The sequence below is a fragment of the Ambystoma mexicanum genome, chromosome 6q (genome assembly GCF_040938575.1).
Source record: "Ambystoma mexicanum isolate Mex_15411 chromosome 6q, UKY_AmexF1_1, whole genome shotgun sequence".
In the NCBI taxonomy this organism is placed as follows: Eukaryota; Metazoa; Chordata; class Amphibia; order Caudata; family Ambystomatidae; genus Ambystoma; species Ambystoma mexicanum.
Window position 1 is genome coordinate 417,609,543 of NC_090937.1, and position 72,089 is coordinate 417,681,631.

Below are 72,089 nucleotides of genomic sequence, written 5' to 3' on the forward strand. Positions count from 1 at the left end.
TTTTGTTATGTGTGTGTAGTTAGTGCCTATGTAGGTTTTGGTGAGTGCAACACTGTAGAGCCTGAACCTGCACATGGTCAAGGCAGGTGTTTCATTTGGAATGGCAGCGTCTCGTTGATTGTGTAATGATGTGCATGTGCATTCACAGGTATATCATGTGAGTAGTGTGGTGACAGAGGCAGTGTGTCCTCTCCATCGATGAGTATGTCAGGTAATGCAGCTGCAATGAGTTGATTCTTCAGGTGTAGAGGTGGTTTGTCCATGAATGGGTCTATGCATCGGATGAACATCATCTTGCGTCGTATCCATGGATGGGCATATTAGTGCGTGATGCAATGGCAGGTTCCCACATAGATGGCTAATATGCATGGTATTCCAATGAAGTAGGCGAGGGGTGCTTGGGCGGGAGGTTATTATGTGCCATGCATTCCTGTATTCATCTGCCATGGTCTGCCTTTATCCTGGGAGCACACACTGATCTTGGTTTTTCCTGCTATGTTGATAATGTGAATGAGCCCTTATTTCCTGCAACCTTGTGGGTTGTGGGTTGAAAGGCTCCTCTGCAACCTAGAAGAAGGATACACTGTTTATTGCAGCCTTACCTCAACTGATTAGCGGAATGGGAGTCATGCATTACGATGGCTCGTTTGTATTTGTGTGGGGGTCATAGGTCCTTCATCTGATAACTATGAATATGGATGCCCTGTCGTGTCCTGCTAGTATTTTGCGCAGAGTGGGTCTGGAAGGGGTGTTCCGTGGATATCAGGCTGTTCCACTTCAGGATACAATCAGAGTGCAGGTGGGTGTGTTGTGAGTATGTGTGTGCCCGTGTGTCCCACGTTGTGTGACTGTGTGCACTGTGAGCCCTTACAGGAACCTATGTCTGTATGTGTTGCAGGGATAGCATGGGAGCTGTCACAAGTCTATCCTTCGCTACCCATACATCTGAGATAAGCACACTCATTACTTGCATGGCTCTGTGCATGTGTCTTGCTCCTAGCTGTGAGAAGGGATGGGGTCTCACGTCTCATATTGACTTCTGATTTCCTAGATACATTGTTGTAGTCTGGTGCTGTTGCAGAATATTTTTCCCTGAAAATGGACTTTTACAAGAAGTTTCAGCCATTCACCGGCCGTTTTGCAGCTCATTGTTGATTATACACAGTGACATGTACGGGCTGATTTGCCCACATGCAGTGCTATACATGGTGACCAACACACTTGTGCTATCTCTGTGATGCAATATGCATGATTTGCATGTGTATGTTTCCCCTGGTGCCATGAACATGTGCGTGTGTCATACGTGGTGGTTGTTTCTCATGCTGGTACTCTTCTGCAAATGTGGCTACTTGCTGCTTCTCTCATGTGCAATGACTATCCATGGGTGGTAGGTGCAAGTGGGTTTGTGGGGAGATGTGCCAATAGTTGTGGTTCATGCAAGGGTCCTGTTTCAATCTACTGGTATATGTGTTGTGGTGCTTCATGAAATGTCATATTGGTGGGGTCCTACATTAGGCAATCTAAGTTCAGTGATATTCACACTTGTGCTGTGTTGGCCATGTGCTGCCATGTTGGGTGGAGGGATATTGGAGGCTCACATATGGGGAGAGGTGTTGTCCGTAGTATGCAGGTGTGGTGCTGTACATTGTTGTGTGGGTGAAGTGGAGTAGTAGCCATGGTGTGGGTGAACCATGCTGGTGTGTCAGCATTGTTCGAAGTAGTGCCCTCTCCCCCTGATCGCTCATACCAGACATTGAAGGTATTCAGTGTTTATCGGGATTTGTACTTCACCATCAGCCATCACACTGTGCCCTAGATGCCAGTAGTGTCTTCATGAGTTGTGTGTTCTCTTTACATGTGTTGATACTTACAGACATTCTGCTTGATTTAGACGGCAGCTACAGGACCTTCTGTCATCAGTGCATCCCCTTGCTGTCCCTTGGCGATGTTGCTTTTGGAATTCACACACAGCTCATCAGCGTCCGCCAACCCCATTGCTTTGAAGATGTTGTGTCTGCCTTCTGACTTTGCACTTGGTGGAACCAGTGCATCTCCTTGGGTGCTTGTTGTCACATCACCGGTACATGGCCAATCATATGTGTATCCTAAGATGCAGTCACACAGCGTTACAGTTGTTGTTTGTTCAATATTGGGTGGTGGAATGTTTGATTTAATCACTCCATTGGGGCACTGCTCCGAATGGGTGTTGCGTCCTGTTTTCTCATAGATATGTAGTGTGCAGCAATGGTTGCCCATGCCTGCATACGATGTCATTGTGGGTGAGGTGGTGGCCATGCGTAATGACACCACATCCATGCAATATGGTAATGCCTTTTTCTACATTTGCGCTCTCTGATGTGTCCCAAAGTACCTCTGCCCCTTCTGCACACTTGTCTTGTGAGTGTGTGTTGTGTAGTGATTCCTTTCCATAGCCTGCTTTTGGGCAGCAGGGGGGTGGCAGATGTTCCACAAAGGGATGGTGTATTCTTTGCTTTGTGCATGGCATATAATGTCAGCCAATGTGTTCATGTTGGTCCTTCAGTGTGATTCATCAGTGACAAAGCAGGAGACTGTTTTGGCTCTGTTCCACTGGACTGTTGTTGTGTCGCATGTGTTGGGAGCAATTGGTAGTAGTTTTGGTACGGCAGGCAGATGTTTGGTAATGTTTGACATGTCATATAGGCTACATGTGTGGTGGTGTAGGGGTATGTATGGACACTGATGCTGGATCTGGTTGTTCTGAGGGCTACATGGTGGTTTGAGTGTTGCTGTGTACAATGGAGTTACTATTGAACCCCGCCTACTCTATGGTCATCTCTTAAGAGAGTTTGTTTACTGTGCAGTACTGGCATGGCAGAATGGTTGTTTGTATCTGTCCATTAATTTATCGTGCAGTGCATGGCTGCGTGTGGAGGTGTGATTGTTTGCTATGTGTTTGCATGGCCAGGTGTCTGTTTACATGGGTGTCTCAGGCATGTGATTATGTGCAGGCCATGCCTGCCACTTGTCATCCTTTCAGAGAGTGAGAGAACGCGCTCGCGCTTAGCATTAGGGTGTCTTTTTCTTTTTCAGGATCATTGTGTTGATTCGACATAAGATGTTGCAGTATGTGTTCTGTGATATGTTACGGGACATGTGTGCATTCTCCTCTCGGGTGGCTACATGTTGATTGCGGCTGTTGTGTATTTTTCTTTAATATTTAGCAGCAATATTGTTTTTTATGCCTCTTGGGGATATTTATGTGTTGTTGTATTTGTGTACTTCTGCCTTTCATGAAAGTTCTGCTTTGACATATACTATTTTTCTTGACTTCTACCTTACTGTGTTTTTGTCGTACGTTCTTTTAGTAAATTTGTGTAAGTTACCTGGATGTAAATTGCGACTTAATTTGGGCATAAATTGGACTCACAACACGACACGTATCTTCCTTATTAAAACGGCCCTATATGTGTGTTCATGTATATATATTTTAAAACATTGCTTGTTTTCATGGAATTAATCATATCTACATGATATAGCTCCCATTGCAAAGCCATTTTTTTTTGCACAATTGTATTTATATCTTAAAGAGGACCTAAAGTTATTCTTCGGTTTAAAAGGCACATCCATTGTTGTGAAAATCTTGAAGTCTCCTCATGCTTTGTGCTCAATTTGGTAATTCCATTGAAATCCCGAAACAAAGTCCAGTGTTTAATCCTAACCCCACAGAAAGCTGTTCAATTGACAGGAAACCTGGCAGGTGTAACCTTGTATAGTGCTTACCACTGTAACCTGACCTTGGAAAAAAATAGTCTGAATAGAGAAAGTGTAATAGTAGTTATGATAATGACCACGGAAATAGTGCATAGATCCTTTAATCTGCAGAGTTTTTGTCAATGTGCCTTCCTATTGGGCATGCATTTCCTCTCAGAGGCAACATCTTGCTTCAGTGTACAGTTTTAGTAACCGAGCTCGAGTTTCATTGTTTATTGCATCATTGGAAATATACACTCATTTAATCGTATTGATTCATCACCAGTTTTTAAATGGTTCCAAACAAAGCACCAACCAGTCCATAGTGAAGGCACTGTCGATAATGTCATTTTTTACAGTACTCGGCCTGATGGGGAATCAGTACCTTCATCGAGTTTAAAGCAAGGGGCCACATCACAACCAGTTTTGCTTCATGTGTCCAGAACTTAAGCAATTGAGCTTGCATTGTGGTTGTGACATGTGCTAAATATGTACGCCTTTGGTGGATAGCGTAGAGCTGCCGGGATCTATTTAGAAACACGTTTTCAATGGGAAAGCCCTATTGAAAACTGCTTTGTGAATCAGGCCCTCCTCTTCATGTGAAAGCTTTGCATGATTATGAATGCAAGAGATGAGAAGGCATTGCGCGTCCTGCTAACGCATGTAGATCATGCCATGGTTGAGATGTGACCAGCGATTTTTTGCAAATCAAATCCAATTCTTAACCCACATTGAATCTTAAAAATATTGAACATAGAAATAAAACCTGAATAAGTGTGTTAATTTCAAAGTGTCATAATAAACGACAGCTAATCTAAGAGCAGACATTGGCCCTCATTCCGAGTTGGGCGCAAAGGGATACCGGGCACCGTTAACGAAATCGGTGCCGGTAATCCCTTTGTGTCCTATTCCGAGGTCCCTTAGCGGGTCCTTTCCTTAACGACTGGTTTTACCAGGCGTTATGGACGGGGTCTTTTAAGGGACTTCAGAGCTAATAACGGTACCGCAATTTGAGTTACCGTTATTAGCGCCTTCCCATTGAGCCCTATTGGGGCTGAAATGGGAATGTGGAATGGCTTTTTCAATGGGGACTTACCGGTCCCGCAAAGGTCGAAATACACCGGTAAGTCCCCATTGAACCAGGGCGGACTCGGTACCGGTATTGGAGGTAGTCATGGCGCAAATAGCGCCATGATTACCTCCAAACTCGGAATGAGGGCCATAGTTGCCTTTACATAACATCATAGATGACAGTAAAAAAGGGGCCGGGAATATGGTGAGTGCCACAACAACTGCATGTTATAAATCATAAAGATTTTGGAATTGTGCCATAAACATTGCCCGTGAAAGCAGTGTTGAACCTCATTTTTTTCAATCAGGAGATTGAAAACCTGTGAAGATTGTTTTAAGAAAGCGCAATACGTGTCCGATCAAATCTTTGTCTAGAGCTAGTGGCTAATATACACGTTTTTAGCATGGAATGATGTAATAGCTGGATGAGTAAAACATATAGCACACGCATTGCAGGGGAATATCTGTTGCTGATTTCTATTTCCTAGTGACTCTTTCTCCAAACTCGAGCACGTCTTTCTCCACAAACATGTTGGGAATGCATTGAGCGTATAAGATGTACTTTCCTTCCTTGCCTTTGTCAAAGAACATTGTATCGTACAAATGATGTCAAAAATATAAATGGCGAAACCAGGCAATTTCAATAGGTTTCCAACCAAGGCTAAATCCTTCATAAAGGGTCTTCTCACGCTAGGGCCATAACTAACCTTCATCAAAAACAGGCCGAAAGCTTTAAAATGGCAGTAAAGATGTGATGGCAGAAAGCCTGAAACGTAAATCCAGAAAACAAGAAAACGTAAAACTGATCTCTGATTTTTTTTATTTTTTTATTTCCCCTATCAATGTGCTCGAGGCATAAAGCAACGATTTACCAGCAGATGTTGCGAACAAATGGAAGTGCAATGCTGCAGCGAGTAGGATGCTGGCTTGCATTCCATAACCCGCAGTGAATTTTACAGCTTAAAAATGGGAACATAGTGTTATGGACAACAATGCAAATCCCTCTTCTTCCTAGGTCCAATTAGTAAGAACGAATGAGACACAATCATAGAGTTGTTAATGTGGGCAGTGCATATACATGCGGGGCATCATATATTGGTTCGGATTTTTCCATTACAGATTGTATTTTTTGCATGGATCAATTTAACACAGGGAAAGCATGTGGGAGAAATTATTAAAATTACCAATTGTATTCCTATACTTAAAAAGGAAACACCTGCTTCTTCACACATGTACTCAATTTAATGTTTTCTTTTAACAGGTACACCTCCATCACTTTACTACCCAAGGTTTTTAAATTAAACCATAAAGAAGTTCTTATATGTCCCCACAGGTGCCTTGTAATAAAATAATGTGTGCAATGCAAACAATGGGCCTCATTACGAGGTGGGCGGTAAGGGATTACCGGCACCGGTAAGCGAATGGGGAAGGACCCTGGGGAATGGGGAATTACCGACCCCACCAACCTTGGAATGGGGCGGTAATAGCTCCATTCACCAGGGCGGGGACGGTAAAGATTTGGAGGCAGCCATGGCGCTAATAGCGCCATGGTTACCTCCAACCTCGTAATGAGGCCCAATGATCCTAAATTGACCATAGTTCTCTTCCAAACTCTGCTTTTTTGAAGGTTTTTATGAAAGTTTTTTTAGGGAAAAGGGGGCACTCAAGTCGCATATATATATATATATATATATATATATATATATATATATATATATATATATATATATATTATATTCAGTGAAAGTTGCGCTACTAAAAACCTATGAAATTCAGTAAAAAAACTTTGTTAAAGGGACGTTATGGTTAAGTTGCGCTACTAAAAACCTATGAAATTCAGTGAAAAAACTTTGTTAAAGGGACGTTATGGTTCCAAGTAAAACCGAAAAACCCTTGAAATTCGCCAGTTATGGTAAGCTAGGCAACCATAACTCATGCCACCACCGTGCACTGCTAAGCCTAACACCAGGACATCAAAGATGACATCACAAATGTCATTGATGACATCACTGATGACATCACATGTGCATTTACCTTTCATGAAAAGTCTGTACAAGGGATTCTTAGTGTAATGTTAATAAAAAAAAGTGTCAAAGATTATTGGAATAAATATCAAGTGCTAATCAGTGCATTAAGCAATGCATTGATATAAATAGCATTCTATTATTAACTTCAATCCAGTATACTAAGGTACTCATGTAGAAACATAGGCATAGTGTGCAGCATACATGATGGATTTGCAATATTCATAAGCTTGCCATGTTGAATAGTGAAATGATAACTGTTTTCATATTAGAGTTTTGCGTACAGTGAAACTTGTGATAAGTAGGTAACAAAACCCACTTACTACATAATTGCATTATTATAGACAAACACCACATACAAATATGAATATATACAAGGGAATTGAAGTAAGAAAAAAAAACAGGAATAGTAGCAGAAAGAGTTCATAACCTAACTTATTACCTTTATGCCGAGAAATGATTGCTCTGTTTCAAAGCTGTTACTTACCCTATCTATATATATCACATGATGTGTCTGGACCCTAAGGAAAATAGGGTGAGTACAACATATAAAAATATGAGCATATACAGGGAAAGTACAGTAATAAAAAAACATCAAAAGTATCAGAAAGTGCTGATAAATCTACTGATAATTTTAATGCACAAAAAGGATTGCTGCCTTTCAAGGTTCTGTCTTCCGCTATGTATATGTTTCATATGATATGACTGGACCCTAAGGGAATTATTGTAAGAACATACTTGAAGGATAAGTCTACGAATATAATACATTTACAATTTTTAGTTCCTGACTGTTACTAAAGAAAATCGTGTGGCCTTGATATGTCAGGAAAGGAAAAAAGGGGGAGTCAGACATGTGATGTCATCAGTGATGTCATCAATGACATTTGAGATGTCATCTTTGATGTCCTGGGTGTTAGGCTTAGCAGTGCACGGTGGTGGCAGGAGTTATGGTTGCTTAGCTTACCATAACTGGCGAATTTCAAGGGTTCTTCGGTTTTACTTGGAACCATAACGTCCCTTTAACAAAGTTTTTTCACTGAATTTCATAGGTTTTTAGTAGCGCAACTTAACCATAACGTCCCTTTAACAAAGTTTTTTTACTGAATTTCATAGGTGTTTAGTAGCGCAACTTAACCACAACGTCCCTTTAACAAAGTTTTTTTTTACTGGATTTCATAGGTTTTTAGTACCGCAACTTAACCATAACGTCCCTTTAACAAAGTTTAGTTTTTTCATGAGCCTGTGGGGGGGGAAAGAAGGGAGACACGGGGCATGAGCGAGGGGTGGGGGGGAAGAAGGGAGAAACCGGTCATGAGCGGGGGATGGGGGGGAGAAGGGAGACACGTGGCATGAGCGGGGGGGGAAGAAGGGAGACACAGGGCATGAGCGTGGGGTGGGAAGAAGGGAGACACGGGGCATGAGAGGGGAATTGGGTGGGAAGAAGGGAGACACGGGGCATGAGCAGGGGGTGGGGGGAAAGAAGGGAGACACGGGGCATGAGCGGGGGTGGGGGGAAGAAGGGAGACACGGGGCATGAGAAGGGGGCCAGGGGGGGTAAGAAGGGAGACACGGGGCATGAGCGGAGGGTAGGGGGGAACGAAGTGAGACATGGGCCATGAGCGGAGGGGAAAGAAGGGAGACACAGGGCATGAGCGGAGGGTGGGGGGAAGAAGGGAGACACGGGCATGAGCGGGGGTGGGGGGACTGAAGGAAGACACGGGGCATGAGCGGTGGGTGGGGGGAAGAAGGGAGACAGGGGCATGAGTGAGGGGTGGGGGGAAGAAGGGAGACACGGGGCATGAGCAGAGGGTGGGGGGAAGAAGGGAGACATGGGGCATGAGCGGGGGGTGGGGGGAAGAAGGAAGACACGGGGCATGAGCAGGGGGTGGGGGTGGAAAGAAGGGAGACACGGGGCATGAGCAGGGGGAGGGGGGTAAGAAGGGAGACACGGGTCATGAGCGGGGGGGTGGGGGAAGAAGGGAGACACGGGGCATGAGCAGGGGGTCGGCAGGGGAAAGAAGGAAGACACGGGGCATGAGCGGGGGCTGGGGGGGAAGAAGGGAGACACGGGGAATGAGCAGGGGGTGGGGGGGAAGAACGGAGACATGGGACATGAGCGGGGGTGGGGGGTACAGGAGGGAGACACGGGGCATGAGCGGGGGGTGGGGGAGGAAGAAGGGAGACACGGGGCATGAGCAGGGGGTGGGGGAGAAGAAGGGAGACACGGGGCATGAGCGGGGGGAAAGAAGGAAGACACAGGGCATGAGCGGGAGTGGGGGTGGAAAGAAGGGAGACACGGGGCATGAGCAGGGGTGGGGGGAGAAGGGAGACACGGGGCATGAGCAGGGGGTGGGGGAGAAGAAGGGAGACACGGGGACTGAGCGGGGGGTGGGGGGAAGAAGGGAGACACGGGGCATTAGCGGGGGGAAAGAAGGAAGACACAGGGTATGAGCAGGGGTGGGGGTGGAAAGAAGGGAGACACGGGGCATGAGCGGGGGTGGGGGAAGAAGGGAGACACGGGGCATGAGCGGGGGGTGGGGAGAAGAAGGGAGACATGGGGCATGAGAGGGGGGAAAGAAGGAAGACACAGGGCATGAGCGGGGTGGGGGTGGAAGGAAGGGAGACATGGGGCATGAACGGGGAGGTGGGGGGGAAGAAGGGAGACACGAGGCATGAGCAGGGGGTGGGGGGCGAAGGGAGACACGGGGCATGAGCAGGGGGTGGGGGGAAGAAGGGAGACATGGGGCATGAGCAGGGGGTGGGGGGAAAGAAGGGAGACACGGGGCATGAGCGGGGGCTGGGGGGAAGAAGGGAGACACAGGGCATGAACGGGGGTGGGGGTGGGAGAAGGGAGACACGGGGCATGAGCGGGGGTGGGGCCCCCACCCGCCCCCACCCCCGCTCATGCCCCGTGTCTGCCCTGTTCCAACAGGACAGACACGGGGCATGAGCGGGGGATGGGGGAAGAAGGGAGACACGGGGCATGAACGGGGGTGTGGGGGAAGAAGGGAGACACGGGGCATGAGCAGGGGGTGGGGGGGAGAAGGAAGAAACGGGGCATGAGCGGGGGGTGGGGGAGGAAGAAAGGAGACACGGGGCATGAGCGGGGGGTGGGGGGGAAGAAGGGAGACACTGTGAATGAGCGGGGGTTGGGGGAGAAAGAAGGAAGACATGGGGCATGAGCGGGGGGTGGGGGGCAAGAAGGGAGACACAGGGCATGAGCGGTGGGTGGGGGGTACAGGAGGGAGACACGGGGCAAGAGCCTGGGGTGGGGGGTACAGGAGGGAGACATGGGGCATGAGCGGGGGTTGGGGGAGGCAGAAGGGAGACACGGGGCATGAGCGGGGGGTGGGGGAGAAGAAGGGAGACACAGGGCTTGAGCAGGGGGTGCGGGGGAAGAAGGGAGACACAGGGCATGAGCGGGGGTGGGGGGGAAGAAGGGAGACACGGGGCATGAGCGGGGGGTGGGGGAGAAGAAGGGAGACACGGGGCTTGAGCAGGGGGTGCGGGGGAAGAATGGAGACACAGGGCATGAGCGGGGGTGGGGGGGAAGAAGGGAGACATGGGGCATGAGCAGGGGGGAAAGAAGGGAGACACGAGGCATGAGCGGGCGGTGGGGGTGTAAAGAAGGGAGACACGGGGCATGAGCGGGGGGTGGGGGGGAAGAAGGGAGACACGGGGCATGAACGGGGGGTGGGGGGAAGAAGGGAGACATGGGGCATGAGCGGGGGGTGGGGGGAGAAGGAAGAAACGGGGCATGAGCGGGGGGTGGGGGAGGAAGATAGGAGACACGGGGCATGAGCGGGGGGTGGGGGGGAAGAAGGGAGACACAGGGCATGAGCGGGGGGTGGTGGCGGAAGGGGAAGACACGGGGCATGAGCGGGGGGTGGGGGGAAGAAGGGAGACACGGGGCATGAGCGGGGGTGGGGGGAAGAAGGAAGACACGGGGCATGAGCGGGTGGTGGGTTGGGAAGAAGGGAGACACAGGGCATGAGCGGGGGGTGGGGGGGAAGAAGGGAGACACGGGGCATGAGCGACACAGGGCATGAGCGGGGGGTGGGGGGAGGAGGGAGACACGGGGCATGAGCGGGGGGTGGAGGGAACACAAGGGAGACACGGGGCATGAGCTGGAAACAGGGCACACACGGGGCATGAGCAGGAGGTGGGGAACAGGGCACACACAGGGCATGAGCGGGGGTGGGGGGTAACAGGGCACACACGGGGCATGAGCGGGGGGTCGGGGGAATGGGAGAAACACATGGAGCATCAGCGGGGGGTGGGGGAGAACAGGGGAGACACAGGGCATGAGCGGGGGAGGTGGGGGGGAAACAGGACACACAGGGGGCATGAGGGGGGTGGGGGGAACAGGGCACACACGGGGCTTGAGCGGGGGGGAGTGGGAAAGGAGGGAGACATGGGACATGAGCGGGGGTGGGGGGAAAGAAGGGAGACACAGGACATGAGCGGGTGTGGGGGGGAACAGAGCAGACACAGGGCATGAGCGGGGGTGGGGGGAAGAGGAGAGACACACGGGGCATGAGCGGGGGGTGGGGGGAAGGGGAGAGACACACGGGGAATGAGCGGGGGGTGGGGGGAGGGGAGAGACACACGGGCATGAGTGGGGGGTGGGGGGAGGGGAGAGATATAGGGGGCATGAGTGGGGGGTGTTAGGGAGAATTCTCTGTTTAGGCTGAATTTCCTAACCTAGTGAGTCCCCCAGCAGCTTTGCTGGATTTCTGGAGTTTGTTTTTTTCCATCCTGCTAAGAGTGAGACACTTTTTTCTCCCACTCTTGGACATGAAGGTGGTTAATTCCTTTGAATGTCAAAGTGTTCTATGGGGTCTTTTACTCCATAGGGTTTCATGTGTTTTACTGTGTGTGTTACACCGCACCCTCCGTGCCATAACACTGGGGTGTCCTAGAGGATCCCCACCATGGACTCCATACCCTGGGACTGACTACTGTCTCCCAGGGCATGTAAAGTCACCATTGGCTTTACTAGACCTAAATTTACTAACAGAACTAGTACAAACCATCCTATTGTGGACGTACTGGTAGGGGTAATTCGATTGCCCCTGGGTCTGTTGTTCGAGGGGGCACTGTCCCGTCCCCCCTTGTCGAGTTTTGGCTGGTGGCAGTGGAAGCTACTTTTTATATTCGACCCCGAATATATTCCTATGGGATTCTTCCCATTGTTGGAGGCTAATACTTTTTCATGTTAGTCTCTAACATACCGCCGGTTTATTTGTCTTAAATAAATCTACCGGTTGGTATTTTCTGCCAGAACTCGGTTTTTAAAATGGCGTATGTGTTCGCCTCTGTAACTCCGAACCAAAGGTTGAGCCCTTTGTTCCACTTTTGGCAGGATTCTGCACAGAAGCCCTCCAAAGTGGTGCCATTCTGTTTGGGTACCACAGAGGGTGTGGGAGGGGGTTTAGGCACCCTGGACTGAGTTGCCTTGCCAACTCAAGTCGCACTCTGGTGTGATTGGCCGAAGTGGTGAGCCGTCCCGCTCACCACTTAGCGTGTTTTGATTGACAGCTAAGATGAATGAATGGGGGTTTTCTGCATAAAAGCAGGGCTTTTGGGACTGGATCTAGAGAAGTCGCCACAGGACCTAAGAATCCGACGAGGGTAAAGCTGAGCCGACCTGCAACGACGACACCTCCGGTGGAGCCCTGTTGAACCGACTCACCACTTCCCAATGACAGAGGAGATCTCCCTGCTAGAGAGTCTTCTTCCCCTGACTGGTGGGAACAACCAGTCCCTTTGCTTTTTCTTCGCTTCCAAGGCGTAGTGGTCGAATTGCCCGTGCTGAGCACTCCGGCAACCGGATAGCCATTAGCCTGTACCGTGACCAAAAGATGGTGACTTGTGATGGAGCACTCCGTGGCTGGTCTCTTCCCTGGTGGTGCAACGATCTTCAACTTTTCTTCGACGACAAGACCATCTCATCTCTTGGCAAAGCCCCGACTTGCATCCACCACCAGGAACCACCGCCCCCGCCGGAGCCGTCTCTCCACTTAGAAGGTACTGTGTCCACCTGGCTTCCCTTGTGACGGTTAGCGTGAGGTGTCTTAAATCTTTACCTTTCCATTGGGTCGCCTCCAGACCTTCTTAACTTTTTGTTCTAAACTGGTCCAACCTTTCTGTGACAATTTGCTACAAAGACTCGAAGTGCATTTCCACTGTGATACTTTTTGGGACATACCGCCTTGCCTCTCTCCGAGTGGGCCTGGCCTCTGAACTTTGTGATCTACAGTAGACCCTGCCTTACTTGCCTTGCATTTGCTTCGTAAAAGTGTTGGTACCGAGTTGGTTTCATACCCTGCCTTTTCTCTCCGATTCTAACGAATATCAGAGTGCCATCTAGGTCAAAGCATTCACCTCTGTCTGCAAATAATTGGTGCCGTTGAACCTAGACTTGTCGAAATATTGTTAGGGGATTGATATACTTATAGTAACTGTAATTGAAGTTGTTTGCCGTAGTAGTGCCAGTGTGTTTTTCATAGATGTGTTTTTAAAATAAATAATTATATATCTTTACACCAAAGCTCCGTTCCGTGTCTGCTTGTTCTACTGTGTAAATTGCCCTATCTTGTATACTCCACATACTGCCTAACTTTTCTTGAGGGAAGTCTGACTGCTCAGCCACAGCTACCAAGTGAATCTGTGTGGTACAGACTGCTACCAAGTGGGTTTACTGCCAAACACCTGTAGCCCTATATCTTTTGCAGTGGTCCCAGAGGGAACTGCACAGGTTTCTGCCTAACAGGGGGTGAGGGGGAAGGGGAGAGACACGTGGCATGAGCGGGGGGTGGGGGGTAGGGGAGAGACACACGGGGCATGAGCGGGGGGTGGGGGGTAACAGGGGAGACAGGTCATGAGCGGGGGGTGTGGGGGAGGGGAGAGACACATGGGGCATGAGCGGGGTAGGGGGGAAGAAGGGAGACACGGGGCATGAACAGGGGGTGGGGGAAGAAGGGAGACACGGGGCATGAGCAGGGGAGGGGGGAAGAAAGGAGACATGGGGCATGAGCAGGGGGGAAAGAAGGAAGACACGGGGCATGAGCGGGGGGAGGGGGTGTAAAGAAGGGAGACACGGGGCATGAGCGGGGGGTGGGGGGGAAGAAGGGAGACACGGGGCATGAACGGGGGGTGGGGGGGAAGAAGGGAGACACGGGGCATGAGCGGGGGGTGGAGGGGAGAAGGAAGAAACGGGGCATGAGCGGGGGGTGGGGGAGGAAGAAGGGAGACACGGGGCATGAGCGGGGGGTGGGGGGGAAAGAAGGGAGACACAGGGCATGAGCGGGGGGTGGTGGGGGAAGGGGAAGACACGGGGCATGAGCGGGGGTGGGGGGAAGACGGGAGACACCGGGCATGAGTGGGGGTGGGGGGAAGAATTAAGACACAGGGCATGAGCGGGTGGTGGGGGAAGAAGGGAGACACAGGGCATGAGCGGGGGGGTGGGGGGGAAGAAGGGAGACACGGGGCATGAGCGACACGGGGCATGAGTGGGGGGTGGGGGGGAGGAAGGAGACACGGGGCATGAGCGGGGGGTGGGGGGGAACAGGGCACACACAGGGCATGAGCGGGGGGTGGGGGAACGGGAGAAACACACGGAGCATCAGCGGGGGGTGGGGGAGAACAGGGGAGACACAGGGCATGAGCGGGGGAGGTGGGGGGAAACAGGGCACACACGGGGCATGAGGGGGGTGGGGGGAACAGGGCACACATGGGGCTTGAGCGGGGGGTGGGGGTGGGAAAGGAGGGAGACATGGGACATGAGCGGGGGGTGGGGGGGAAAGGAGGGAGACACACGGCATGAGCGGGGGTGGGGGGGAACAGAGTAGACACAGGGCATGAGCGCGGGTGGGGGGGAAGGGGAGAGACACACGGGGCATGAGCGGGGGGTGGGGGTGAGGGGGAGAGACACATGGGGCATGAGTGGGGGGTGGGAGGGAGGGGAGAGACACACGGGGCATGAGCAGGGGGTGGGGAGAGGGGAGAGACACACTGGGCATGAGCGGGGTGAGGGAGAAGGGGAGAGAGACATGGGGCATGAGAGGGGGTGGGGGGGAAGGGGAGAGACACGGGGCATGAGCGGGGGGTGGGGGGAAGGGGAGACACACACGGGGCATGAGCGGGGGGTGGGGGGTAACAGGGGAGACAGGTCATGAGCGGGGGGGGTGGGGGAGGGGAGATACACACGGGGCATGAGCGGGGGGTGGGGGGAGAAGGGAGACATAGGGCATGAGCGGGGGATTGGGGGGAGAAGGAAGAAACGGGGCATGAGCGGGGGGTGGAGGAGGAAGAAAGGAGACATGGGCCATGAGCAGGGGGTGGGGGGAGAAGGAAGAAACGGGGCATGAGCGGGGGTGGGGGAGGAAGAAATGAGACACGGGGCATGAGCGGGGTGTGGGGGGGAAAGAAGGGAGACACGGGGCATGAGCAGGGGGTGGTGGGGGAAGGGGAAGACATGGGGCATGATCGGGGGGGAGAAGGGAAAAACGGGGCATGAGCGGGAGGTGGGGGGGAGAAGGAAGACACGGGGCATGAGCGGGGGTGGGGGGAAGAAGTGAGACACGGGGCATGAGCAAGGGGTGGGGGGGAAGAAGGGAGACACGGGGCATGAGCGGGGGGTGGGAGGAATAGAGAAGGGAGACACGGGGCATGAGCGGGGGTGGGGGGAGAAGGGAGACACGGTGCATGAGCGGGGTGGGGGGAAGAAGGAAGACACGGGGCATGAGCGGGGGAGTGGGGGGAAAGAAGGGAGACACGGGGCATGAGCGGTGGGTGGGAGGTAGAGGAGGGAGACATGGGGCAAGAGCGAGGGTGGCGGGGTACAGGAGGGAGACATGGGGCATGAGCGGGGGTGGGGGAGGAAGAAGGGAGACACGGGGCATGAGCGGGGGTGGGGGAGAAGAAGGGAGACACAGGGCTTGAGCGGGGGGTGGGGGGGAAGAAGGGAGACACGGGGCATGAGCAGGGGTGGGGGAAGAAGGGAGACATGTGGCATGAGCAGGGGGGAAAGAAGGAAGACACAGGGCATGAGCGGGGGTGAGGGTGCAAAGAAGGGAGACACGGGGCATGAGCGGGGGGTGGGGGGGAAGAAGGGAGACACGGAGCATGAGCGGGGTGGGTGGGGAGAAGGAAGAAACGGGGCATGAGCGGGGAGTGGGGGAGGAAGAAGGGAGACATGGGGCATGAGCTGGGGGTGGGGGGGAAGAAGGAAGACACGGGGCATGAGCGGGTGGTGGGGGGGAAGAAGGGAGACACAGGGCATGAGCGGGGGGTGGGGGAGAAGAAGGGAGACACGGGGCATGAGCGACACAAGGCATGAGCGGGGGGTGGGGGGGAAGGAGGGATACACGGGGCATGAGCGGGGGGTGGGGGTAACAGGGCACACACGGGGCATGAGCAGGGGGTGGGGGAAGGGGAGAAACACACGGAGCATCAGCGGGGGGTGGGGGAGAACAGGGGAGACACAGGGCATGAGCGGGGAGGTGGGGGGAAACAGGGCACACACGGGGCATGAGGGGGGTGGGGGGAGCAGGGCACACACGGTCCTTGAGCGGGGGGTGGGGGTGGGAAAGGAGGGAGACATGGGACATAAGCGGGGGGTGGGGGGGAAAGGAGGGAGACATGGGGCATGAGCGAGGTGTGGGGGGAAGGGGAGAGACACACGGGGCATGAGCGGGGGGTGGGGGGTAACAGGGGAGACAGGTCATGAGCGGGGGGTGGGGGGGAGGGGAGGGACACACGGGGCATGAGTGGGGGGTGGGGGGAGGGGAGAGGGGAGAGACACACGGGGCATGAGCGGGGGGTGGGGTGGAGGGGAGAGACACATGGGACATGAGCGGTGGGTGGAGGGGAGAGACTCATGGGGCATGAGCGGGGGTGGGGGGAGGGGAGAGACACACGGGCATGAGCGGGGGTGGGGGGGGAGGGGAGAGACACACGGGGCATGAGCGGGGGTGGGGGGAAGGGGAGAGACACACGGGGAATGAGCGGGTTGTTGGGTGGAGAGGAGAGACACACGGGGCATGAGCAGGGGGTGGGGGGGAAGGGGAGAGACACACGGGGGAATGAGCGGGGGGTGGGGGGTAAGGGGAGAGACACAGGGCATGAGCGGGGGGTGGGTGGGAGAGGAGAGACACACGGGGCATGAGCGGGGGGAGGGGGGGTAAGGGGAGAGACACACTGGGCATGAACGGGGGGTGGGGGGGAAGAGACACTCGGGCCATGAGCGGGGGGTGGGGAGTAAGGGGAGACACACAGGGCATGAGCGGGGGGTGGGGGGAGGGGAGAGACACACGGGGCGTGAGCGGGGGTGGGGTGAGGGGAGAGACACATGGGGCATGAGCGGGGGTGAGGGGGAACGGGAGAGAGACATGGGGCATGAGGGGGTTTGGGGGGAAGGGGAGAGACACACGGGGCATGAGCGGGGCGTGAGGGGGAAGGGGATAGAGACATGGGGCATGAGGGGGGATTGGGGGGGAAGGTGAGAGACACGGGGCATGAGGGGGGGTGGGGGGAAGGGGAGAGACAGACGGGGCATGAGCGGGGTGTGGGGGGTAACAGGGGAGACAGGTCATGAGTGGGGGGTGTGGGGGAGGGGAGAGACACACGGGGCATGAGTGGGGGGTGGGGGGAACAGTAGGGAGACACGGGGCATGAGCGGGGGTGGGGGAACAGGGCAGACACGGAGCATGAGCAGAGGGTGGGGGAACAGGGCAGACACGGGGCATGAGCAGGGGGTGGGGGGAACAGGGGAGAGACACACGAGCATGAGCGGGGGGGAGAGACACACGGGGCATGAGCGGGGGGTGGGGGGGAGGGGGAGAGACACACGGTTCATGAGCGGGGGGTGGGGGGAGATGGGAGAGACACACGGGACATGAGCAGGGGTGGGGGGAGGGGAGAGACACACGGGGCTTGAGCGGGGCTGTGGGGGAGGTGAGAGAACATTGGGGCATGGGCGGGGGTGGGGGGGAAGGGGAGAGACACACGGGGCATGAGCGGTGGGTGGGGTGGAGGGGAGAGACACACGGGGCATGAGCGGGGGTGGGGGGTAGTGGAGACACACAGGGCATAAGCGGGGGGTGGGGGAACAGGGCAGACACGGGGCATGAGCAGTGGGTGGGGGAACAGGGCAGACACAGGGCATGAGCAGGGGGTGGGGGGAACAGGGGAGACAGGTCATGAGTGGGGGGTGTGGGGGAGGGGAGAGACACACGGGGCATGAGTGGGGGGTGGGGGGAACAGTAGGGAGACACGGGGCATGAGCGGGGGGTGGTGGGAAGGGGAGAGACACACGGGGCATGACCGGGGGGTGGGAGGAGGGGAGAGACACACGGGGTATGAGCGAGGGCTGGGGGGGAGGGGAGACACACGGAGCATGAGCGGGGGGTGCGGGGAAGGGGAGAGACACACAGGGCATGAGCGGGGGGTGGGGGGAAGGGGAGACACACAGGGCATGAGCGGGGGTTGGGGGTAAGGGGAGTCACACGGGGAATGAGCGGGGGGTGGGGGGTAACAGGGGAGACACGGGGCATGAGCGGGGGTGGGGGAACAGGGCAGACACGGAGCATGAGCAGAGGGTGGGGGAACAGGGCAGACACGGGGCATGAGCAGGGGGTGGGGGGAACAGGGGAGAGACACACGAGCATGAGCGGGGGTGAGAGACACACGGGGCATGAGCGGGGGGTGGGGGGGAGGGGGAGAGACACACGGTTCATGAGCGGGGGGTGGGGGGAGATGGGAGAGACACACGGGGCATGAGCAGGGGTGGGGGGAGGGGAGAGACACACAGGGCTTGAGCGGGGCTGTGGGGGAGGTGAGAGAACATTGGGGCATGGGCGGGGGTGGGGGGGAAGGGGAGAGACACACGGGGCATGAGCGGTGGGTGGGGTGGAGGGGAGAGACAAACGGGGCATGAGCGGGGAGTGGGGGGGAAGGGGAGAGACACACGGGGCATGAGCGAGGGGTGGGGGAAGGGGAGAGACACACGGGGCATGAGCGGGTGGTGGGGTATAACAGGGGAGACAGGTCATGAGCAGGGTGTGGGGGGGAGGGAGAGACACGCGGGGGGGTGGGGGGAAGGGAGAGACAAATGGGGCATGAGCGGGGGGTGGAGGGGAGAGACACACGGGGCATGAGCGGGGGGTGGGGGGGAAGGGGAGAGATACACGGGGCATGAGCAGGGGGTGGGGAAGAAGGGGAGAGACACACGGGGCATGAGCGGGGGGTGGGGAGAGAGACACACAGGGCATGAGCAGGGGGTGGGGGGAAGAGGAGAGACACACAGGGCATGAGCGCGGCGGGGGGGTGGGGAGAGACACACAGGACATGAGCAGGGGGTGGGGGGAAGGGGAGAGACACACGGGGCATGAGCGGGGGTGGGGGGGAGTGGAGACACACAGGGCATAAGCGGGGGGTGGGGGAACAGGGCAGACACGGGGCATGAGCAGTGGGTGGGGGAACAGGGCAGACACAGGGCATGAGCAGGGGGTGGGGGGAACAGGGGAGAGACACACGGGGCATGAGCGGTGGGTGGGGTGGAGGGGAGAGACAAACGGGGCATGAGCGGGGAGTGGGGGGAAGGGGAGAGACACACGGGGCATGAGCGAGGGGTGGAGGAAGGGGAGAGACACACGGGGCATGAGCGGGTGGTGGGGTGTAACAGGGGAGACAGGTCATGAGCAGGGTGTGGGGGGGAGGGAGAGACACACGGGGCATGAGCGGGGGGTGGGGGGAAGGGAGAGACACATGGGGCATGAGCGGGGGGTGGAGGGGAGAGACACACGGGGCATGAGCGGGGGGTGGGGGGGAAGGGGAGAGATACACGGGGCATGAGCAGGGGGTGGGGAAGAAGGGGAGAGACACACGGGGCATGAGCCGGGGGTGGGGGGAGAGACACACAGGGCATGAGCAGGTGGTCGGGGGAAGAGGAGAGACACACGGGGCATGAGCGGGGGTGGGGGCTGGGGAGAGACACACGGGACATGAGCAGGGGGTGGGGGGGAAGGGGAGAGACACACGGGGCATGAGCGGGGGGTGGGGGGGAAGGGGAGAGATACACGGGGCATGAGCAGGGGGTGGGGAAGAAGGGGAGAGACACACGGGGCATGAGCCGGGGGTGGGGGGAGAGACACACAGGGCATGAGCAGGTGGTCGGGGGAAGAGGAGAGACACACGGGGCATGAGCGGGGGTGGGGGCTGGGGAGAGACACACGGGACATGAGCAGGGGGTGGGGGGGAAGGGGAGAGACACACGGGGCATGAGCGGGGGTGGGGGGGAGGGGAGACACACGGGGCATAAGCGGGGGATGGGGAAGGGGAGACACATGGGGCATGAGCGGGGGGTGGGGGGAACAGGGGACACACGGGGCATGTGCGGGGGTGGGGGAACAGGGCAGACACGGGGCATGAGCAGGGGGTGGGGGAACAGGGCAGACACAGGGCATGAGCAGGGGGTGGGGGAACAGGGGAGAGACACACGGGGCATGAGCAGGGGGTGGGGGGAGTGGGAGAGACACATGGGGCATGAGCGGGGGGAGGGGGAGAGACACACGGGGCATGAGCAGGGGGTGGGGGGAGGGGAGAGACACACAGGGCTTGAGCGGGTGGTGGGGGAAGGGGAGAGACACACGGGGCATGAGCGGGGGTGGGAGGGAGGGGAGAGACACACGGGGCAAAAGCGGAGGATGGGGGAAGGGGAGAGACACACGGGGCATGAGCGAGGTGTGGGGGGAAGGGGAGAGACACACAGGGCGTGATCGGGGGTGGGGGGTAACAGGGGAGACAGGTCATGAGCCGGGGGTGGGGGGAGGGGAGAGACACACGGGGCAGGAGCGGGGGGGAGGGGAGAGGGGAGAGACACACGGGGCATGAGCGGGGGGTGGGGGGGAGGGGAGAGACACATGGGGCATGAGCGGTGGGTGGAGGGGAGAGACACATGGGGCATGAGCAGGGGGTAGGGGGGAAGGGGAGAGACACACAGGGCATGAGCGGGGGGTGGAGGGGAGAGACACACAGGGCATGAGTGGGGGGGAAGTGGAGAGACACACGGGCGTTGAGCGGGGGGTGGGGGGAAGGGGAGAGACACACGGTTCATGAGCGGGGGGTCAGGGGAGAGACACACGGGGCATGAGCAGGGGTGGGGGGAGGGGAGAGACACACAGGCTTGAGCGGGGCTGGGGGGAGGGGAGAGACACACGGGGCATGAGCGGGGTGGGGGGAAGGGGAGAGACACACGGGGCATGAGCGGGTCGTTGGGTGGAGAGGAGAGACACACGGGGCAAGAGCAGGGGGTGGGGGAAGGGGAGAGACACACGGGGCATGAGCAGGGGGTGGGGGGTAAGGGGAGATACACAGGGCATGAGCGGGGGGCGGGTGGGAGGGGAGAGACACGGGGCATGAGCGGGGGGTGGGGGGAAGGGGAGAGAGACACGGGGCATGAGCGGGGGGTGGGGGGGTAAGGGGAGAGACACACGGGGCATGAGCGAGGTGTGGGGGGAAGGGGAGAGACACACGGGGCGTGAGCGGGGGTGGGGGGTACCAGGGGAGACAGGTCATGAGCGGGGGGTGGGGGGAGGGGAGAGACACACGGGGCATGAGCGGGGGGGAGGGGAGAGGGGAGAGACACACGGGGCATGAGCGGGGGGTGGGGGGGAGGGGAGAGCGAGACACATGGGGCATGAGCAGTGGGTGGAGGGGAGAGACACATGGGGCATGATCAGGGGGTAGGGGGGAAGGGGAGAGACACACAGGGCATGAGTGGGGGGTGGAGGGGAGAGACACACGGGGCATGAGCGCGGGGGTGGGGGGGAAGTGGAGAGACACACGGGCGTTGAGTGGGGGGTGGGGGGAAGGGGAGAGACACACGGTTCATGAGCGGGGGGAGGGGGAGAGACACACGGGGCATGAGCGGGGGTGGGGGGGAGGGGAGAGACACACGGGCTTGAGCGGGGGTGGGGGGAGGGGAGAGACACACGGGGCATGAGCGGGGTGGGGGGAAGGGGAGAGACACACGGGGCATGAGCGGGTCGTTGGGTGGAGAGTAGAGACACACGGGGCAAGAGCAGGGGGTGGGGGGAAGGGGAGAGACACACGGGCCATGAGCGGGGGGTGGGGGGAGGGGAGAGACACACGGGGCTTGAGCATGGGGTGGGGGAAGGGGGGAGACACACGGGGCATGAACAGGGGGTGGGGGGGAGGGGGAGAGACACACGGGGCATGAGCGGGGGGTTGGGGGGGAGGGGAGAGACACACAGGGAATGAGCAGGGGGTGGGGAGAAGTGGAGAGAGACACACAGGGCATGAGCGGGGGGTGGGGGGAAGGGGAGACACACGTGGCATGCGCGGGGTGGGGGGAAGGGGAGACACACGGGGCATGAGCGGGGGGTAGGGGGAAGGGGAGAGACACATGGGCATGAACGGGGGTTGGGGGTACAGGGGAGACACGGGGCATGACCGGGGGTGGGGGGATCATGAGGGAGACACGGGGGATGAGGGGAGGGTGGGGGGGAACAGAGGAGACATGGGTATGAGCGGAGATATGAGCGGGGGTGGGGGGAACAGGAGAGACACGGGGGATGAGCGGGGGGTGGGGGAAGGGGAGAGACACGCGGGGCATGAGCGGGGCATGGGGGGGAAGGGGAGAGACAGACGTGGCATGAGCGGGGGGTGGGGGGGGGCAGGGGAGACACGGGGCATGAACGGAGGGTGGCGGGATCGTGAGGGAGCCACGGGGGAGGAGCAGAGGGTGGGGGAACAGAGGAGACACAGGGATGAGCGGAGACATGAGCGGGGGTGGGGGGAACAGGGGAGACACGGGGGATGAGCAGGGGGTGGGGGGAATGGGAGGAAGACACGGGGCCCAAGCTAACTGTGCAGGCGGCAGATCCCGCTCCTCGGCCCTCCGCAGGCCACCGTGTGCCGATGGCGTGAGCGGGGGCTGGAGGAACAGGGGAGACATGGGGGTGGGGGTGAGGGGGTACATGAAGGAGACACGGACATGAGCGGGAGGTAGGGGGAACGGGAAGAAGACATGGGCATGAGCGGGGGGAACAGAAGGAAGACACTTACTAGCCGGGCTCTCACCGCAAACCACAAACAAAGATGGCGGGCGTCTTGAATATACGACGCACTGCACGCTGCAGTGCAGCCAATGGGAAAGCACGTAACATGTCCGCTGACACAACGCAAACCGCTTGCCCATACCCTGTCCAGTCCGCGGAGCGAACAGGGAAGTGTGTGTCCTACTTTTCGGTCATTTTTTAAAAAACTACTGGACGGATTTTCACCAAATTTGAAAAAGCATGCTTTCGGGACCCAGCCGCTGCTCCTGGTCCAAATTTGGTGAAAATCCGTCCAGCGGTTTGGGCTGTAGGCACGAGCAAACAATTTTTTCCATTCAGTCTATGGGAAAAAAAGAAATTTTGGGACCCCCCCTATAACTTTTCCCCCCCTGGACGAATCCTCACCAAACTTTGCAAAAAAATTCAGATTGGACCATATACTTTCACTGCAAAGTGTGGTGAGGATTCATCCAGGGGGGGCAAAGTTAGAGGGGGGTCCCAAAACATTTTTCTTCCCATAGACTGAATGGGAAAAAAATGTTGCTCGCGTCTACAGCCCAAATCACTGGACGAATTTTCACCAAATTTGGACCAGGAACAGCGGCTTGGTCCCGAAAGTGTGCTTTTGCAAATTTGGTGAAAATCCGTCCAGTAGTTTTTTTAAAATGACCAAAAAGTAGGTAAAAAAAATTAGTGATATCTGTGTTCGGTCCGCGGACACACTTCCCTGTTCGCTCCGCGGACAGTGTCCTGATTGGCCAATCGGCTTGCATGATATTCGCGGACATGCAATGTGTTTGCTGATTGGACGGCGTGGAGCGTGAAGCGCGTCAGATTTTCGGTAGCGCCCGCCATCTTGGATTTGCGGTCGTCCGCGGACAGCGCGGTGAAACTTTGTTCAAAATGTGTATTTAGTAGAGTGTGTTGGTGTGTAGGAGTGTTTGGGGAGGGTGGGAGTGTATGAGATAGGATGAAAGTTGTGTTTTTTTATGTGTTAGACGTTCTTTTTGTGTTCGATTTGTCTGCGGACATCACGGGTGTTCTGAAATGTTCTAAATAAACTGTATGGGGGGTGTTCTGAGGACTCAATATGTGTCCGTTTTGTTCGCAAGCAAACTGAAACTGTTCTAAGAACACTCGCAGTGTCCTGAATGTTCGCAAATAAACAAAATGGGGGTGCCCTGAGGACGCTGTCTGTATTGTTCACTGTCAAGTTGAATGTGTTCTAAGAACACACGCAGTGTCCTGAAATGTTCGCAAATAAACAAAATGGGGGTGTTCTGAAGATGTTTCTAAGAACACTCCCGGTGTCCTGGAATGTTCGTAGGGGGTGTCCTGAAGGCGTAGTCCGTATTGTTCTCTGTCAAGTTGAATGTGTTCTAAGAACTCTCGCTTTGTTCTGAAATGTTAGTAGGGGGTGTCCTAAAGATGCTGTTCGTATTGTTCTCTGTCAAGTTGAATGTGTTCTTAAAACACTCATGGTGTCCTGAAATGTTCGCAAATAAACGAAATGGGGGTGTTCTGAGGACACTGTCCGTATTGTTCGTTGTCAAGTTGAAAGTGTTCTAAGAACTATCGCGTTGTTCTGAAATGTTCGTAGGGGGTGTCCTGAAAACGCTGTCCGTATTGTTCGCTGGCAAGTTGAAAGTGTTCTAAGAACACTCATAATGTCCGCGGACATTAAAGGTTTCCATAGACCATAGTTGAAATGTTTGACTCTATGGATGTGATATGCTGCGGTGGTTGTTGCCAGGGCATAGAGTCTTGGGGTCACATTCATATTTGCTTATAACTTTGGGTGAAAAACAAATGTATAAGGAACAAATGTATTAGATACTATGGATGTGATATGCTGCTATGGTTCTCCTTATTATTGTATACTTACTGTTTGGTCTAGTAACCGGAGTACATGTATTTCTTGTCAATTTCTGTGATAAAAGAAAATAGCATGTTAGTATTAGTATTTTGTAATGACCTATTACATTGTATAATCAATATACAGTTTCTGTATTTGTTGCTAAAATCATTGGGTCTGTGGGAGAAAAACAAATCCATGTTGGATTAAAAAAAACTTTTTCTGTTATGCTACAGTTTATTTGTTTGTTTGTTTTCAGTGTTCACTTGTTTCTGGCTAATGCTTTATACTTTGGCTTGTTGTATTTTTTTGGAGCAGTAACATATTACTTATTTGTTTTGATATTATAAAATTTTGGAGCAGTTAGATACCAATTGTTGTATTCTAACTGTCTATTTTATTGATATATTTTAGTGGTATTGATTTATCTATTTGGATATTGTTAAATTTTGGGACAGTTAGATACCAATTGGCGTATTCTAACTGTGTATTTTTGGTCTAATTTAGTGGTATTCAATTATCTGATTAGTTGTTGTAGAATCTTTGAGCAGTTAGATAGCTTTTGGAGTATTCTAACAGTTTATATTTTTTAACACAAGTTTACCTAGGGTTTAAATACAGTTTAGTTATCAAATTTTGGTTTTAAGAACATCAAATAAGCGTTTGTAAGATTTCCTGGTAATCTCTGCTATAGAGTAATGGTACTATCATTACATTCAAACCATCCACATTTCTTTTTTATATATGCAGTGTAGTGCCCTGAATTGGTTGTGGCTCCTGCGTGGTAGATTATACCTATTGTTGTGAAGGTTTTCTTACCAAGTGAAATTTGACCATGTGTGAATCCAGTCAGCTTGCAGTTGTTTTTGGTACCATCTGCATTGTAACGTAGAAGCATTAGTATTATGTATTTACTATGTGTTTGTATTACTAACGTGGAGCGATTATCTGAATTGCAGGTAGAGCATAATCTACCATGGTTTGCATTTTGTACAAGTCGCTGAAATGGAATGGATTCACAATTTGGTATTGATATATATATATGAAGCGTTCATTGGGGATTTCTTCTTGTGTCACATTTTTGCAGAGAGTGCATGTATGTTTCCACATGTATGAAATCTGAAAGATTTCATTTATAGGTATGTTTTTGTTTTCCAGTACTTGTAGTAAGTACATTAGAAATTCTTGTGGATCTTCCTGTGAGTTTATAAGGAATTTCACCATTCCAGCACAGTAGTCCAATTGTTGTCTTATTCCATAAACACTATACGTGTTGTCAGGATTGTTTGCTGCATTTCTGTGAAGTACTATCATTTGCAAACACAATCGGTCTGTACTGTGTAAGTAAATATTGTCAACAATTGGTGGTAATTGAAATAGAATATTCATTGCTACATTTGCGAAGCAACTTACACCAACTATATTTGAGAATTTAAATGGTCCAGGTAGTTCTGTATCAAACTGCTTTTTTTAGAGTTTGTCTTCCTTCTTTAAAGAAGTACCTGGTTTACTTTCCCTAATTGATTCTTTTTTGCTTGTGGTACTTGATGAAGTATTAGTTTCTTTTACTCTCTTTGGAGGATTTGCAGTGACATCCTGTTGCATTTCTGTTTGATTTATTTTTCTTTTGTAACGTTTTACTTTTTGTGGAACAGAATATGTGTTTAGGTGGGGGGTGTATAGTGTGCAAAGTCTATTGTATTCTAAAATGCAAGGAGTATCAGCGTTTATTTTACTTGCATCAAAGTTGATTAGAAATAGACCGTCAAGTGTACGTAAGCGTGATAGTGCTACATAGCTCATGCCTGCTTTAAAGACTGTGTTACCAATATCTATCATTGCTTTGTCTAGGGTAAGACCTTGTGATTTATGAATCGTGACTGCGTATGCAAGAGTTAGAGAAAATTGTTCTCTGTGTACATACATATCTTTGAAGAGAAGGAATCTAGCTGTTGAGCGTCCTATCCTTTTTGCTTCTGAAAGTTTGTCAAAGAGTATATTGACAAACTGAATTTTGTTGTCGCGTGGGTGTGTTTGAAAGCCAACAACTGTACCCAGTGCTCCATTAACTAGTCCTTGGTCCACGTCAAGGTTACGTTTAAGCATTATTCTGCAATTTAAGGATAATTTTAATATCTTTTCCAAGCCTGCAGTGTTTGAGATTGATTTTTCTAAACTATTTAGTCTTGTTGTGGCTTGGTCACACATGGGTAGTGTCATACCATGTACATCTAGTTTGTCTGTGGCGCTAATTTCCAAGATTGGTTGCATTTCTTTACTTAGCATGATTTCATTGAATTTGAAACAGCTTGCAAGAGTTGGCATTAAGGCCATACAATTGACATTTTTGTGGGCTAATTGTTCCATAACATCTGTAGCACATGCATTATCGCCATAAAGTGCATTAATGTGCCGGGTTTTCAATGTTGCTTCTGCTTCTTTAGAAAGTATACCAACTCTGATACTTTTTAAAATGTTGGCATAAGTGAGATCTGGAGATTGCTGCATGTTTTCTGTTAATTCTCTGTATTGGAAATGTTGCCAAAGGTTGACATTTCCAATGCTGCCAACAGTTTTACGGCAGAGTTTGTGTCCATATGTTTTAAAAATAGGCTCACCTTTTACTGGTGTTAATTGAAGCAGATCTCCAAAAACAATAATGTGTTTTCCTGCAAAGAGCTCTTCATAGTCTGTTTTGAGTACTTCTTGTAATCTGAGGTGAATCAAAGCTAACATCAGGTTGGAGACCATGCTCACTTCATCTATTAGTAGCATTTTCATTTGTTTCAATACTCTGCGTAATTCCATTGCAGCTTCTGCAGAAAGTTTGTAATAGTCTAATTTGTTCTGGTGTTCTACTGGTAATAGTAGTAATTGGTGTAATGTAACACCACCTATGTTGTAGGCAGCTAAAACTGTGGGGGCAGTGACAACAGCTGACAGTTTGTTGTTTGTTAATTGTTGAAGGAACTTACTAATGATTTTGATTAGGAATGTTTTGCCAGAACCAGCTTCACCACTGACGTACAGTAGTATAGGTTTATAATTATGGCAGGAACATTCTTTATTTTCATGTTTTACACCATGTGCAATTTGTTTTGTTACTTCTTGAAAAATGCTACTTTGCTCATTGTTTAGTTTTGATTGTAGTATAGTTAAGTCTTCTTTATCTTCATACTGACACATGGTGTTTTCTACTTCAATCATAGCTAATTCTGCCTCATTTATTATTAGTGGTTCTCCCAGTGGTTCTTGGCTTCCTGTTACAGAAGGTTGACTACTGTCAGGAGTGTCCTTATCTAGTTGGGCTTGAGTTCTTCTTCGTGTTGCTGTTCATTGTGCAACATTGTTTTGTACTGTGTAAAGTTTACATCAGTTATAATGCTTTCATTTGCTTTGAAAGCATCCTCATATGATTCATAGTTATCTAGTAATTATTCTTCTTTTCTCCATGGTTTGAAGAGTTGTAGCAGGGGCATGTAATATACTTCTTTATGTTGAGGAGTCTTTAATGACAATTTGATATGATTAATTAAATTTGCTTTAGTGAGTTTAACTAAGCTGCCTTCACAGTTTGCCACTCTATATTTACCTTTTTTTTCATCAGGTTTCATATTATTTTTGTATGTGTAGTTTTGGGCTATGTGGTATAGACACATGTTTTCCAAAGTATTACTTCTGTTTGGGTAGTATGTGTCCAATAAATTGTTTTTTAAAATGTCTCAGCTGTTGGGATCATGTTTGGCTATTGTTTCTATATCTTCATATGATTTTAGAACTCTTTTTCTAGATTTAGCTGGACCAAGACTTAGCCATACTATATTTTCAGATTTATCATACAATGCAGTACCAGTTAAACTTTCAGCTGCTTCATATGATCCACATTCTCTATGGGTGAGCATTTTTATGCCCAACCTGTATAATTTCTGAGATACTGTTTTATCTGATGACAGGTCATTCCAGAGGTCTTGGAGCTCTGTCTTTTCTGCTTTAGTTAAGTATGCTGTGACATATCGTGCAACTGCAGTAGAATTGTCTGCAATGTACTGCACATCTATGTTTGCATTCCATAAGTGGGCAATGATTGCATTATAATCATTGATATATTTTTCTTCTTCTTTCCTTTTTATGTAATATGTATTTTTAGGTGACTTACCTTTAACACTATGGGCCTCATTATGACCCAGGTGGTAAGTTACCGCCTGGGCCGTGACTTTACCACCATGGCGTAAACTACATTTACGCCATGGTGGTTGACGGATTTACCGCCCCATTCCGACCTTGTCGGGGCGGTAAGTCCCCAATCCCCATTTACCCTTCCCCATTCCTATTTTTGCCCCATAGGGCATAATGGGAGTGGGGAAGGCGTTAATTACACCACCGTAAATTACGGTGGCGTAATTAACTCCATGGTCCCTTAGCGCCATGGATTTTAACACCTGCTAAAAGCAGGTGTTAAATCCGCCATGGCGCTAAGGGACCTCGTACTCAGGTGGTAAGGGTCGGCGCTGTTTACGCCGTCGTTAAACGCTTACCGCCTGAGTCGTAATGAGGCCCTATGTCTAACTGAAGACATGAGGTTGTTCACTTGACCTGTATTTGTAACTGGTCTAGGGAAACCAAATCGGCATTTGGTGTAGTATTTCCCTTTGTTTTTGTATTTGCAACGACAATATTTTCCACATTTGTGTCTTTGAAATTGTAAAATTTGTGCATGAAGATCACTATTTGTGGCTTCTGATGGAATTTCACAAGTGACATATTTTTCAATAAACTGTAAAACAGTGGCATCACTGTCTTGACCAAATTTAGGAGCATCTTTAATCCATAAAAGCATGTGGATATGTGGTGCTCCTCTGGCTTGGTATTCTTTTCTCCAAAAGAAGTGTTGCACTTCTCCAAGGGGAGGAACAGTTTTATTACAAATAAAATGTAGCATAGCAATGAAGCGATGGTGAAAATATCTTGAAACATTAACAGGATCCAAAGAACAAAGTTCTCCAGGTGTTAGTATATCTATGTTTGTTTTGTTTTTATTTGATATGCGTAGGAAATCATGTAAATCTTCCCATGCATATTCTGCACAACTTAATGTAACAAACCAAGTGGGTGGGCCAAGGTTTCTGATCATACAACGTACATCTCCATGACGTCGAAACCAGTACTCTTTAGTACCACGCATATTTGCTAATAGATTTGTAATATTTGATTGTAAAACCTCATCCTTTTGTTGCACTTTTTCTAATAATTGTGTAGCTGTCATATTTTGAAAGTGTGATCCTGATTTTAATATGTGTGCAACTCCGTAACATAAAGTTGCTAGTTCACTTTCAAAGAGTAGGTGGAATATGTATTCCACATTTTGTCTAAATCTGGGATCTTCAGGAAACATCCGTAATGAGCGGTATCCTGAAGCTGATATTTGAATAGGTCTATCATCATACCTTCCTCCTTTGCCAGTAGGAAAGAGTATAGGAAAAGCACGTGCTTCTATACTTTTTTCCCATATGCTGATTGGCGATCCTTTTGTTTGACGCATTTGGCTAGTTTCCAGTACATCTTCTATGGTGTCATTACAGTGCAAAGGATGAATTGTATAATGGTCTAAAATGTTTGGTTTTGTAGCAGGATCTAGTAGCTCAAATTGACCAGCTTCTTGTGTTTCTTGAATCATTTCAGTTGTATCTTTCAAGTTTTCTTCAATATTAATGTCTTTGTAATATTCATTATTCTCTTTAAGATATTGGAAGGCCTGTCTAACTTTATATAAATCTACCAGCTGTTGCCATATTTTTTTGTCTTTTGTAGGTACTCCATTTACTAAGATAATTAAAGATTGCTGCATCCTTGTAGTCCTGTGTACTTGCGCACTGGACAGGTATCCATATTTTGCAGTAATTTAATTTTGATTTTGTCTTTGCTTTTTACATATTAATTGAGGAATTGGCGTAAAGATTTGAAACATTGTTTGGGAATGTTACACATTGACGTGCATGGCCATTTGTACACTAGACGTTCTGATTCAGTTGAATGGAGGGGTAATTCTAAGTTTTCAGGGCATATTTTTGTAAGGAGTACTTTTTGTTCCATGATGGTATTATTCACTTTTTCATAACCTCGACCACTGCTATGTATGGCAATTGTATTTGTTTGCTTTTGTTTGTACGCTTCTTCATTAAAATATGGTTCTGTGCTCGTAGTGTGATTCCATTCACCTCCGCAGATACTTACGAAGTTCTTTCTGTTGACATTTCGTTTATTGAGAAGTCTTTTTTGTAATTTAGTTATTAGTTTTGTTAGTGGTTTCATTTTGTTTAACAGTAAAATAAATAACTTTCTTTTGAGAAGAATTGCACTGTACATCAACGCTTCTAAGATTAATTTCCTACGAGAGGTTTTAAGCATTGAACCTGATTTCTCTCCTGTTTTTATAAGATTTTGAAGGACTTTGTGACTGTACATTTTGGCTAAAATACTTTTCTTGGTATGCTTACTTTGCACTATATTAAAATTTGAAGAAGTAGTTTTATCTGTAGTGATAGCTGATTTTCTGTTAATTGTTTTTTGGTTTGTTTTACATTTTGATAGAGGAGGCAAAGTTTTTGTACTTGAAACTTCTTGTGTTTCACTAAATGACTGTATTAGCTGTTTTGTTTCAACTTTTTTTTGCAAATTCTGCTAGAGATGGATGCTTATGTTGGACACTTTTATTTTCATTTGCTCTACTTTTGCGTTGCTTTCTACGGACTTGACTTTTGGTAGGCATTCTTTAGGGTCTGTTGAAAAAAATAAAGAAGATATGGGTTGGGGTGTTCTGGAATGTATGTGTGCTGTGTGCATGCGTGTTTGAGTAAGATGATAAAGATGTATGTAATGGTGTGTGATTGTGCATTGGGAACTACAACTAGTAGGGATAGGTATTCTTGAATTTATGTGTTACTAAACTCGGGTTCAGATGAAAAAAAAAGTAAGCTAGTGGTGTGGTAAAGTACAAATAGTAAATCTAATGCATACAATTAAAACAGTTGTTTGTTCTATAATATGAAAATTGTAGCGGTTCAGTTGGGTAAAGATGTGGGTTTGTGTGTCCAAAAATAGGAATTTGTGGGCCATTCTGGCTGTAAATCGCTGTTTAAGACATGGAGATTTTTGGACAAAATGGTACACAATCTCTATTTTTAGGCACAGAAATAGCTTGTATTAACATTATAGTATGTGTGAGTAATAATACAAATATTATGGTGATATTCTACTTACTTCTTAAATTAACAGGTAACTTCTTAGTTCTTCTTTGTTCTTCGAATTCGGCTGCTTATTTTCAGGAGACTGGTCTTCACTGCAATTGTAAAAGCTTCAAATTAGTAACTTTGTTTGTATATAGCGCTGTTTTTAATTTAGATATTGATTTTTTTAATTGAAATCCTCAGTGCCTTCTTTAAAACCATTAAACTAATGTATTTACATAAGATACATTGCATCAGTTCAGTACATATGATATGTTCTTAATGAACAAATTGTATTGAATGACTAACTGTAGCAGAACAAATATCTTTACTATGTCTTGTGAAATTTATAATATACCAGTGAATACCACTATTTCTGTAACTAAGCTGTTCTAGGTAATAGCACCTCAATGTCATGTCTAAATTAAAGTAATTAAGTAAATAAATAAATAAAAACAAAAAAATATGAAATTGTATAAGTATTTTTTTAAAGATTTAAACATAGATTGTGCTTGCATGCAATTTTGTTTGAATACATGTAGTCTATATATTTCATTTCATTCATTTAATAGTTGATTGTAGGAAATTGAAAAACATACAGTAAATTCATTTACAGATTACACAAGCTAAAAGTCTGTTTGAAAATGTGTTCATCTACTGTACAGAAAATATGCATACCTGAAGTTTGTGTTCATGCATATGGATATGCATGGAGCTGCAAGTACAAATCTTGGAGACTTGTACAGTATTTCTGGTAGATTGTGCTTGCCAATGATATGACAATTGTACTCAGAGAGATTCACAGTACATTTGCAGTGCTGATCAATGATGATGCAGTTAGATGTAGAGGTCTTGAATGTGATTGGTGCATGATCATATGATTTCTTAGCTACATCCAATGAGGGAATGGCAGAGAGAGTGAAGTGGAAATGGTTGAAGGGCTGTTCATGTTACGATATGTCCGCGGACATGGCGGTAGTTCGCGGACATCGGGAGTTACATCCGGGGATTTTTGGGTTCAGAAGTCATGCAAATGAGAATGAGTACTAAAAGGGATTGGTCAGGAAAGGTTAGTGGGTGTGTTGTGCCAGAAGAGAGTTTCTCATATACTGTTTTTGCTGAGAGAACAACAGATAGCTATGTCTATGTATTTTAGGAAAAAGATTGTATGGATTTTGGGAGATTCATGGATATATTGGTTGAAGGAGCATGCAGAAAGCTGTGGAGTAGCTGTAGATTTTGGATTCCCACATTTGGAAGTACACTGGCATGGAGTACGTGGAATGAAGTGGTTGGACTTGCTACCTGGCTGTGCTACTTTGGAGACAGAGCAACATCCAGACATAATTGTAATTCATTGTGGAGGGAACAGTTTAGGACATGTGACTGGAATTTCTTTGCAATTTGCTATGAAAGAAGGACTTGGGAAGGTTATGGACATGTTTCCTAATTCTCAAGTGATATTTTCACGGATTGCGCAGAGACAAATGTGGCTTTGCTCTTCTTCATTTGGTCCACAAATGGAAAAAGCAACGCGCAATGTTAATAAAGCTGTTTGTGCCTTTCTAAAAGATTTTGGCATGTCTTCTTTTCACAATGAAAATATTCTGTTTCGTAGTACAAACATTTTTCGCAAAGATGGAGTACATCTTACTTATGGTGGCAATCAGATTTTTCTGAGAAATGTACAAAATGCATTGGAACCTTTTTTGGAATTACAACATCCAATTTAGAAGTAGGTGTTAAGCATTTATAATTTCTGACTTACAAACACCTCCCAAAGGCTCTTTTCAGAGCCACCACTTCCTCCCAGAGAAAATTGCAATATTTGTGATGGGGTAGCAACCCAATTTTTTAAAAGTTCGCGAACTGTCCGCGGACTTCTAAAAAATACAAAGGGCCCTGCTTCATTTATTTTCACTTCTATTTTTTAACTGTGAAAGGCGGCTCTGAAAAGAGCCTTATTTTTTTTTTGATTTTTGATTTTTTGTATTTTTTTTGGTTTTTTATACTCGACACACTAGGAGAGGAGGGGAAAGGAAGGTAAAGGGGGGGACACCAACCACAGGGATAAGAAAGGGCGAGCTGAGAGAGGAAGATGTAGGGTGGGTTTTATTTGGGTAGTGAGCAGATCGTCTCGTGCTCTGAGACGATAGTCTCAAAAGCACTACGAAGTCGCTCACCCTGCAGAGTACTGTGTCACAGTACATACATACAACTGTGACCCTCGAAAGGTAAGGGTCATCAGCATTCTGTATGGCCTGTGAGGCAGCTTGAGGAAGACGCTGTCCCACAGAGGTGGTCCTTGTGGTGACAGGATCAGAAACAGAGGATGGAGTAGAGGAAATCAGCCTGCTACGTTCTTCACAAGGTACAAGGTTTTTAGTAGCGCAACTTAACCATAACGTCCCTTTAACAAAGTTTTTTCACTGAATTTCATAGGTTTTTAGAAGCGCAACTTAACCATAACGTCCCTTTAACAAAGTTATTTTCACTGAATTTCATAGGTTTTTAGTAGCGCAACTTAACAATAATGACTTTGACTTTATATACATGTCATATGGAACTGACTAGATCTCTTCTTATGAACTTGCTGTCCGCGAACTTATTTAATGTTCGTGGACATGTTCGGAGAACAGTACCACTACCTAAAAACTGTAGGGGGGGTGGTGGGGTATGTTTGATCGTTATATCATAATATAGGAACATTTAACAAATTCAAAAAGCAGCACACAAACACATTATATATAGTAATACATAAGAAATGTAACCCATATATGTAACACACTAACAATTCATTTAAATACAATATGTTCTGAAATGGAATATACCACAAGAAGATAAATTGGCTTCCAACATAATTACCTCACAGACACAACAGAACTGAGAACAAGACCAGACCCACTGAATACATAGGACTTATCTTACCAGAAATAGTAAGTGTACTTCATTTTACTCATATATTTATAAACTTTCTGTATTAGATTAAAAAATATATTATCTTTTTTTTTTCTCACAGAAATGTCTAGTACTCTGGAATGGCTAGAGGACAATTTCCCACATGAAGAAATGTCACAAGATAGTGAAACTAATGGTAAACACTTTATAATATAAACCATTTATTTATTATTTTTTTTATATACATTTAACATATATATATATTTTTTGTACAGAGCATACCAGAATAGAAAAAACTTCAGAAAACCCTGTTATGGATAACAGTCTTCACAATATAGAAGAAAAAATGGATGTATTGTTGGCTAATTTTAATAATTTAAAAACTTTTGTAGAAAATCATTTCAAACCAAAAACCTCGTACCATTGCCCCACATGTACTTGTCCCTCCTCACCATATCCCAGTCAATTATCCCCAAACCCTCTCCATAATCCAAAACGATTTGATGAGATTTCCATCCCTTCTTCACCTAATACCAATCATGTTGAAACCCCAAATTCTCCTGTTTTTGTTTCTGTTTCTGCCTCACCTTCTCTGTCATAAATTATTAATATATGTTAAATAAAGTTTAATTTTTATATTGTATTGTGAATAGTTTCTGTTTTTTTTTTAAACAATAAAAGTTTCTGCGGACAGTGCGAGTGTTCTGAAATGTTCGTACATAAACAAAAATGGAGGTGTCCTGAAGAACACCACACCTGTTCGTACTGTTCGCTAGCAAGTTGAAACTGTTCTAAGAACACACGTGGTGTCCTGAAATGTTCGTAAAGAAACAAAAATTAAAGTGTTCTAAAGAACACTATATCTGTCCGTAATGTTCGCTATCAATTTAAAAGTGTCCTAGGAACACAATTGGTGTCCTGAAATGTTCGTAAATAAACGAAAATGATGTGTCCTGAACAAAAGTACAACTGTTTGTAGTGTTCGCTAGCAACATGAAACTGTACTAAGAACACACGCGGTGTCCTGAATTGTTCGTAAACAAACAAAAATTGAAGTGTCCTAGAGAACACTATACCTGTCCGGTACTGTTTGCTAGCAAGTTCAAACTGTTCTAAGAACGCTATTGGTGTCCTGAAATGTTCGTACGTAAACAAAAATGGAGGTGTCCTGAAGAACACTATACCTGTTCGTAGTGTTCGCTACCCAATTGAAACTGTTCTAAGAACCCAATTGGTGTCCTGAAATGTTCGTACATAAACTAAATTACATGTGTCCTGAAGAACAATATATCTGTCCTTACTGTTCGCTACCAAGTTTAAACTGTTCTAAGAACACACGCGGTGTCCTGAAATGTTCGTTTCACGTGTGACGCACTTTTAATTACTTCAGAACCCGAACAGTGTCCGTAGGACATCAATACGCATGCGCTAACCAATCTCCGTGCACTTGGTGTCCTGCGGACAGGCGCTTCCTTCACGGACTAGTTCGCAAACGGATCATATGACCGCGCCCACGCTCATCGTGTGTCCTGAAATGCGGACACTGTTCGTGTCCCCGAACAATTTAAAAGTACATTTTCAGTTGATCCATAATATTTTTCAATAAAATCTCACCATGGCACAAGTCCCACATAGCAATCTTAAGTTTCTATATACCTTTTGAAACTTTCCGATCCTTTTTTTGTGTTCGATCTGTCCGCGGACAGTGCGCATGTCAGCGGACCGCGCACAAGCACCCCTATAAAAGACCACGCCCAAGAGCTTATTCCTATTGTGTTTCTGGCTATTCTTCAGAACACAGTGATTTTTGCTGCCACCTGCAGACTACACCATCATCGAGATGGCATCCTTGGCTGCTGAACTGCCACTTGGTGCTGCACCTGCTTCATCACCACCCCCATCCCCTCCACCACCACCACCTCCCCAAGGGCCTGAAGAAGGGAACAGGAGTGAGGATGCGGAGGAGGAAGAAGAGGATGATGAGAATGAGGTAGAGGAAATCCCTACTACCAGCACTAGGCGTGAGTCTTGGGTGTGGCAGTTATTTACCATTCATGGGAATGGTCCTAAGGCTCGTGCGAACCGTGTTACCTGCAGTGAGTGCAAAATGATACTCAGTCGCGGGAAGCACGGTAAGTACAGCTTTGGGACCACTACTATGCAGCGACACCTGAGGTCATTTCAATCTGGGGCTATTTGCAGGGTTCTACCTTGCGAAGAACGTAGCAGGTTGATTTCCTCTACTTCATCTTCTGTTTCTGATCCTGTCACCACAAGGACCACCTCTGTGGGACAGCGTCTTTCTCAAGCTGCCTCACAGGCCATACAGAATGCTGATGACCCTTACCTTTCGAGGGTCACAGTTGTATGTATGTACTGTGACACAGTACTCTGCAGGGGGGAAGCGACTTCAGAGTGCTTTTGAGACTATCGTCTCAGAGCACGAGAAGACCTGCTCACTACCCAAATAAAACCCACTCTACATCTTTTTCTCTCAGCTCGCCCTTTCTTATCCCTGTGGTTGGTGTCCCCCCTTACCCTCTTTTACCCTCCTCTCCTAGTGTGTCGTGTCTGAAAAACCAAAAAAAATACAAAATTACAAACATCAAAAAAAATAAGGCTGTTTTCAGAGCCGCCTTTCCCAGTTAAAAAATAGAAGTGAAAATAAATGAAGCAGGGCTCTTTGTATTTTTTAGAAGTCTGCGGACAGTTCGCGAACATTAAAAAAATTGGGTTGCTACTCCATCACAAACATTGTAATTTTCTCTGGAAAGAAGTGGTGGCTCTGGAAAAAGCCTTTGGGTGGTGTTTGTAAGTCAAAAATTGTAAATGCTTAACATCTACTTCAAAATCGTTGTTGTAATTCCAAAAAAGGTCGCAATGCATTTTGTACATTTCTCAGAAAAATCTGATTGCCAGCATAAGTAAGATGGACTCCATCTCTGCGAAAAATGTATGTACTACAAAACATAATATTTTCATTGTGAAAAGAAGACATGCCAAAATCTCTTAGAAAGCCACAAACAGCCTTATTAACATTGCGCCTTGCTTTTTCCATTTGTGGACCAAATGAAGAAGAATGAAGCCACATTTGTCTCTGCGCAATCCGTGAAAATATAACTTGAGAATTAGGAAACATGTCCATAACCTTCCTAAGTCCTTCTTTCATAGCAAATTGCAAAAAAATTCCAGTCACATGTCCTAAACTGTTCCCTCCACAACGAATTACAATTATGTCTGGATGTTGCTCTGTCTCCAAAGTAGCACAGAGAGGTAGCAAGTCCAACCACTTCATTCCACGTACTCCATGCTAGTGTACTTCCACATGCGGGAATCCAAGATCTACAGCTACTCCACAGCTTTCTGCATGCACCTTCAACCAATGTATCCACGAATCTCCTAAAATCCAAACAATCTGTTTTCTGAAACACACAGCCATAGCTATCTTTTGTTCTCTCAGCAAAAAGAGTATCTGAGAAAATCTCTCCTTGCACAACACACCCACCAAACTTTCCTGACCAATCCCTATCAGTGCTTATTCTCATTTGCATGACTTCTGAACCCAAAAATCCCCGGATGTAACTCCAGATGTCCGCGAACTACTGCCATGTCCGCTGACATATCGTAACATGAACAGCCCTTCTACCATTTCCACTACACTCTCTCTGCCATTCCCTCATTGGATGTACCTCAAAAATCACATGACCATGCACCAATCACATTCAAGACCTCTACATCTAACTGCATCATCATAGATAAGCACTGCAAATGTACTCTGAATCTCTCTGAGTACAAGTGTCATATCATTGGCAAGCAGCATCTACCAGAAATACTGTACAAGTCTTCAAGATTTCTACTTGCAGCTCCATGCATATCCATATGCATGAACACAAACTTCAGGTATGCATATTTTCTGTATAGTAGATGAACACATTTTCAAACAGACTTTTACCTTGTAAAATCTGTAAAATGAATTTACTGTACTTTTTTCAATTTCCTAAAATCAACTATCACTTATAAACCTTTATAATATTTACTTTCTTTATACACACACACTCAAATCATGTTAAACTAACATTTTTTAAATGAAATATATAGACTACATATATTCAAACAAAATTGCATGCAAACACAATCTATGTTTAAACCTTTATAAAAATACTTATACAATTTCATATTTTTTGTTTTTATTTATTTATTTACTTAATTACCTTAAATTAGACATGACATTGAGGCGCTATTACCTAGAACAGTTTACTTACAGAAATAGTGGTATTCACTAATATATTATAAATTTCACAAGACATAGTAAAGATATTTTTTTTGCAGTTAGTCATTCAATACAATTTGTTCATTAAGAACATATCATATGTACTGAACTGATGCAATGTATCTTATGTAAATAAATTAGTTTAATGGTTTTACAGAAGGCACTGAGGATTTCAATTAAAAAAATCAATATCTAAATTAAAAACAGTGCTATATACAAACAAAGTTACTAATTTGAAGCTTTTACAATTGCAGTGAAGACCAGTTTCCTGAAAAGAAGCAGCCGAATCCGAAAAAGAAAGAAAAACTAAGAAGTTACCTGTTAATTTAAAAAAAAGTAAGTTAAATATCACCATAATATTTGTATTATTAATCAAATATACTATAACATTAATACAAGCTATTTCGGTTTCTAAAAATAGAGATTTTGTACCATTTTGTCCAAAAATTTCCATGTCTTAAACAGCGATTTACAGCCAGAATGGCCCACAAATTTCTATTTTTGGACACACAAATTACCCAACTGAACCACTACAATGTTCATATTATAGAACAAACAATTGTTTTAATTGTATACATTAGATTTACTATTTCTACTTTTCCACACCACTAGCTTACTTTTTTTTGTCATCTGAACCCCAGTTTAGTAACACATACATTCAAGAATACCTATCCCTACTAGTTTTAGTTCCCAATGCACAATCACACACCATTACATACATCTTTATCATCTTACTCAAACACTCATGCACACAGCACACATACATTCCAGAACACCACAACCCATATCTTCTTTATTTTTTTCAACAGACCCTAAAGAATGCCTACCAAAAGTCAAGTCCGTAGAAAGCAACGCAAAAGTAGAGCAAATGAAAATAAAGGTGTCCAACATAAGCATCCATCTCTAGCAGAATTTGTAAAAAAAAGTTGAAATAAACAGCTAATACAATCATTTAGTGAAACACAAGAAGTTTCAAGTACAACAACTTCGCTTCCTCTATCAAAATGTAAATGAAACCAAAAAACAATGAACAGAAAATCAGCTATCAGTACAGATAAAACTACTTCTTCAAATTTTAACATAGTGCGAAGTAAGCATACCAAGAAAAGTATTTTAGCCAAAATATACTGTCACAAAGTCTTTCAAAATCTTATAAAAACAGGAGAGAAATCAGGTTCAAAGCTAAAAACCTATCGTAGGAAATTAATCTTAGAAGCATTGATGGACAGTGCAATTCTTCTCAAAAGAAATTTATTTATTTTACTGTTACACAAAATGAAACCACTAACAAAACTAATAACTAATTTACAAAAAAGACTTCTCAATAAGCGAAATATCAACAGAAAGAACTTCTTAAGTATCAGCGGAGGTGAATGGAATCACACTACAAGCACAGAACCATATTTTAATGAAGAAGCGTACAAACAAAAGCAAACTAATACAATTGCCATACATAGCAGTGGTCAAGGTTATGAAAAAGTGTATAATACCATAATGGAACAAGAAGTACTTCTTACAAAGATATGCCCTGAACACTTAGAATTACCCCTCCATTCAACTGAATCAGAACGTCTAGTGTACAAATGGCCATGCACGTCAATGTGTAACATTCCCAAACAATGTTTCAAATCTTTACGCCAATTCCTCAATAAATATGTAAAAAGCAAAGACAAAATCAAAATTAAATTACTGCAAAATATAGGTACCTGTCCAGTGCGCAAGTACACAGGACTACAAGGTCATTCATTGGCCTGCATTACAGGACCTACTTGTAAAACCACTTTCCATGATATCAAAAGGATATCAACACATCATTCAACTATAAGAAATCTAGTCTATAAATTGTTCTATGCTAAAAGTCCCGCTTTAGCACTAGCAAAGTTAAATAACATCCTTCTACATGGTACAGCAAAAGACCTACTTGAAGAAATTCACTATATCCAGAAAAAATATTTTGGAAGTGAAAGCCATTTACAGAATGAAATATCTGTAAACCAATTAAGCAACAATTCTACACATGGCAACCTTTTGCTAAACACAAACAAAAAAGAAATACTAAAATTTAAAAGTACATCAGCTGAAGAACCAAACCATGTATGTATATGTTGCCGTAGAATTTTTTATAAAAGTAACACAACAACTGTGGACCTATCATACAAAATAGAAGACAATGAAGATTCTAAATGGTTTCAATTAGCTCTCTACCTTGTAGCAGAAAACAAATATGAAATAACTGAGCCCTTAATACTTTGCAGTTATTGCACTACAAAACTTGACAACAACCAAACTCCTTCACGTTCTATCACAAATAATTTGGAATTATACCCAGTACCAAAACCTCTACAACAACTTAATTTATATGAGAGCATCATAGTTCAAACAGTACACCCATTTCAAGCAATAATACGCCTTCAACCAAAAACAGCAAAATTACCTCCCTCTGAATTGGTAAAAGGCATTCGTGGAAAAGTAGTTTATTTACCATTAAATCTAAAAGAAAATGTGCATACTCTAGGAGTGCAACGTCCAATGCAGCAATCTTTAATTATATTAGTAAATGGAGTACCTACAAAAGACAAAAAAATATGGCAACAGCTGGTAGATTTATATAAAGTTACAAACTTTCTGCAGGAGCTGCAATGGAATTACGCAGAGTATTGAAACAAATGAAAATGCTACTAATAGATGAAGTGAGCATGGTCTCCAACCTGATGTTAGCTTTGATTCACCTCAGATTACAAGAAGTACTCAAAACAGACTATGAAGAGCTCTTTGCAGGAAAACACATTATTGTTTTTGGAGATCTGCTTCAATTAACACCAGTAAAAGGTGAACCTATTTTTAAAACATTAGGGCACAAACTCTGCCGTAAAACTGTTGGCAGCATTGGAAATGTCAACCTTTGGCAACATTTCCAATACAGAGAGTTAACAGAAAACATGCGCCAATCTGCAGATCTAACTTATGCCAACATTTTAAAAAGTTTGAGAGTTGGTATACTTTCTAAAGAAGCAGAAGCAACAGTGAAAACCCGGCACATTAATGCACTTAATGGCGATAATGCATGTGCTACAGATGTTATGGAACAATTAGCCCACAAAAATGTCAATTGTATGGCCTTAATGCCAACTCTTGCAAGCTGTCTCAAATTCAATGAAATAATGTTAAGTAAAGAAATGCAACCAATAATGGAAATTAGCGCCACAGACAAACTAGATGTACATGGTATGACACTACCCATGCGTGACCAAGCCACAACAAGACTAAATAATTTAGAAAAATCAATCTCAAACACAGCAGGCTTAGAAAAGATGTTAAAATTATCCTTAAATTGCAGAGTAATGCTTAAACTTAACCTTGACGTGGACCAAGGACTAGTTAATGGAGCACTGGGTACAGTTGTTGGCTTTCAAACATAGCCACGTGACAACAACATTCAGTTTGTCAATATACTCTTTGACAAACTTTCAGAAGTAAAACGGGTAGGACGCTCAACAGCTAGATTCCTTCTCTTCAAAGATATGTATGTACGCAGAGAACAATTTTCTCTAACTCTTGCATACGCAGTCACGATTCATAAATCACAAGGTCTTACCCTAGACAAAGCAGTGATAGATATTGGTAACACAGTCTTTAAAGAAGGCATGAGCTATGTAGCACTATCACGCTTACGTACATTTGACAGTCTATTTCTAATCAACTTTGATGCAAGTAAAGTAAACACTGATATTCCTTGCATTTAGAATATAATAGACTTCGCTCACTATACACTCCCCATCTAAACACATATTCTGTTCCACAAAAACTAAAACGTTGTAAAAGAAAACTAAATCAAACAGAAATGCAACAGGACGTCACTGCAAATCCTCCAAAGAGAGTAAAAGAAACGAATACTTCATCAAGTACCACAAACAAAAAAGAATCAATTAGAGAAAGTAAACCAGGTTCTTCTTTAAAGAAGGAAGACAAACTCCAAAAAAAGCAGTTAGATACAGAACTACCTGGACCATTTAAATTCTCAAATATAGTTGGTGTAAGTTGCTATGCAAATGTAGCAATGAATATTCTATTTCAATTACCACCAATTGTTGACAACATTTACTTACACAGTACAGACCCATTGTGTTTGCAAATGTTAGTACTTCACAGAAATGCAGCAAACAATCTTGACAACACATAAAGGGGGTAATTCATAGAATTCAGCGCACAAGTGGCGCACGCGGCTGAAGCACAGTGTGCGCGTGCAAATCCCTGCGCCAGCCGCGTGCACCAAAACCCATTTCCGCGCACAGCGTATTCATGGATTCCAGCTACCAAAACCAGCCGTGGCGCACAGTGGCGCAGCGACCCTGCAGCAGCGCCATTTACGCCCCCAAGAACGCCTCTCGCGCAGGGAAAAGCCATCAAAATCCCCAATCCAGCGCAAAGGGCTGCGCCAACCCTGTACCAGCACGGCAAGCGGGCTACGTGTATCACTGGGGTGCGCGGGAAGTACCTCACACGATTGGCCCCGTGCGAGCAGGGTACGCGTATTTCAGAGGTGCACGGGAAGTTCCACACGCGATTTCCGCAGGGTACGTGTAATTCAGGGGTGCACGGGAAGTTCCACACGCGATTTCCGCAGGGTACGTGTATTTCAGGGGTGCGCGGGAAGTTCCACACGCGATTCCATCAGGGTACGTGTATTTCAGGGTGCAGGGGAAGTGTCACACGCAACATCAGCAGGGTACGTGTATTCCAGGGGTGCGCGGGAAGTTCCGCACGCGATTCCATCAGGGTACGTGTATTACAGGGGTGCGCGGGAAGTTCCACACGCGATCTCATCAGGCTACGTGTATTCCGGGGTTTTGGGTGGGAAGTATCACACGCAACATCAGCAGTGTACGTGTATTCCAGGGGTGCGCGGGAAGTTCCACACGCGATTCCATCACGGTACGTGTATTACAGGGGTGCGCGGGGTGCACCACATGTGAATTGCACGTGTGGGTCCTCCCAGGTGTTCCCTCTACACCCTCCACGGCCCCTGCAGGTGGCTCACACCACAGGGGCCTACCCTGCACATGTCCTGCAGGCACCCCATCCACCATGGCTATGCCCCCAGCCAACCCACAATTCAACTTGCACTACTGCCCACCAATGCATGTCCCCCTGCACCCCCAGCTACCAGGGGCACCCTCCAGCAGGCCCCCACTGATGTCTCCCACCCCCCCACCCCCCAGCACTGTGGGGCACCTGCCAGCAGGCCCCCACCCATGTCTCCCACCCCCCACCCCCCAGCACTGTGGGGCACCTGCCAGCAGGCCCCCACCCATGTCCAACTCATGTTCCCCTGCACCCCCACCCCCCAGCAGTGTGGGGCACCTGCCAGAAGGCCCCCACTAATGTCTCCCACCACCCCCACCCCCCAGCACTGTGGGGCACCTGCCAGCAGGCCCCCACCCATGTCTCCCACCACCCCCACCCCCCCAGCAGTGCAGGATCACCCTCCACCAGGCTCCCACTCCTGTCTCCCACCACCCCCACCCCCCAGCACTGTGGGGCACCTGCCAGCAGGCCCCCACCCATGTCTCCCACGACCCCCATCCCCAAGCAGTGCAGGTTCACCCTCCACCAGGCTCCCACTCCTGTCTCCCACCACCCCCACCCCCTGCACTGTGGGGCACCCGCCAGCAGGCCCCCACCCATGTCTCCCACCCCCCAACCCCCAGCACTGTGGGGCACCTGCCAGCAGGCCCCCACCCACGTCTCCCACCACCCCACCCCCCAGCAGTGCAGGGGCAGCCTCCACCAGGCCCCCACTCATGTCTCCCACCACCCCCACCCCCAGCACTGTGGGGCACCTGCCAGCAGGCCCCCACTCATGCCCAACTCATGTTCCCCTGCACCCCCACCCCCCAGCACTGTGGGGCACCTGCCAGCAGGCCCCATCCATGTCTCCCACCCATGTCTCCCACCCCCCAACCCCCAGCACTGTGGGGCACCTGCCAGCAGGCCCCCACTCATGTCCAACTCATGTTCCCCTGCACCCCCACCCCAGCACTGTGGGGCACCTGCCAGCAGGCCCCCACCCATGTCTCCCACCCATGTCTCCCACCCCCCCAACCCCCAGCACTGTGGGGCACCTGCCAGCAGGCCCCCACTCATGTCCAACTCATGTTCCCCTGCACCCCCACCCCCCAGCACTGTGGGGCACCTGCCAGCAGGCCCCCACCCATGTCTCCCACCCCCCCAACCCCCAGCACTGTGGGGCACCTGCCAGCAGGCCCCCACCCATGTCTCCCACCACCCCCACCCCCCAGCAGTGCAGGGGCAGCCTCCACCAGGCCTCCACTCATGTCTACCACTACCCCCACCCCCCAGCACTGTGGGGCACCTGCCAGCAGGCCCCCACTCATGTCGAACTCATGTTCCCCTGCACCCCCACCCCCCAGCACTGTGGGGCACCTGCCAGCAAGCCCCCACCCATGTCTCCCACCCTCCCCAACCCCCAGCACTGTGGGGCACCTGCCAGCAGGCCCTCACTCATGTCTCCCACCACCCCCACCCCCAGCAGTGCAGGGGCAGCCTCCACCAGGCCCCCACTCATGTATACCACCACCCCACCCCCCAGCACTGTGGGGCCCCTGACAGCAGGCCCCCACTCATGTCCAACTCATGTTCCCCTGCACCCCCACCCCCCAGCACTGTGGGGCACCTGCCAGCAGGCCCCCACCCATGTCTCCCACCACCCCCACCCCCCAGCACTGTGGGGCACCTGCCAGCAGGCCCCCACCCATGTCTCCCACCCCCCCAGCACTGTGGGGCACCTGCCAGCAGGCCCCCATTCATGTCTCCCACCCATGTATCCCACCCCCCCAACCCCCAGCACTGTGGGGCACCTGCCAGCAGGCCCCCACTCATGTCCAACTCATGTTCCCCTGCACCCCCACCCCCCAGCACTGTGGGACACCTGCCAGCAGGCCCCCACTCATGTCCAACTCATGTTCCCCTGCACCCCCACCCCCCAGCACTGTGGGGCACCTGCCAGCAGGCCCTCACCCATGTCTCCCACCCATGTCTCCCACCCCCCAACCCCCAGCACTGTGGGGCACCTGCCAGCAGGCCCCCACTCATGTCCAACTCATGTTCCCCTGCACCCCCACCCCCCAGCACTGTGGGGCACCTGCCAGCAGGCCCTCACCCATGTCTCCCACCCATGTCTCCCACCCCCCCAACCCCCAGCACTGTGGGGCACCTGCCAGCAGGCCCCCACCCATGTCTCCCACCACCCCCACCCCCCAGCAGTGCAGGGGCAGCCTCCAGCAGGCCCCCACTCATGTCTACCACCACCCCCACCCCCCAGCACTGTGGGGCACCTGCCAGCAGGCCCCCACCCATGTCTCCCACCACCCCCACCCCCCAGCACTGTGGGGCACCTGCCAGCAGGCCCCCTTTCATGCACTCATGTCTACCACCCCCCACCCCCCAGCACTTTGGTCAGCCTCCAAATGCAAAACATCCACCCGAGTATTGCATCCACCCACTCATAATTGGCAATTACATGACAGACCACCAATTGCAAGTTCCGAAACAAACACATTTCCCTCACATACACCCAATGGGTGTCAGTAAATCTCAAAACCCATATCATGATATGCATGAAACCAATGAGATACTACACATTGAAGTTCACTAAAAAAATATGTATTAAAGGGAACATAAATAGAATCAAAAATAAAGGAACAGAAATGGGAATGTACAAAAATGAAAAGAAGCATGTCCGTGAAAAAAAGCAAAAGCAACAATCATAATCCAAACTAATGGTGTCCAAAGTCACTGTCCAGAAAACAAAATCCAATGGGAAATAAAATTGAAAGCCATTGCTCCATGGTTAAAATGTGAAAGAAAAATACAATCCAACAGTGAACTATGTACATACGAACAAGCCAGGGTCCATTATCCCAACAAAAGAAATTAAACCTATTTAACTACACTAACTAATAACATAAACTATATACAGAAATGTGGCCAATGTCCAAAAGGTCCAAAATAAATCCAAAAAAAAGGAAACCTAACACTACCTACATAACTATTCACAAGGGCAGCGGGCTAGTTTGACGGCTCACTTTTGGATGTCCCGGGCCAGGGCATCATCGAACTCCTGCTCAATGTCCCGGAGGCGGTCCTCCTCCATGGCCCCGAGGGTCCGCAGGGCCGTCGACGTGTCCACCTCCAAACCCCTGCGCATTGCCTTGAGGCACTCGGCCCGCCTCAGGGCGCTCTTCTCCGCCCTGACGATTGTTAGCCGTGCCTCTTCCGCCCGCTGCCGCTCCGCATCTATGGTGTGGCCCAACCGCTGCCACACGGAAGACACTCCCTGTCCTGGGTCCTCCTGCCCTCCGGCCGATGCCTGCCCCTCCGATGTTGAAGGCCCCGAGCCTTCATGGCTCCCACCACGTTGCTGCTGCTGCTGTGCCTCTGCCCGTGCACTGCCTCCTGCTGCCTGCACATCCTCCGCCGGCTGGGGTGCAGTCGTTGATGTGGCCACCCCTGCTGGACGTCCGACTCCCGACTGTGGCAGGGATGCCTCCTCCACCAGCCTGGCCGCACCGTCAGAGGCAGCTCCACAGGGCATCCAGGTGACTGATGGGTGGCAAGATGGCACGGAGGACGACTGGCGCGTAGGGGGTTCTGTTGAGGAGGGGGTCGTAGCAAGCCCCATCATACGGAGGAATCCGGACTGGGTGACCTGTCCCAGCAGGCTGACGTGGTCACCAAGCCATTTGAGATGACGTGCAGTCTCCTCATGAAAAGACTGCAGGTCACCTCGCATGGCCCGTTGACGCAACGCCACACCAGTCAGAACAGGCTCAACCTGGACCCGGATAGCCATGTCCGCAGGCAGAGGAAGGCCAGTTGTCGTGAGCTCATCCCCTGCTGAAAACGGGTCTGGACGTAGGCATCCCTGCTGGTGCAAGATGATGCAGGGACAGGATCAGGGACAGGATTGCACACAGGCACCTCTGCGGCGGCCTGTGCTGCCTCCTGTCCCTGGTCCTGCACTGCACCACTAGCACCAGTGGGATCCCCACCTCCAGACCCCGTCTCTGTTGCATGCACGGCCTCCTCCTCCACCAAACCCCCCACCAACCTGGATGACTCCGTGCCATCTTCCCCCGTTGGGCCCTGTGGGGTCCCAGCTGCCCCTTCTGCTGCCGAGGAGTCCAACTCCAACCTCCGCCTCTTGGACCTCCCCCCGGAAGCTGCGGCCTGGGACGCGGCACCGGACTCCTCACTCCCTGACGAAATCACAACATGGTAGGGGAGCCGGGCCTTGCGTCTCCGGCTGGCCGTGGGATCCCCACCGCTGTGCTCCACAGCACCTTCTCCGCCCTCTTCATCAGTTGACACTGCAGACAGGGAGAAATAAAACACAGGCATCAGGGCACTGTACAATGGACACATACACACATGACAGTTGTACATGAGTGGCATTGTCAAACCTCAGACATGTCATCACAATCACCAACACACATGTCATTTCAACTCGCACATATGAGCCATACCACAGCCATATCGCAACTGCCAGCACCATCCATACACATACAACAGCATGAGCAGGCAAAGGTGAGCCAGACATCACATGCAACACAGGAAGTGCACCACACATGTACACACACCACCACACTTGCATGCATGTGTACACCTCTGCCAAGTGTCACAGTGTTCAGATGGGCATCCATGTCACATCTGCCGATCAGGCTTCCACATACCGCTGTCACATGCATCCATGTTGCATCACTGTTGCACCCTTGTCAAATACACACACATGCACATGTACACAGTGCTGATACATGCAGCTGAAAACAACATACATGCGTGACATCACGGAAATGTCTACTTACATACACATTCATCCAAACATGTGTGCCCACACAACTGCATTTGGCATGCAAGCCTACACACACAAGCACCATCCATGTCTCACACATTCCAGCCCTTGCATGTGTTAGCCCCACGGCCCTGTACATCCCCACCCATACTCGACCCCATACAAACAGATGTGCAACCTGCACACTACTGAAAAATCACCACACGCACAGCTCACAATCAGGATGCATGTACACTTACCGCTCGACTCCAGACAGGTCTGCCTCTCAAGGACCTGGACGTGGAGCGCTGGGGATATGCGTTCCAGGACCCTCATCTGTTCTTCTGACAAGTGTCCCCGGCGCCCCTTGGCATCCGCTGCTTTCAAGAGGCGCCGGGCCTTGTTCAGGGTCCTGGACCTGAAGTCCTCCCAGCGCTTCTTGACATGTTGTAAGTCGCGGACTGCCACCCCCTCCGCATTGATGGTAGTCACGATGTCAGTCCAGATCCGAGTCCGTCCTTCCTTGTCGGCGCGGGAACTTCCGAAGAGGGCATCATACTGCCCCAGGACTTGCTCCACCAGGACACCAACTTCGGTGGCACTGAAGCTAGTGGCCCTCTGCCTCTCTGGCCGGGGGTTGTCAGTGGTCTCAGATGGTGTTTGCCCCGACATGACAACCCCAGAGGCAGGAGTGGGTGGGCAACTGGGTCCTGGGGCTGGGCTGTGGAGCGATGGAATCCCAGTCAGGAGTCTTCGGTTCCAGCAGGGGTGGTCACAGCAACAGCACCCCTGGCTGATGTGCAGGCAGCAAATGGCAGGGCACGTGGGCAGCAGGCAGTCAGGCAGCAGCAGATGGCAGGTGGGAGCGTGCTCGGGGCTCTGGGGGGCAGTAGTTCAGCCTTCTGGGCAGGAGCATGGTCTTCCGTGTGCTTACGCGTGGCCAGCTTGATACGGAGTGATTTGGCACGTGAAAATTCGGCACGTCAGCGTGTAATTCGAGGAAAGGCCCTTAGCGCGTAAGCGCATCTGCACGCATATATGCAATTTCATTGGACAGAAGGCCCCTCAAGCGCAAGCGCCCCTGTGACGTGACACGTACAGGGGTGCATGGGCATTTCAGCGCGTGTGAAAAACTGCACGTCCGCGTGTAATATGAGGAAAGGGCCCATGCGCGTAAGTGACGTGACGCGCGCGTGCGTTTCCCTCAGCATGGGTTAAAGGTGGGCCGGCCCAGCAGTTCGCTTACATGCCTTTCGTGGAGACCGACGTGTGTTGCTGCTTCCTGTTGTTTCGCACGCCATCACAACTTCACAGCTATCAAGGACGTATCTCTTCTTTTGGCGGGGGTATTGGCTACACGTGTTTTTCTGCATCGCGCTAGTCAGACGGTGAGTCGCACACGCTCTTTTTCCCACTCCGGGTGCCCCTGTGTATCGCACCCATTTTCGATGTCATAGTATCCTGCGTGTCCCACGCGTACGCGTTATTCGTGTTACTGGGTGCCACCGCGTACTGCGGGAGGTTGAATCCACGCACGTAGGCTGTAGGGTTGTGTGCACGGTTTTACTGCAGTTTTGGGGTGCCTGAGCGTTGCGTGACCCGTCACCACATCACCGGGGTCACATACAGCCTTGCAGGTGCAGGGGGGCTGTTAACATCTTGCTTCCCACCCCCTTCACCCCAATTGCCCAGGTCAATTGTGGTGTACACCTCCCATTGGCACCACTCCATCTGTGCCAGCACTACTACATCTGTGCCATGGTTGGGAGGGCACCAAAGGTGAGGGGCGCCTCAGCTGGGCGTCCTCCTCGTGGCGGGCGTGGTCGGGGACGTGGCCGTGGTGACCAGGGAGTAGGGGGACTCCAGGGTGTCCAGGGCGGCCACAGAGGTGGAAGAGGCAGGGGTGCGCCACTTGAGCACAATGTTGTGCCATGTGTCGGTGCAGTCATGCCACCACCCCCTGTGGTTCCGGGGGATGCAGCTCCTGCATCTGGCACTGGCACCCGTTCGACCTGGCAGTCCGTTCCATCGACTGCCACGGGCCCAAGGGTAGTGGTAGCTGCAGGTGCAGCTGTGTACACCGTCACCCAGGCTCAGGGTCTGCCAGCGCAGGCTGTGTTGGCACTTGAAGAGCCCTTGGTAGATCTCCAACAGGCCAGGGGGAAACCATAGGGGCACGCCGGGCTGCTCAGACCAAGACATGTGTCCCTGGGGCAGTCAGGTCATCTGCTGCCCCGAACAGCCGGGTGTTGGCAAGTGCAGGGGCAGATGCACCCAACAGCACCCCGGTTGTGAGTCTGCCAACCAGGACCGTTGCGGTCCATGACCCTGCCACAGCTGATGTTGCTGCGCAGGGTCCATTAGTGGGCACCCAGCTGCCACTAACACAAGTCAGGCCTTTGGTCATCCCTCGACCTGCCACTCCCTTGGCTCAATCCACCGAACCCACTAGCCATACTGGTCAGGGCGGCATTAGCCAGCCAGGGTCTGCGCCACAGTCCAAGAGGAGGAAAGTTACACCTGCAGCACAAGCTGGGACCCCACACACAGCCACGACCTCCTGCACGTCGAGGAAGAAGCCTTTCTGCAAGCAGGAATTGGACTTCCTCGTGGACTACGTGCGGGGCCACAGCCGTGACATGCTAGTGGGTGCCAATAGTCAGACTACGGCTGCCCAATGTGACACCCACTGGAAGCATGTTGCGGAACATGTCAGTTCATTCGGCCATGCGGTGCGCACGGCGCAGGAGTGGAAAAAGCGTTGGAATGACATCAAGCGCAGCACTAAGGCTAAGCGTGCCTCTAATTACAACTTGACTCTGGTGACTGGCGGTGGGCATTCACCAGAGGAGGAAGAGCTCATTCCGCATGAGGCTCTCGTTGCGGAGTTCATACCACCTGAATTGGTCGAAGGAGTGGGAGAGATGCTGGACTTTGATGCGCAGTCCAGTGAGTGTTGATGCGTGTTTGTTGAGGACGTGTGTGTTTCACTTGTGGGATGTGTTGTGCATGATTGCTGCTACATGTGACGTGTACATGGTTCTGATGTGTAAGTAATGCAATGCTTCCGTCATGCATGTCTCCTCTGCCTGCATGCGGGACTCCATGTAGGCATGCTCCCTTGCCCCTCCTCCGCCACTCTGCACCCCAGTTCCACCTTTGCACTGGTCTGCTTCAATCTTGCCAATGTGTACTTTCTTGTTCATGTGTCCTGTGTAGATGCTAACTTCCAGCGTAGAATCTGCCAGACATATGCCGTGTGGTTCAGCCTTAGTTCTCGATGCAGGGTATCTCACTTGTACTGTGCATGGGTGGGATGTCCCGTAGGGACATGAGTGCCCATTCATGCTCCATGTGCATTGCACGCATGCCCCTATGTGTCCTTGACAGGATGATCACTGTAATACAAGTCCTTGGTTACATACATTGCCTGCCATCTCATCAGCGTTCCCATGTCAACTGTGGCTCAGTCCTGCGTTGCACACATGTATGGGCTCTGACAATCTGTGTGGCTCACAGGCCTCTGCCTGTTCAATGGCCAATGACTCTGTCCAACTCTTGTTGTGTCTTCTTCACACGTGGGCGGCCTCGAGAGTTTTCATCATGTGTCCTGCCTACTGTCCCAGCATCATTTGCAGTGTTGTCATTTGAATCACATTAAGCTGTTGATGCCAGTCAACACTGCCTGTCAATACACAGGTGTATGGTCAGCCTTTTGATACCATGTTAGGCATCCCTGCTTTGGTACTGGGGTGGAGGGGTGCTTGGCTTCTAGATATGGTACACATTGAATGCACAATGCACGTGATGTTTGAATTTGACATTGCACTGCCTTCACATTTCCTGGCACACACCATGGAGTCCTTGTACATGTAGGTAGTGAGTGGCGTACACATTTTCTGCACTGCATAGACCCACTTCCATGGAAACTGCCACCTTTCAACAGGTCTGATCACAGAAGCTATTCAAAGTTGACCCAGCATGCATGCCAGATTATATGTTGTGTGTCACATGTCTGCCGGATGCGTTTGCTGTCGGTGTATGTGTGTGTTGTGTGCTTCTGACATGTGTAGTGACCTTTTTTCTCTCTATTTTTCAGGTGATGACGCAATGGAGGCGGAGGATGGTGTTGTCATGCCAGACACAGGGTTGGTAACACCACATCAACCCGGCACTAGTGGGGGTCATGGGGTGGTAGGCCACGAAAACCCCCAAGTGCTGTAGTCCATCTTGTCTCTGGCTGCCTATGAGTCCAGCCTTGATGACGACTCTGACGTCCATGTTGAGTTGGATGAGCATCAGGTCCATGTGTCTGGGGTGAGTGATTCTGATGTGGGCACTCCTCTGTCTGCGACCCCTGCACTGAGGGATCAGAAAGTCTTGGTTCCTCCGCCCGTGGTGGATCGGGACGCAGGGTCACCCTCCACACCAGTCACTGATGTGCCTGGGACATCACGTCGACGGGGGCATGTAGTCATGCAGCCGCGGGCGGTGCCAACACAGCGAGGACCCCCGGTCCTTGGGTCCCCCAGGGGTCAGGCCCGGCAATGCGGTCGCTGCGCGTAACCACTGTATACTGAGTGGGAGCAAGACATGACTGCCAATTCCGAACGGCAGGGGGCAGCAATGGAGAACATCGCTGAGAGCATGGAGCGTGTGGCCCGATCTGTGCTCCCCCCTGCCAGGCAGGTGCTTCTCCAGCAGCAGGCGGCACGGTCCACGGCCCTCTCGCTCAGGCTGGGCATGGCGGCCTCAGACAGGGCACGCCAGGCTGAAATGTCGTCTCTGCATCAAGCAATTGCTGCTCACGCAGAGGCGCACATGGATGCCCTGAGGGAGGAGTATGCTTCCCTCAGATCCACTCTGGGTGTCCTTATGATGTCCCAGAGGCAGCAGGCAGAGGAGAGGTTTGCACAGCTTGAGCGTACCATATCGGCTGAGCTACAGGCTTGCCGGGAGGTGCAGCGGTTGTCCAGCCAGGCCTTGCAGGAGGAACTCCGTGTTACATGTGCTACCTTGCAAGAGGAAGCACGTGTATCACGTGAGGTTCTGCATGCAGACCTACGTCACATCGCCACACAGAACCAGGCCCACCCGTCCGGCAGACTTGCTGCCGACGAGGGGCAAGCTGCGGCTAGGCGTGGCCAGGCTACTGTGCCACGTCCTCCTTTACAGGATGAGCCAGACTCGGACGACCATCTATCTCCCACATAGGTCGGGCTGTGCAGGCGTCAAGCCCATGGAGGTTTTTTTTTGGCTCAGCATCATCGCATGTGGATGTTGAGCAGCACCCTGTACCTCCCCCCTCCTGGGTGCCTCCCCTCCCCCCCGGGTCGTATGTGGCCATTTTTGATTTTTCTTTTAGTTTAGTTAGTTAAGTTTCTGTTTGATAGTTAGTTTAATTAGGTAATGTAGGTTTTCCATTGTTAGTGTAATTAGTTAATAGTTGATTTAGTTTAAAATTGCTAGTCTATTGTGCTTTCATGTGACGGTGCGGTGCTTTGTGGCTTTTGAAGGCATCCACTGTCTGTTCCAGCTGGGCCCTTCAGGCTTGTCTTGTGAATGTGTTTGCTGCTTGGGGTCCTTGACTCACATATGCCACTCCTGCCTCCCTTATCCATGGGCTCGAAAGGATGGTTCGGTGTTACAGAATTTTACACAAGGGCTTTGGACTGTCATATCTGTGGCATGTTTGGGGCTGTGTGACTTGTGTTGACACCCCTAGTGGGGATGATTTTGGTGTTATTGTCCACTGTTCAGCTTTTGCTAGATGGGGTGTGTCATGATTAATGTGTACATTAATTGCTATGCATTGTGTAGTATGTTTCATATCTTTACTGTACACGTGCTTGTTGCAATTCATGCTGTAGATAGTGTTCCACACTTTGGATGTGAAAGACGGACTGATGGTGTGATTTGTGATGTGACTCTCTGACATGGTCAAGTAATGAGATGCCTGATGAGACACACACAGATGACTTTGAAGCATTAATCATGTGTTTCATGCCCTTTCTGCAGGGGAATGAGCCTCCAGAGCACCTTTGCAAGCAGACATGGCCCATTGGACGACGGAATTCTGGACACGTTTGTTGGTGCCCACATGCACATGTGTGCAAAAGCAGAGGCACAGGGATTGCAGACCCACATCCTAGAACTGCTGACATGTTGAAAGGAACTCCAGGCAAGGTGAGCATCACAGGGGGGCCACAACACAGCAAAGCTTGCACCAGGCGAGTTGCACATGAAGGCTTAGTCACACCACTGAGGGTGAGCTTAGACGAATATTGGTGTTGAAGCACACAATGCAGCTCAGATGTGTTGGTGGACTGATGGCTGTTGATAGTAGGGTTGTCTGGGACACATGCAGGGGCAGTGGCACATGCCCTCCGGTACACCAAGGTCCATAGAGGCACTTGTTTCAACCATGTAGCCTTCCGAGACATGGAAAGGGGCAGCTCACAGGGACATACAGCAAGGGACATACTCGGGTCCAGTGCATGTATTTTCCATGTACTTTATGATAAATGCACTGCCAACTTTATTTCGGCCATGGTGGTACGCAACTTGCTCAGAAGTCATGGCTTGCTATATGGGTCTGTCTGCTTACCCAGGGAACATTGCATGTTGTGTGAATTGTGACACATTCGTGTTCCATTTGCCACGCACCCACCGGCGGCTGACTTACTGCATTGACTGTGTATGACCCGTCACAGGGGTGATGTTATATATGGGTACGAAGCATCTACACCAGATTGTCTGTTTGTAGAGTAGTTTGTTGATATGGGACATGTTTGGTGTTGTGTTTTTGTGTAATTGGCATGTACAGGTTGTTGACTGTGGCTCTCTTTGCAGCATTGCAGTGCTCCTGTAACCGGACCTGAGAGTGCGCAGGCAGGAGGCCAGCACTCAAAACCAGAGCTAAGTGTCTTGTTGTTTTTCTTTCGAACTGCTCTGCATAGGCTTGCTGGGGAGTGTACTAATGCATGAATGTATGTGTGGTTCAATGTGGTATGTTTTTTCTCCCTAATCACCCGTACTCCTATGCAATTTTGAACCCTGTACCCTCTACCCGGTGTTCCTGCTTCCCGTACCTATCCAAGCAACGTTCCCTGACCCTCTTTCCCCGCTGGGGTTGCGGATGCCTGTGTAAGCCCCAAACTTGCAGGCGCCAAAACCCTAGAGGGGGTGGTTGGTTCCTACCACTCCTGAGCCTGTACTACAGAAGGCCATGACAATGATGTCCAAGTTTGTTTGGATTGTGTATGTGTTCATGCAGGTAGTACATTTTCATGCATTCCCTAGTTTCATGTGTCATTCCTCCTCCCCTCTCCTGCCACTCATTCCAGTCATCCAGTGTGTCAACACCTGTCCCGACTGCATATCCCTGAACCTCCTTCCCCACCAGGGTCTCAGGGGGCTGTGTGAGTTTGACCTTGCAGGCACCCGGGACATGGTGGGGGTGGTTGTTTCGTGACACTGCCGCACCTGTACAGGGGACCTGTGACAGTACACATCCGTTCATGGTGCATCATCCTATGTCATGTACCACACATGTTTCACATCCTGTCGTGACATTGTTTTGCTGTGCTACCTTGGTTGTTGCATCATTGTGGTAGTACTTGGCCTTTGTGAGGTACTGCTACGTCAAGTCATCTACTGGAGGGTGTTCTGGTTCATTTTTCTGGCTTGGATTTTGTGATTTTGGACATGAGTGTGGATTATGAGGGTGCAGGCACCTTTTTACACACAATGTGGGAGATGATGACGAAGGGTAAAGGTGATCCTGTGGCCAGGTGGAATTGAGGTTTGAAGGCTCCATGACCCAGGTGCAGTTGTTCAGTGGGTCATGGTCATTTGTGAGGGGGGGGTTGTTGTTGATAGTTGGCTTGCCCTGCAGTTTGATGGGAACTCTGACATTGTAATGGTGGTATCCTAGGTACATGTTGTGTTCTGCTGATCAATGCCTGTTCATGTGTTGTGTTTTCCTTTCAGGTGCGAGGGGATAGTTGTGGTTTGACATGCTGGGGTGTACACATGGTGAATGTTCACATGTGATGTGTGGAGAACACTAATGGTCACTTGAGTGCACATGCATATGTGGAGTGCATGTCCTTGCAGAACCACACACTTGCACTCTGATACACTACATGTACTCCCACCCTTGCATATCCACGTGTACACTGTTTGCCTTCTGGTGCCCACTGTGTCCCTGCAGCACATGTTCTGTGACCGATTATGGATCCTGTACATGCCTGATTTGCTGTTTGATGTGGTCTGTCACTTAGATGTGATGCTCAGGGTGTGCATCACACACAATGGCTGTTCACTGTGCTGTGCGCTGAGCAGTGTGTTGCAGGAGTAGGACACAGCACACATGAGCTGCAGTGTTGATTTTGCAATGCACAATGTGCATGTAGACAAGCATTCATTGTTATGTTACGTCTACAACTATTGTAATGCATTTGGAAATGACTTATTTTGGGTGGGAGATTTTGTTGGTCTGTCATTTCATCTGATTCCGGGTCAGGCATCATTGTCTGATGCGACTGTACATTTAGGATATGGCAATGTGTTCCGTATCGTTACTGTGTTGGTGTATGGGTATTGCTTGCCATGTCATGTTGTAGTTTGGGAGGGTTTGAGTGACATGACAGTGATGGCCATGGCCTGTTGTGCAGGTGTGTGTGATGCACACCTTGCATGTCAGGATCAGCCGCTTCTCAGAGCAACTAGCTGGGGGTAGATCTTTCTCCGCGGCAGGGCCCTCCCTCTGGAACAGCCTTCCTGCCTCACTTGAACTTGAGGGGAACCATCTCCAGTTCTGGAAGCACCTCAAGACCTTCCTCTTTTCTTCTGCTTTCTCTCTGCCTCTCCCTTGCAGGATTCTTCACTGGAACTGCACTGGAGCTGCAACTGGGCCACTCTCACCGACCTCGGTCCCTGGCCCAGCCACTCTCCACTTGCACTGCCTCCCTGGCAACCCCTGCACTGCGGTACTGTCTACTTCCCCTGTACTGCACTCCCCCCCTTCCCCTTGCACTTTTCCCTTCCCCCTACCCCTGCACTTGCACAATCTCAATGACACCTGGCCTAGTAGTACCGTTGTCTGTCTTCCCTTGTTCCCCCCTCCCTGCCTCATCGCACCTTGAAATACTTGTGTATAGGCCATATTATGTCATATGTCGTATGTGTGCCTTTTGGTCACACGGGATAGCTTGTGTTTAAGTAGCTAGGGATGCAGACGATGTGGCACTTCCATGGCAACTATCTCAGGGTGGTAGAGTTGTGACAGTTGTCTGTCTCTTTGTCATCATCGATTGTCACCTGGTATGTGTCAGGCCTGTGTGCACTCCGCAGGGGTGGGAGTTTAGGTGAAAAATGTGGCCACAAGCTGGGTCCGGGCTTCCTCGCCACGTGCCCTGTCCCCTCCCATGGGCAGTGCCTGTGCCTGTGGTTGGGGATGTGGGGGCACCACCATGTCCACCGGGACGCCCTGCCGTGTTGCAACATTGTGCAGGACACATGCTGCCACAATGATCCTGCACACTACTGGTGGTGCATAAAGTAGTTGCCCACCAGAGCGGTCAAGGGAGCGGAAACGTGACTTGAGGACTCCGAATGTGCGCTCCACTATGCCCCTGGTTGCAATATGGGCGGCGTTGTATCTTACCTGGGGTGGTGTGGTGGGGTTCCGGATTGGCGTCATCATGTGGTTGCTCAGAAGGTAGGCACTGTCCCCTGGGGAGGTGATAATAGTTGAGATTATTAGGGTTTGGATATTTGTCTGTGTGTGACTTGCATGCATGTGCAAGGGCATTTGTACTGACCTAGGAGCCATGTGTCGCCATGCTGGCCAGCTTCCAGGGCCCGGCTCAGGGCGGACATTCTGTATATGAAACTGTCATGGGTGGAGCTAGGGTAGTTTGCATAGACAAAGGTGATGATTCCCTTTGCATCGCATACCACCTGTACATTGATGGAATGCCAGTGCTTGCGGTTTCGGTAGATGTGCTCAGTGGCCCTAGGTGGACGTAGGGCCACATGGGTGCAATCTATGGCACCGAGCACTTTGGGGAAGTGTGCCACCCTGAAAAAATCCAGGACAACGGCCTGCCTTTCTGCGGGTGTTCTGGGCATGTATATGTGCCTGCGGAGTGAGGGGCGCGCTGTCATGATTGCCAGTACCTGGTGTAGACAGCGTGACTGCGTGGCCTGTGAGACCCCCCCCACTATGGCAGTGGTCCGCTGAAATGACCCAGTGGCCAAAAAATGCAGGACATTGAGCAGCTTCTCCAAGGGGCTCAATGCTTGGAAGCAAAGGGTGGGGGATGTAAGGTCATCTTCCCACTCCCTGACCAGGTCTAGGATGATATGGGGTGGAAACCTATACCTGCCATAGACCTGGTCGTCAGGCATCCCAAAAAGGCTTGTCCGTGGTGCGAAAATGTGTGCCCTGGCTATTCTCCTCCTCCTGCGGTGTCCCACGATCAGTGCTGCGACAAATGGGGCATTCATCGAAGCTGTATATACGCGTTTGTTGTTTGCGCGCACTTTCATGCTGTGCGTGGGGACGCTTCCACCTGCCTTCGTGTGGCGGACGCGTTGACGCCTGTGCGCGTCTTTTGCCGTGCGCCGGTTTCCCGTATTCGGATCCATGAATACGGGTTGTTCGCGTGCGTGTAGGCGTTCCGTGTAGTTCACTGCAGTACTTCCCAGTTACGCCTTCTTTTTCACGCGTTGTTCCCCATTCCGCGTGTTACGCCCACTGTTCCGCCCACTTTGGTTGTGTGCGCCACACTATGTGCGCTTTTGCTGTACGCGTAGCGCACGCCGTGTATGCCTGCGTGCGCCATGGCTGGATTGGGCGCACGGACAGCGGGAAACACGCGCAGCGTCTTGTTTGAATCGCACGCGTGCACGTGCGCTGCGTTTCTCACGCTTGCCCTCCCTTGCGCCTGCTTGCGCATGGATTTTCGGCGCACGTTTGTTCCATAAATCGGCCACATAGTGTTTTTGGAATAAGACGACAATTGGACTACTGTGCTGGAATGGTGAAATTCACTATAAACTCACAGGAAGATCCACAAGAATGTCTAATGTACTTACTACAAGTACTGGAAAACAAAAACATACCTATAAATGAAATCTTTCAGATTTCATACATGTGGAAACATACATGCACTCTCTGCAACAATGTGACACAAGAAGAAATCACCAATGAACGCTTGATATATATATCAATACCAAATTGTGAATCCATTCCATTTCAGCAACTTGTACAAAATGCAAACCATGGTAGATTATGCTCTACCTGCAATTTAGATAATCGCTCCACGTTAGTAATACAAACACATAGTAAATACGTAATACTAATGCTTCTACGTTACAATGCAGATGGTACCAAAAACAACTGCAAGCTGACTGGATTCACACATGGTCAAATATCACTTGGTAAGAAAACCTTCACAACAATAGGTATAATCTACCACGCAGGAGCCACAACCAATTCAGGGGACTACACTGCATATATAAAAAAGAAATGTGGATGTTTGAATGTAATGATAGTACTCTAAAGCAGAGATTACCAGCAAATCTTACAAACGCTTATTTGATGTTCTTAAAACCAAAATTTGATAAATAAACTGTATTTAAACCTTTAAGTAAATTTGTGTTAAAAAAATATAAACTGTTAGAATACTCCAAAAGCTATCTAACTGCTCAAAGATTCTACAGCAACTAATCAGATAAATGAATACCACTAAATTAGACCAAAAATACACAGTTAGAATACGCCAATTGGTATCTAACTGTCCCAAAATTATAAATTTGTGTTAAAATAATATAAACTGTTAGAATACTCCAAAAGCTATCTAACAGCTCAACGATTCTACAACAACTAATCAGATAAATGAATACCACTAAATTAGGCCAAAAATACATAGTTAGAATACGCCAATTGGTATCTAACTGTCCCAAAATTTAACAATATCCAAATAGATAAATCAAAACCACTGAAATATATTAAAAAAATAGACAGTTAGAATACGCCAATTGGTATGTAACTGCTCCAAAATTTTATAATATCAAAACAAATGAAGAATCTGTTACTGCTCCAAAAAAAATACAACAAAGCAAAGTATAAAGCATTAGCCAGAAACAACAAGTGAACACTGAAAACAAACAAACAAATAAACTGTAGCATAACAGAAAAAGTTTTTTTTTTTAATCCAACATGGATTTTTTTTTCTCCCGCAGACCCAATGATTTTAGAAACAAATACAGAAACTGAGCAAATTGCACAGTACTCTGATTTGTACTCTACTAAATATGAGGGTCGAACAAAAATAAAAGTATATTGCTTATACAATGTAATAAGTCATTACAAAATACTAATACTAACATGCTATTTTCTTTTATCACAGAAATGAAGAAGAAAAGCATGGACTCCCATTACTAGACCAAACAGTAAGTATACAATAATAAGGACAACCATAGCAGCATATCACATCCATAGTATCTAATACCTTTGTTCCTTATACATTTGTTTTTCACCCAAAGTTATGAGCAAATATGAATGTGATATGCTGCGGTGGTGGTTGCCAGGGCATAGAGTCTTGGGTGCATGGCCAAATGGCCATGCACCCAAGACTCTATGCCCTGGCAACAACCACCGCAGCATATCACATCCATGGAGTCAAACATTTCAACTATGATCTATGGGAAACTTTTAATGTCCGCGAACAATGTGAGTGTTCTTAGAACACTTTGAACTTGCCAGCGAACAGTACGGACACCGTTTTCAGGACACCCCCTACGAACATTTCAGAACAACGCGATAGTTCTTAGAACACTTTCAACTTAACAACGAACAATACGGACAGCGTCCTAAGGACACCCCCTACGAACATTCCAGGACACCGGGAGTGTTCTCAAAAACGTCTTCAGAACACCCCCATTTTGTTTATTTGCGAACATTTCAGGACACCACGGGTGTTCTTAGAACACATTCAACTTGACAGAGAACAATACGGACAGCGTCCTCAGGACACCCCCTACGAACACTCCCCGGACACCGCGAGTGTTCTTAGAAGCGTCTTCAGAACACCACCATCTTGTTTATTTGCGAACATTTCAGGACACCGCAAGTGTTCTTAGGACACATTCAACTTGACAGAGAACAATACCGACAGCGTCCTCAGGACACACCCTACGAACATTCCAGGACACCGGGAGTGTTCTTAGAAGCTTCTTCAAAACACCACCATCTTGTTTATTTGCGAACATTTCAGGACACCGCGAGTGTTCTTAGGACACATTCAACTTGACAGAGAACAATACGGACAGCGTCTTCAGGACACCCCCTACGAACACTCCCCGGACACCGCGAGTGTTCTTAGAAGCGTCTTAAGAACACCACCATCTTGTTTATTTGCGAACATTTCAGGACACCGCAAATGTTCTTAGGACACATTCAACTTGACAGAGAACAATACGGACAGCGTCCTCAGGACACCCCCTACGAACACTCCCCGGACACCGCAAATGTTCTTAGAAGCGTCTTCAGAACACCCCCATTTTCTTTATTTGCGAACATTTCAGGACACCACGGGTGTTCTTAGAACACATTCAACTTGACAGAGAAAAATACGGACAGCATCCTCAGGACACCCCCTACGAACATTCCAGGACACCGGGAGTGTTCTTAGAAGCGTCTTCAGAACACCCCCATTTTGTTTATTTGCGAACATTTCAGGACACCGCGGGTGTTCTTAGAACACATTCAACTTGACAGAGAAAAATATGGACAGCGTCCTCAGGACACCCCCTACGAACACTCCCCAGACACCGCAAGTGTTCTTAGAACAGTTTCACTTTGCTTGCAAACAAAACGGACACATATTGAGTCCTAAGAACACCCCCTAGTCAGTTTATTTAGAACATTTCAGAACACCTGTGATGTCCGCAAACAAATCGAACACAAAAAGAACGTCTAACACATAAAAAACACAACTTTCATCCTATCTCATACACTCCCACCCTCCCCAAACACTTCTACACACCAACACACTCTACAAAATACACATTTTGAACAAAGTTTCACCGCGCTGTCCGTGGACTTCCATGAATCCAAGATGGCGGGCGCTACCGAAAAATGTGACGCGCTTCACACTCCACGGCGTCCAATCAGCGAACACGTTGCATGTCCGCGAACATCACGAAGGACGATTGGCCAATCAGGACACTGTCCGTGGAGCGAACAGGGAAGTGTGTAAGGCCATCCCTCCTCCCCAAGAAACAGCACCACTGCTGTAATGAAGGAGCATGAGAAACACTGCCCCTACCTTAAAAATAACACACACACAACATTTTCCCCAGTCCACCTACCCCTCCATATTACTGTTTGGTGCCTTTTTGCCCATTTACGTCCGTAACTTTCATTCTTAGCTGTCCTCCCAAAAAAAAGGCATCCGTAAACAAAATAAATGTTCCTTTAAGAACCACCTTTCACAGTTAAAAATATAAGTTAAAAACAAATCGCATAGACTCCATCTACTTTATATTTCTCAGTAAAGTACATAGACGCAACAAGATTTTTCAACATTTCCATTTGCAGTTTGTGTTATGCTAATGGGAATATTGTAGCGTTCATACAGGCACTGGAACGGTGAATAAAGGGCCAGCAGCCAAGTTATCAGCCCAATCGAAGCGAGAGTGCATAACGAGATTTCTGGATCATTATCCCCCCTTCCACCTCTAAAATGGGGGTTGAATGCCATTAACACTCTAAGGGCCTCATTACAAGTCAGGCGGTAAGGGGTTAACCGTGCGGTAAACGTGCCGGTGCTGTCAACCCCATACCGCCTGATTACGAGTTACCCTCTCGGGACCTGCTCTGCATGTCTGGTTTTACCAGACGTGCAGAGGGGGTCCCGTGAGGGGAAGAGGGAGCAAACAACGGGCTGCTCGTAATCGGCCCGTTGTTTGCTCCCTCTCCCATTCCCATTCAGTCCTATGAGGGTTGAAATGGGAATGGGGAAGGCCCGGGTACGGGTTCCCAGAGGAAGGAATTACCGGGCCCTCCGAACTCGGAATGGCCCTGTAATTCCTCATTCTGGGAACCGGGACCCGATATTGGTGGCAGCCATGCCGCCAATAGCGGCATGGCTACCGCCAAAATCGTAATGAGGCCCTAGATTTCCAAAGCAGTAACCTGTTCTACTAAAAAAGAGGATTGTTCGTCCTAAACAGGGATGCCTGTGGCATCCGGTTTAGGAAACAAAATCCTTTTCCAAGATGGCTACCATAGAAAGGGAAGGCGGGTGTTCCATACAGTGCCCCTGTTCGCTTTCCATGGCAGCCTGCAAAAAACAAAAAGGAAACTCTGTTAACATATTACCACAAGCGCTTTTTTCTTCCCTTTCAAATGTATCGTAATGTCGAACAACTTTACCACAAAGCCAGTCCCAGGTGGACATGGCCACTTTAATCCTATCTTTTCTCCATTCTGGTCATGCCCAGTAGCCACATTGTGGCTTATACCATGACCCTGACATTCTGCCCACTCCCCATGGCTACAGCCTACCCCTCAGTCAGTAAAGGTATACCGCTATTTTTTTTAACTATATTAGTTAACACTTGTCAAATACGAAATCACTCCCACATCTCCAACACCATGCTTTTTGGTCGTTGCCAATCAGCCTTATGCAAATTTACTGTAAATCCACCCACGTTTTTTTTTTTGATACTGTCAAAAGAATACACAAATAATTTGTCATATTAGGTGTGCACAACATTTTTACAAACTTTGTAAACTCATTCACAATCACTGGTCTAGTCCATTGCTGCATCTGCTTAACATTATTTGCCCTTGCGTCACTAAATCATATGGCTTGCCCCTGACCGTTACATAACTAACCCTAATAATATTCTACACCTTTTTTGGATGACGTTCTTTTCCAGCGTAGTCAAAAGAGCCCATAAGCACCTACGTGCCGTGACGCAGAACCTGAAAATGAACACACAGCGGCTTACAACATAGCACGTCACATTTTGAAATAATTAACTGGTTTTTAAAAGAAAACATTAACACTTTACAATTTGTAAAGTAGTTTTATTTCACAATAAACGGTCCGAGACCATCGGACTATTCCCATGTTCAATCAAATTGTAACTTTGTTTCTTCGGTCGTCATCGAAAATGTTAATCGTGAGGCACACGTTGTTCTTTCCCCATACACAAAGTATTCATTTTCGATAAAGCAACCGCTTCGGTCGCACAGTGAATTCCAGGACGTCGGCATGAACTTGGGCCTACACCACCATAAAAGATGTCATGTTACTCCTAATCACCACTGCAGCGTACGGACAAATGGGTCCTGCGCGATCGTCCCACAAAACAGTCACGGTTAGGCAGCCGGTCACCAGTATGTGCATGTGGCGCGCGAAAAATCCATCACTTGGCCTCTGCAATCCATGCCAATCGCAGTAAGGCAGGATGTAGCTATTTGGAAAACATAACAGAAAATACGTATCAATACCCAACCTTTAGCAAACAATTAAAAAAATACAAAAAGAAAGTGGAAAATGATACACAAATCGATGTGGTCATACATGACATTTTGAAGAAATATTAGCGTTGAACATGGGTGAATGTAGTGATAGCCTACAAACGCAGAGAATCTGCACTCTCCATAACTAAAAAAAAATGACAACTACAGAGAAAGATAGTACTTCAGTTACATTGCCAAAATTAATGTTCAGGGCATAAAAAATGAAATCTCATTCCGGTGTAGAGTCGTCCAAAGCAAACTTACATGATATTGACCGTCTCCATTGTCTTTGTGAAAGTGCTTCAACGAAAGAATCTTCATGAACTGATATTATATGTGCCTTACAAGCGTTTTGAATGCAAAACATTATTAAATGTTTTTTTTTGTTGCAAACATTCACTCCCTGCATTCTTACTGAATTTTTCCTTTCGCTAAAGGTCAAAAAACAATTGACCCTTATGGGTCCAGTCGGATGCGTGGGCCTACTGAGCTCGCAACCAAAAAAGCAAAGCAAGTGACCTTCATTCAGAATCCAAATACCTTCTGACTATGCAACAACATGTCTCAATGCATTCATGATAACTGGTACTCCGATACACTTGCAGACCCGCTGTTTCCATCAAACACTGCAGGTGGCTGCCTCAGATTTCAAACTCTAGGGCACCAGTCTGACTGCAATATTATTTTAAATCCATTGTAACACAGACACAGTAATTCTTTGCCTGTACCTTACGGACATTATATTGAGCAACAGCTTCCAATTTACCATCTGACTTTGTTGATAAAAAAACACCACTTTTGACTTCCTGCTGCCACATCCCATCCCAGCCTCATTAACCCTCACCTTCCGAGAGAGTATTTCATAAGTTTAACAAGTGCAATGTATTGTTGTTTTATATGTTTTAGCAGCGATGGCCGCATACACCAAACCATGAGCGGCATGGCTACCGCCAAAATCGTAATGAGGCCCTAGATTTCCAAAGCAGTAACCCGTGCTACTAAAAAAGAGAATTTTTCTTCCTAAACAGGGATGCCTGTGGCATGAACTTCTCACTCAATAATTATCTCAGCAAGAAACAAATACCCGGAGGGTTACAGATCTTGGTTTTTCCTGATTTTAACAAAGATGATGACCAGGATCTTGCAGAAGACTGGGAGAGAAATTTAGGTGCCTGCTCCACACGGATGTTAGAGATGTTGGTAGAACACGCAAATCGAGAGCAAAAGAGAGCCAGCGAACAAATAGAAATAATCAAAAAGGAAATAGCAGACGCTAAGGCACTAGAGGTAACGAAGGAAAAAAACTACCTCAAGATGTATGAAGTATTAAAAGAATACCAAGATGATATCAAATTGCGTAAATTATGGAAATTCTTCTGGGACGAAAGAGATTATAATGAGGACAGAGTTTACACATTTCAGGAGAAATATAATACATTTCCTAAATCACAATCTAAGGAAAGTACACCCAATACATCACCTGTTAGCTCAGCACCACGCTCAGATGTAGAAGAAACAGCAGAAGGAGAAACAAACACAGGAGAAGACAGCAGCAGAACTGGGAAAGGCTTCCTCAATCAGATACGCAGATATAAAAATGGAAATAGAATCCAAACACCTAAACAAGTCCGATTTCAAGTAACGAATTTACCCACCAAGAAACAACCTTTACTCGGAGAAGAGGAAGGAGGGGGGCAGGTAGACTCCGGTAACCCAGATGCCTTAGAAGATTATCGAAGACAAACAAGAGCAGCAACAAGGGAAGCAGCCAAGAAGAGTCAATAACCAATTTAGTGTTGAACTTATCAGATGTTGAACTAAACCAGGATGAAATTAGTTTGTTAAATGAAGGATTATCATTTGCTCCCACAACGTACATGGAACCCATGCAAGTACATATTGATCTTTTCAAATTTGTGCGGAAACTTAAACTTAAGAAATATTTTGCGACTCAAATCACCGCACTTAAACACCCAACAGAGGTAACCACAATGAGTGAAGTCACAATAGAGGAATTAGACAATATTCATCTTCTAAGATCATTACAAGAAACTGAAATGCTTCCAATTCACCAAACAATGCAAGAACTAACAATTGCACCGATCAGTCTAACTAAAAAAGAATTTAAACCAACCTCTAAATTCCTACCTCAATTTTCCCCGGATAACATGATTGATGCCTTCTACAAATCAATAACAAAAGATTTACATAAAATAGAAGACCAACAGAAGAGGATGGGCAGGACAAAAGAACGGGAACATCTCACAGTACAGGAGAGAACTGCTTTAAAGAAATTGGAGAAAGAACATACGATCGTTATTAAGGAAGCTGATAAAGGTGGAAACATAGTCATCATGAATCGTCCAGACTATATTAAGATGGCCCAAAACCATCTGGATACACCTAATTGCTATGAAAGACTACCAGGCAACCCAAAGACTCAGATTGTTCAAGATCTTAGAGACTCAATTGATGGCTGGTTCAGACAAGGCCTCATCACCGATGAGGAAAAAAGGTTCCTGTTTATACCCAAACCAATATTGCCGACGATCTACTTCCTTCCAAAGGTACATAAACCTTTTACAACTATCCCTGAAGGTAGACCGATATTAAGTGGAATAGGCTGGGCCACGGAACCCATTGCAGAATATATTGACAATATACTAAGACCCAAGGCAAAGATGGTACAGACATACCTTAAAGATTCAACTTCAGCAATTAACATTATTGAAAGTATACAATGGCATCCATCTTACTATTTGGCAACATGGGACGTTAGAGCCCTATACAAGTCCATTAGTCACGACCTTGCTCTAGACACAATTGACGATATATTTAGAGAAGAATCGGCATCTCATTTCCGTTCGTTTGTATGCTCAAAGAAATGCTCATGGCCACTTTGGACAGCAGTATTTTTACGTTCAATAATACTTTCTTCAACCAAAAACGTGGGGTATCCATGGGTGTAAAGTATGCACCAGCCTTAGCAAACCTGGTGATGGGAATGTTTGAGGACTTACAAATTTATACCACCAGAACATACAATCAACAGGTTGTAAAATGGATCCGGTATATAGATGATGTGCTGTTCATATGGAAAGGCACACCACAAGAACTGGAACTGTTCAGGCAACAAATTAACAATAATGATATGGGGATTGAATTTACAGGAGAATGGAGCAATACAGAAATAAACTTTTTGGATTTGACAATATATGTATCAGGAGATCATCTTGAAACCAGAACGTACCGCAAAAGTACGGAAGTGAATTCAACATTACATGCCACCAGTTGTCATTACGAACCAATAATTCGTAACATCCCAAAGGGGGAATATATCAGAGCAAGAAGGAACTGTTATGATCAAAGCAGCTTTAAGAAAGAATGCGAAACCTTGTCCACAAGATTTGAAGCAAGAGGTTACTCCAGAGCTAGCATTCAAGCCGCTTACAAGAAAGCACAACAGACACCAAGGTTACAAACACTTAGCCAGCGAGACAGACCAATCCAAGATGATAAGGTCCATTTCATTACAACTTACTGTGCTAACAACCATGTGATCAAGAAAAACCTTAAAAGACACTGGGAATTGCTCAAACTAGATCCTCACATAGGACCATTCATCCAGAACTATCCATCTTTAGTTTACAGAAGGGCAAGAACATTAAAAAGGAGCCTTAGTCCTTCATTATTACCCGGCGACACCAAAGATGCAGCAAGCACCTGGCTTCAAGAATGTCGACTAGGTTTCAGGAAATGTGGAATGTGCTCCATGTGTAAACATGCGGTTACTATGACAGACTTTTTCAAAAATAAGGATGGATTCAGATGCAAATAAGAGACCAGATTAACTGTCGTACTAAGTACGTGATATATGCTATCCTATGTACTTGTGGGAAAATGTACATTGGAAGTACGATCCGAGAGCTTCGTACCAGGATTCGTGAGCACTTAACAGCTATTGGAAGCCAAAACAAGAATCTGCCATTAGCTGAACATTGGCAGAGGCATCACCAGATGGAACACAAACAAAATATTAAATTCATTGGACTCAAAAAAGTGACCCTTGGACGCAGAGGTGGAAATCAAGAGCTGTGATTACGACAGGAAGAAGCTAAGCTTATAAACTACTTTAGATGTATAGAAAATGGCCTGAACACGGACAATGAAATGTCAAACTTTCTGTAGAAAACAAGATGTCTAGACTGATCTGTACCTACTGCAATGTATAGTTGTAATCATGAGTGCCCCAAAGGTCTCCAACTGCACACATTTATATATACAAGACATGACATTACTATCATGATAACGAGTAACACTAGGGAATGACTAATTTATTGTATATTGTATATTTTCCACTTTGTACTCAGTTTCAGACTCCCCCAACAATACTCCTACGGGACCACCTCCATATGCTGCCATGCCAAATCAATAAACGCAATGCTCTAAGAAAGGTTGTTCCTTTCTTAGCGAGTAGAAGGCTATCTTCCTCCATCACATCTTCCTCAACCAATACTATAACCACACCTATAGCCTATAGCCTACTTCTGTGGGACACACAATCCCACCAGCTACCTTGCAAGCAATAAAATATGCTGTTGACCCATATTTTCTAAGTTAAGACAACAGTCCTCTGTTTATACTATAAAACATCATTCTGCAGAGGGCAGCAATTTTGAAGTGCTTTTGAAGTGGTAATCAAGGAGCATGAGAAACACTGCCCCCTACCTTAGGAGTAACACATGTGCAACATCTTCCCCTGTCCACTTGCCCCTCCACATTAGTGATTGGTGCCTCTTACCTCTTTTCCCTCGCCACCTGTCGTTATAAGATCTCCTGCCAAAATAATAAATACATCAAAAAACAACAAAATAAATGTTCCTTTAGGAAGCACCTTTCACAGTTAAAAAATAGAACTAAAAGAAAACGTAGACTCCATCTACTTTACATTTCTCAGTAAAGTACATAGACTCAATAAGATTTTCCAACTTTTCCATTAGCATGTTGTGTCATGCTAATGAGAATATTGTGGTGATCATCCCCCGTCCCAGGGCCTGGAACAGTGGATACCAGCCCGGCTGCCAAGTTATCAGCCTAAGCAAAGCGAGGGTGGATAACGAAGTCTCCGGCCCATTATCCCCCTTTTCCAGCCCCTGCAATGGGGGATGAAGGCAATTATCACCCCAGGGTCCCAAAGCGGGAACCCGGGGTGCCGCCCCGGTATAGCTACACCTCAGTCACCAAAGGTATATCACAATTTTTTTTACCTACATTATGACACTTGTCAAAAAATAAAATACAGGCACATTTGCCAAACCATGCTCTAAGGTCCTTGCCAATGCTCCTTAGACAAGTTTCCTGGAAATCCGCACATGTTTTATTTTTTCAAAAGTGTCAAATGTATGCACATACAATAGTCATTTAACTTAGCCCCCACTTGACAAAATCCATTCAGACGTTATAAAAACATTTATATCTATATCTAAAATCTTTTTGCAAACGTTTATGTAGATGTATCAAATTTTGCCTCCTCTTGACAAAATCCCACCAAACATTGCAAAAACATGTATATCTAGATCTATAATCTTTTTGCATACCTTTTGTGTAGATTTTTCAAATGGCACATCATTTAAACGTCTTTACATTATGTTTGGACCCACTTCTAATTTGGCCCCCTCCTGACAGAATCTCACCAAACTTTGCAAACTCATTCGGAATCAGGTCAAGAATATAACGGCAAAATTGCATGCTGTTTCATTAAGTGCCACCAAATTTATAAGCCATCCAAGAAATGCATTACAGCAACCCTGTAATGCAGAGATGTCCGCGAACTTCACAGGACTGTCCGTGGAATTTTACGGTGAAAAACACCAGTTTTTTTGCTTGTTGCAGCCATACCCCATCCCATCCTCATCACCCCGCACCTCCCCAGAATTATTTGAGAAGTTTGACAAGTGCAATGTTGTGTTTTTTCATATTTTTTTACTGCGATGTCCACGGACACCGGCCGCTGTCTACGAATCCAAGATGGCGGGCGTTTCCAAAAATTTGACGCACTTCACGCTTTTCGCCATCCAATCAATGGGCACGTCCAATGTCCGCAGACACCATGTTGCCTTCTAAGGCAATCGGAGCCCTTTTCGCGGACCGAACAGGGAAATGGGTCGGCGGACCCAACCCAGATATCACTTATTTTTTTTAACATATTTTTTGGTTGTTTTAAAAAAAAAATACTTAATGGATTTCCACCAAACGAAGCCGCTGCACCTGCCACAAATTTGGGGAAATTCCATCCAGCGTTTTGGGCTGTAGGCGTGAGCAAAGTTTTTCTCCTTTCAGTCTATGGAGAAAAAAAACATTTTGGGTACCGCCCTATAACTTTGCCCCCCCTTAATGAAACCTCACCAAACATTGCAAAATAATTCAGAGCGGCCCATATACTTCCTTTGCAAAGTTTGGTGAGGATTCAAGAAATCAGAACATAGTGTAGAGTTGTGTGGCACTACAAATGCTATATAGTTTCACAGTCACT